This window comes from Phoenix dactylifera, unplaced genomic scaffold (genome assembly GCF_009389715.1).
Source record: "Phoenix dactylifera cultivar Barhee BC4 unplaced genomic scaffold, palm_55x_up_171113_PBpolish2nd_filt_p 001128F, whole genome shotgun sequence".
Taxonomy (NCBI): Eukaryota; Viridiplantae; Streptophyta; class Magnoliopsida; order Arecales; family Arecaceae; genus Phoenix; species Phoenix dactylifera.
The window spans coordinates 42,759-114,847 of record NW_024068471.1 but is presented as its reverse complement, the minus strand read 5'-3'; the positions used below and the strand labels follow the sequence as shown (position 1 = coordinate 114,847).

Genomic DNA, 72,089 nt, shown 5'->3' with positions numbered 1-72,089 from the left:
TACCTCACTTGTAAATGCCTATTCATTTTCTTATTGGTATGTACTTACCTTACTAACTCTATTACTGCCTTACTATTATAATGTATGGAAATGGCAGGTATGGGTTTATTAACTAAAGGCATGTCAAGCATCAAGTTCTTAATCCACTCAGCCTCAGAGTAAGTTGTATCTAAAGCTATAAGTTCTGACTTCATAGTACTTCGAGAGATAATAGTTTGTTTCTTATATCTCCAAAATATTGCTGCTCCACCCAAAAGAAATACATACCCTGAAGTGGACTTCACATCCATATTGTCTGTTATCCAATTCGCGTCACTATACCCTTCAACTACATTTGGAAATCCCTTATAACACAATGAGTATTCCATGGTTCCTTTAAGATATTTAAAGACTCTCTCTAGAGCAACCCAATGATCTTTGCTAGGATTATGAATATATCTACTAAGTCTTCCAACAGCAAATGCTATATCAGGCCTAGTTTTATTTGTTATGTATAACAATGATCCAATCATTTGTGAGTACTTCAATTGAGATACTGGTTCACCATTATTTTTCTTCAAATGCACATTTAGATCATATGGTATTGATATAGGTTTACAATCAAAATAATTAAACTTTTTTAACATCCTTTCTATTGTACTGGTTTGATTAAGAGTAATTCTATTAGGTGTTCTTTCCAACTTCATTTCTAAAATTACATAGGCTTCTTCTAAATCCTTCATGTCAAACTTTCTAGAAAGATAAGACTTAACATCATTTACTATCTTCAAATTTGTCCCAAATATTAATATATCATCAACATAAAGACATAAGATCACATGTTCTCCATTACTCTCTTTGTAGTACACACACTTATTATATTCATTAATTTTAAAGTCATATTCTAAGATCACCTTATCAAACTTCTCATGTCATTGCTTAGGAGCTTATTTTAAATCATACAAAGATTTAACTAACCTACAGACCTTATGTTCTTGACCTTTAACTACAATACCTTCAGGTTGCTCCATATATATCTCTTCATCTACGTCTCCATGTAGAAAGGCAGTCTTAACATCCATTTGATGAATCACTAGGTTATGCACTGATGCTAATGCAACTAAAATTCTAATCGTAGTTATCCTAGATACAGATGAATATGTATTAAAGTAATCTATTCCTTCCTTTTGTGTAAAACCTTTAGCCACTAGTCTGGCTTTGTACTTGTCTATGCTGCCATTAGGTTTTAACTTCTTCTTGAACACCCATTTACACCCAATAGCTTTATTTTCAGGAGGTAAATCAGTTAACTTCCAAGTGTTATTTTGAATAATAGACTCCATCTCACTTTTTATAGCTTCCTTCCAAAATGGAGTATCTAAAGAAGACATAGCTTCCTTATAGGTGGTAGGATCTCCTTCTATTAGAAAGGTATAAAATTTGTCTCCAAAATTTTTCTCTATTCTAGGCCTTTTACTCCTTCTTAACTCTAGTTGTGGTTCTGGTTCCTTGGATGCACTTGTACTAGTGGAAGGTTTATCATTAGTAGATGATTTATCTATTACTTGTTGTGAAATTTTATTTTTATAAGAAAATATATCTTCAAAATATGTAGCATCTCTATATTCTATAACTGTGTTGTTTGAAATTTCACTAATCTCAGAGTTTATAACTAAGAATCTACTAGCACTACTATTTTGAGCATAACCTATAAAGATAGTATCTATAGTTTTAGGCTCTATTTTCTTTCGCTTAGGCTCAGGGATTGCTACTTTTGCTAAACATCCTTACACTTTCAAAATTTTAAGATTAGGTATTCTTTTCTTCCAAATTTCGTATGGAGTCTTATCATTATCTTTCACAGTTCCTCTATTCAATATGAAACATGCAGTAAGAATTGCTTCTCCCCACAAGTTCTCAAGTAGCCCAAAACTTATCAACATCGCATTAACTATATCTATTAAAGTTCTATTTTTTCTTTTAGCTACTCCATTAGATTGGAGAGAGTATGGCGGAGTTATTTCATGTACTATTCCATATTCCTCATAGAAGATGCTAAAATTAGTAAGGGTATACTCATCTCCTCTGTCGGATCTGAGTTTATTAATCTTTCTTTCTAATTGATTCTCTACTTCGGTCTTATAAATCATGAATTTATTAAACACCTCATCTTTAGTTTTTATTAAGTACACATAGCAAAATTTCGAACAATCATCTATAAAAGTCACAAAGTACTTATTTTCTGCTCTAGTAGGTAGTCTGTTCGAATCACATACATCACTATGTATGAGCTCTAAGAGTTGAGTGTTTCTTTCTATAGACTTATAAGGCCATTTAGGTTGTTTGGTTTGTACACACACTTCACATTTATGTTTAAAGTTTAGATTGGACTTAGGGACTAAGTCTAGATCCATCATTCTTTTAATTTTCTTCAAGTTTATATGTCCCAATTATTCATGCCATACATTAGAAGATTCAACATTGAAAATACTTGAAAAGATAACTTTAACTTCTGAAAGTATATTTAATTTAAACAACCTAATAAATCCTTTCCTAAACAATACATTATTTTTTGAAATTACAACTTTATTGGATTCCATAACAACCTTGTATTCTTGTTGGACTAAGGATGACCCACTAACTAAATTTCTCCTGATTTCTAGAACATGTCGCACTCCTTTCAAAGTTAAGATCTTTCCAGATGTCATCTTCAAATCTATGTCTCCAACTCCAAACACACATGCAATAGAGTCATTACCTAATGTTACACTTCCTCCACTTGATTTCTGATAAGTTTTAAAATAACCATGATCAAAACAATATGTACATTATCTCCAGAATCTAACCACCAATCTTTATTTCCATGAGTAAAATTGATAGAAGAAGAAATAAAGTTATACCTAAAGAATGGTTCGGCTGAATTCTCTTGATTCATCAACATATAGACTTGAGCCTTTGGATCTCTTTGATAGTGTTTTGACTTGGGCTTGGGTTTATACTCCTCAGTCATCTTAAAGAAACAATCCTTCGCCATGTGATTACTTTTCCCACAAACAAAGCATAGCCTTTTCTCACTTCCTTTGCCCTTGAATGTTTTATTGTTATTATTATTATGGCGTTGGAAGTTTTGGTTTTGGTTAGAACGATTGTGGAATCTATTATTTTTCTTGAAGTTCTTACCCCTACGTTGGAAATTGTTTCTCTTGTAAAAACTCTTAATGTTATTTTCAACTAAGTTCACTTTAGGATTCTTTTCATCCTCTTACTTAGTATTGGCTCTATGTTTTTTCTTAACTTTAAGAGAGTTTATGACTTGGGTTAAGGTTAACTCTCCTTATTTATGCCTAAGGGTCCTAGCAAAATCATTCCAAGATAATGGCAACTTATCTATAAGATAGGAGACTTTAAAATCTTCACTAAATTTGGTTTCCTTTTTCTCAACTCCTCTCAGAAGTTCTTGATACTCATGAATTTGATCTTCCACTAGTTTATCATCTACTATTTTAAAACTATTAAAATTTGAGACAGTAAACCGATCAATGCCAACATCTATTATCCCATATTCAGCCTCTAAAGCATCCCAAAGTTCTTTTGCACTTGAAGTAGTAGCATGATACACATCATAAAGGTGATCAGACAAAGCACTAAGTATTCTATTATAGCAGTGGTACTCTACTTGCTTATTAGTCATCCGGAAAGGTAACTCTTGATTAGACTGTGGTTCTTCTATAGCAGATACAAGTCCTAACACAGTCAACCAATATTTAAGTTGTCTTTGCCACCTACAAAAATTTTATCCACTAAATTTCTTGGGCTTAACACTATTAGCTTCTTCCATATTTACCATTCTAAATTTTAAACTCTAAAATTTTAAAGTTTAAAAGGGCAGTAGAGTATTCAACCGTGAGAAAAAATAATAACAATAACGTCACTAATGAATAAATGTAAGCAAGATGTTACTAAAAGTATCTCTTAATAATATACTATATAACAATAACTTTACTAATAATTGTAAAGGAATATAATACCAATGTCACCAGTTAGGTTTAATACTTGCAAGCAAATGGTTACGATTCTCATTAAATGACCATTTATTGCTTAAAACAATTTGTTATCAGAAATTAAAATCCTAAGAGTTTGTTTTTAACTATTCTAATTAATTCATTTGATCTTCCAAAACGTATTATAGCTTTTCTCCTTTTTTTATATATCTTAGCCAAAACTATTTTTTATTAAAATAGTAAAGTATTTTCTTAATTAAAACAATAAACTATTTTTTTAATTAAACAGTAAACCTTTTTTATTTTTAAAATAATAAACTATTTTCTTAATTAGAATAGTAAACTGTTTTATTTTTTTTAGTTTAACATTATACTATTTTCTTTAATTAAATGGTAAAGTATTTTTTTATTAAATAGTAAACTATTTTTTTATTAAAATAGTAAATTGTTTTCTTGATTAAATAGTAAACTATTTTTTTTATTAAACAGTTAATTGTTTTCTTTAATTAAACAGTAAACTGTTTCCTTTAATTAAACAGTAAATTGTTTCCTTTAATTAAACAGTAAACTGTTTTCTTTAATTAAACAGTAAACTATTTTTTAATTAAAAAGTAAACCATTTTTTATTAAAACAGTAAACTATTTTTTTGATTAAATAGTAAACTATTTTTTATTAAAATAGTAAATTATTTTCTTAATTAAAACAGTAAACTGTTTTTTTATTAAACAGTAAACTATTTTTTTATTAAAATAGTACACTATTTTTCTTGATTAAAATAGTAAACTGTTTTTTTTTATTAAACAGTTTAATGTTAAAATTGAAAATCTAAAGCTAAACTATATATATATATATATTATTTAAAATGTATCCAACAATGATTTCTAACAGAGATGAACAAGAACAGTGTTCAACAATGCATCTTGCAGAATATATATATATATATATATATATATATATATATATATATATATATGTGGAACAATGTGACAACGGCTTTAGAATGTTGATCTAGCAAGATGCTTCATAAAATATTTAAATCACATAAAAAAATTTAACAATTGTAATAAAATAGTAGTAAAGAAATATCTAGTGTGATACCCAGGAAAAAAAAAAGAGAGAGGGGTGGACGGGCCGGCCCGAAAAGATCGGGCCCATCCACCATATACGATCGTGCCTAGGGCACGATCGTGGGAGAAGAAACACAAAAAAAAAAAACAATGGGCAGCGGCGGCGTTGGAGGGAGTCGCCGGAGGAGACGAACGCCGGAAGGGAGCGGTTCCGAGAACCAACCGGCCGTGGAGGGAGCCTTATCCCTTCGGTGGAAGCCCCACAAAAGCTTGGGATCCGTAGGCTTCATCCGAGCTCGCCCACGAATTTCCTCCCCCGATCATCGCCGGAAAGGTCGCCGGAGCATGCCGTCGGACCGAGGTAAGTGGGGCTCCCTTCCTTATGCTTCATTTCCTGGACTTAGGGCGGTGATGGTGGGGATTTGGCCGGTGAGATCGTCGGAAAAGGATCCGAAACAGGGGTACCCTGTTTCGGCTTCTCTTTTTCGGATCTTGCCGCCGCCGCCGGCCGCCGGTTGGCCGGGACCCATGGAATTGGAGGTTGATCGGGCTTGTATGGAGATTTGTGAGGGATTGCAGGTTTGGTTGGAGATGGGGGATGGCAGATCCGAGGCCTTCTTCCTCGTGATCCCGTCCTCTCCTCCTCTTTCCTCCGTCGGTTGGCCACCGGCGGTGACGAAGGCGGTGTGGGCCACCGTGGCTGCCGTCGGGTGGGGGGAGCCGAGCCACTTTCAGGGTGGTCTTCCGTGGATGAAGGGGGAGGAGGAAGGGAAGAAAGCATGCCGGTTCTTGGGGGAAGAAGAAGAAGAAGAAGATATCTCTTCTTCCCTCCTTCTCTTGGCCGGCGATGATATGGCTAGTGGTGGCTGTGGTGTTGTCGGGTTAGGGAAGGAAAAGGGCACAGCCACCATGGCTATTACCCTTGGACCCAAGTAAATAGAAGGAGGGAGATGTACTCCCAACCATGAAGAATTTTTTTCCTTTCTTTTGGTCTTTTCACCGAGACCGGCCATCGTCGCCGGCATGGCAGCGGCCCTGGCTGGCGACGACACAGGCCGGTGGTACAAGAGTGGGAGTCGGGCCACCCCGACTGCCCTAGATTTGGAGGGATTGAGATGTTTGGGGACCTGGTGATGGACCCCATAATAGATATGAATTATGGTTTAGAATATTTAAATATTAAATAATATAGTTGTGATTTATAATTGATGTTATAGAGGAAGAGTCAACGGAGCCAGAAGATTTTGATCAGGGGACTCAGCACCCCAGCGAGTAGGTTGTGACTCGGATCCATGATTGAGTCAGTCTACAATTTCTGTAAGAATTCCTACATCTGAGCACTTTTATTTATGCATATATTGGATTTATCGTTGGATATATTTTATCAATATGTTGCTATTTGTTTTTGAGCTTGTATGACACTATGAGGTGTGCATTTTGTTTATTATGAAAGTATTAAGATATTAAATTGGGAAGGAAGAACATATTTTTGAGAAATTATGAAAATATGTGATGTGATGGAAATGTGATTAAACATGTAAAACTGGACATGTAAAATGGGTTGGACTAACCTTGTCATGAGATAGCCTCTATGAGCTTATGCGTAGGATAGCTGCCACGAGCTTATGCGTGGGATAGCCTCTACGAGCTTATGCGTAGGATAGCCTCCACGGGCTTACGCGTGGGATAGCCTCTACGAGCTTATGCGTAGGATAGCCTCCACGGGCTTACGCGTGGGATAGCTGCCACGAGCTTATGCGTGGGATTTGTGCAATCTTGGACTGGGTCATGAACTTGGTTAGTCCAACGCCAGAAGTAAAAAGTCTGAAGACTTGGGAATCATGGTATTACGTGAATGAATCACGAAATGTGAAAAAGGGATTTATGTATACAAAATGGTTGTGTATATATTTGTTATTTGTTGAGCCTTTTGAAATGATGAAATGACATATATTTGATGCATTGATTATTTTATGATTTTTACTGTGTGTGGCTGTTGGGATTCTTACTCGGCTGGAAAAGCTCATACTACATTTACTTTCTTTTTCAGAGGCACTGGATTTATAGAGACCATTGGGTGGGACGAGAAATAAGATCAGCATGGAGTCTGATTGCTGGATAGATAGGAGTTAATCTATCTTTTATTTATGGACATTTGAAATTATGTAATAAATCAGTACATTTTAGTTGGATTTGATTGAATTACATTAATCTTTGATTTTGGCATATATGTGAATATTGTACCTTTTAGGCCTTGCATGATCTTTAGGGTACTGCTCTAGGGCTCATGCGGCCGGTCGCGTGCCGGACCCGGGAGTTGGGTTCGGGGCGTGACAGAGTGGTATCAGAGCTTAAGGTTAAGGTATCCTAGGGTTTAGGTTCAGGTGAGTGTGAGTGGGAAATTATGATAGGAAAACTATCAGAGCCTTGGTTTATAATCACCTGAGATTGTAACAGGAATGATGTTGTAATCTAAGGTTTAAGACCACTAGGGACTGTGGCCTTAGTGGCATTAGAGTTTGACATTTAAGATCATTGGGGATAGTGACAAAATTGGAATTTGAGCATATGTTTAAGATCACTCGGGATTGTGACAGAAATGAAATCAGAGTTTAAGGTTTAAGACTACTGGGGACCGTAGCATAAGTGGCATCAGTGTTTGAGGTTTAAGATCATTGGGATTAGTGACAAAATTAGAACCAAAGCATAAGATTAAGATTACTTGGGTTTGCGACAAAAATGTATTATAGCTTAAGGTTATGATCACTTGGGATATGATAAAAGTAGTAGAATTAAATTCAATGCTTATGATGTAAGTATTGGGTTTGATATTCTACAAGTATACAAGGACCGGATAAATTGTCTTTGATCATGATAAAAGAGGATTAGACCTAAGGCAAGTATAGGAAGGTTAGCCTTAGCATATTGGTTATGTCATGTTTAGATGTTGTGTAAGTGACCTGAAAGTTCAAACATGATATGGATGTAGATGTGATAGTACTTTTGGTTTTGCTAATTATTAGAGTGGGGTTTGTACGTAGATCTTTCATAGTATTGGAGTGAGCTAAGAAGATTTCATAATATTGAAAGGAATGTTCTTCGAAGTTGAATATGTATGTGGATTATATCTGGTGTTGGCATGTTGGATATTGCAAATAGGTCTATTTCCTATTAATATATTTGATTATTTTGAGGCCATAGAATATGCATATTGATGGGGGAATTCTAATTATTTGAATTCTCACATTTGTATTGGGCTACTGGATTTTACTTGTAATTGTAGGAGACTATTTGATGTGTTAATGTAAAACTCAAGCCTAGGTTTAAGATTTGAGCAGGGATCTTTTGTCATTGTTGATGAAGCCACTAATAAATGTCATATTGAGTAAAGACTTCGATCATGAGATGCTTACATGAATTATCATATATAGCATTGCTGATGAATGTTAAGAATTTTGGTAGAGAAAGATCTAGAGATCGATAGAGTTAATTTCTAATCATAATGTATTGGCTCAATGGCTTTTAACCCATTGAATTTGAAGTAAATCTTTTTGAGAAGAAGATCAACGTAGATTGTCTAATCGAATTGCGGAGAAAATCCAAGGTTAATTTATTTTAAATTAAACCTAGATATTTTGGATTCTAAAATGGTTGTAAAGATCATGTACTGACCTTAAACTTGATTAATGGCTTGAGTGTTAGTTATGGTTAGTATACTCTACATAAATTGAGGACAGAGAGATCTAGAGGTTCTGCTCAATTAAAATTTAAAATTTGGATTTTCTTAGTCTCGATGCAAAGTGATACTTTGGTCAGAAATTATTTTGTGACTTTAGAGAATTTGATGAGTTAGATCAGAGTGCGCAGCGGAAGTGTAGTGGTTTGAGTTATTTTGAAACCGATTAAAAATAATAATAATAATAATAATACCTTGATCTGAAAGGTATTATTATGGAAGACTTGAGTTAGTTTTCTAGTAGAGGGGAATGTCGTTGATTCTTTGCTTACTGGAAGTAGTTGTGGGCTCTCCTATTTTTGATAATTCTAAGAAGAATTTTGGGGCATCTTAATTTTAGCGTTAACGTATTGATAGCTCTGTGATTAAGCTTGGGCCTGGAATGATTTAACATAGTCCTTCGACTTCTAGCTCTGACATTGTTAATATACCTATTTGAACAGGTTTGCGGTTTTCCTAGGATAAAGGTTGATCATTTAATCACAGGCAAAGTTAAGAAAAGAAAAATGATTATAGAATATTAAGAGCATTTGATACTAAAGATTTCTCCTATTTATGTTAAGCCAATTATGATCTCTATGTAGAATCAAGAGAAATTAATTTCTTTGGGATATAATTATGGCATTTTAATCCAAGGTTGAGAGTTTGGAATTCTTTTGAAGGATACCAAAAGAACTTACTACGTGTGGTAAATAGAAAGGATCAAGTTTTAAGATGCTGTGATTTTTGTATGTCAAAATCTTGTGAGTAGGTACTCCGAGAGGGAGACTACTTGAGATCTCGGGGATGATATAACGGATGCATATTTTTAAAGTTTGAGGCTTCAAGTAAGTTAATTTCGAGGACGAAATTTTTTTTAAGGGAGAGAGTATGTGATACCCAGGAAAAAAAAAAGAGAGAGGGGTGGACGGGCCGGCCCGAAAAGACCGGGCCCATCCACCATATACGATCGTGCCTAGGGCACGATCGTGGGAGAAGAAACACAAAAAAAAAAAGGGCAGCGGCGGCGTTGGAGGGAGTCGCCGGAGGAGACGAACGCCGGAAGGGAGCGATTCCGAGAACCAACCGGTCGTGGAGGGAGCCTTATCCCTTCGGTGGAAGCCCCACAAAAGCTTGGGATCCGTAGGCTTCATCCGAGCTCGCCCACGGATTTCCTCCCCCGATCATCGCCGGAAAGGTCGCCGGAGCATGCCGTCAGACCGAGGTAAGTGGGGCTCCCTTCCTTATGCTTCATTTTCTGGACTTAGGGCGGTGATGGTGGGGATTTGGCCGGTGAGATCGTCGGAAAAGGATCCGAAACAGGGGTACCCTGTTTCGGCTTCTCTTTTTCGGATCTTGCCGCCGCCGCCGGCCGCCGGTTGGCCGGGACCCATGGCATTGGGGGTTGATCGGGCTTGTATGGAGATTTTTGAGGGATTGCAGGTTTGGTTGGAGATGGGGGATGGCGGATCCGAGGCCTTCTTCCTCGTGATCCCGTCCTCTCCTCCTCTTTCCTCCGTCGGTTGGCCACCGGCGGTGATGAAGGCGGTGTGGGCCACCGTGGCTGCCGTCGGGTGGGGGGAGCCGAGCCACTCTCAGGGTGGTCTTCCGTGGATGAAGGGGGAGGAGGAAGGGAAGAAAGCATGCCGGTTCTTGGGGGAAGAAGAAGAAGAAGAAGATATCTCTTTTTCCCTCCTTCTCTTGGCCGGCGATGATATGGCTAGTGGTGGCTGTGGTGTTGTCAGGTTAGGGAAGGAAAAGGGCACAGCCACCATGGCTATTACCCTTGGACCCAAGTAAATAGAAGGAGGAAGATGTACTCCCAACCATGAAGGATTTTTTTCCTTTCTTTTGGTCTTTTCACCGAGACCGGCCATCGTCGCCGGCATGGCAGCGGCCCCGGCTGGCGACGACACAGGCCGGTGGTACAAGGGTGGGAGTCGGGCCATCCCGATTGCCCTAGATTTGGAGGGATTGAGATGTTTGGGGACCTGGTGATGGACCCCATAATAGATATGAATTATGGTTTAGAATATTTAAATATTAAATAATTTAGTTGTGATTTATAATTGATGTTGTAGAGAAAGAGTCAACGGAGCCAGGAGATTTTGATCAGGGGACTCAGCACCCCAGCGAGTAGGTTGTGACTCGGATCCGTGATTGAGTCAGTCTACAATTTCTGTAAGAATCCCTACATCTAAGCACTTTTATTTATGCATATATTGGATTTATCGTTGGATATATTTTATCAGTATGTTGCTATTTGTTTTTGAGCTTGTATGACACTATGAGGTGTGCATTTTGTTTATTATGAAAGTATTGAAATAATTAAATTGGGAAGGAAGAACATATTTTTGAGAAATTATGAAAATATGTGATGTGATGGAAATGTGATTAAACATGTAAAACTAGACATGTAAAATGGGTTGGACTAACCTTGTTATGAGATAGCCTCTACGAGCTTATGCGTAGGATAGCTGCCACGAGCTTATGCGTGGGATAGCCTCTACGAGCTTATGCGTAGGATAGCCTCCACGGGCTTACGCGTGGGATAGCCTCTACGAGCTTATGCGTAGGATAGCCTCCACGGGCTTACGCGTGGGATAGCTGCCACGAGCTTATGCGTGGGATTTGTGCAGTCTTGGACTGGGTCATGATCTTGGTTAGTCCAAAGCCAGAAGTGAAAAGTCTGAAAACTTGAGAACCAGAGTAATACGGGAATGGATCACATAATGTGAAAAAGGATTTGTGTATATGTATTGATTATATACACTTGTTGTTTGTGAGCTTTTGAATAGATGAAATGGCATTTATTTGATATTTTGATTATTTTATTATTATTACTGTGTATGGCTGTTGGGATTCTTACTGGGCTGGAAAAGCTCATACTACATTTACTTTCTTTTTCAGAGGCACTGGATTTGTAGAGACCATTGGGTGGGACGAGAAATAAGATCAGCATGGAGTCTGATTGCTGGATAGATAGGAGTTAATCTATCTTTTATTTATGGACATTTGAAATTATGTAATAAATCAGTACATTTTAGTTGGTTTGTTTTAAATACATTAATTATGGATTTATTGGAATTTTTGTTTATCTTAGGCCTTGCATGATCTTTAGGGCACTGCTCTAGGGCTCATGCGGCCGGTCGCGTGTCGGACCCGGGTGATGGGTTCGGGGCGTGACATCTAGCCTGTGAGGTGTGAGAGGCATGCCAAGAGACGCACTGTCCTAAAGCGTTATTGCCTCCCCACATGCAGGTATTGGAGGTCAGCGACAGCTCCAAGATATAACCCAAACAACTCACAGCTGGCCTAATCTACAGTGCACGTCTGTAGTAGGCAGATTACGTAATCTATATCAGTTGCCCAAAATAAAATAATATATATAATTGTAAAAGAGAAAATGGAGGTAGGGAGAGACTATGAGAGCAAGAAGAAGACTTTTTTTATTGTATATTTTCGGTGCAAGGAATGGCTGCTATATATTGGTCTTTTGTAATCTAACCATAACGGTTGAATACTTATGGCCTCATTAAGGCCATAATGGGAGATAATGGGAAGTTTTGAAACTTCCAAATGGAATTTGAAATACCTATAGGTTACAACAATTTTTTTAAAATTTTGGATGTTACAAATCTATTTTATTAACACCTCTTTAAAATATTTAAAACCCATTTAAATTCCAACATCATATAGTATATATTGGTGAATATGATATTCTAAAAAATGTGAATTAATTTGCTTGCAAATGTATATTAGGTTACTAAATGACTAATCTGCTAAGTGTGTATCATCTAATCATATATTGTATACTGATGAACATTTTGTTCTAGAAATTATGTATCGATTTACCTAGATGTGTGTATTGACTTACTAAATAATTAATTTACTTGGTGTGTATTACTTGACTATGTAGTATATACTATATTTTTTTTATTTTTTTTATTTTCGTAGTCATGGAATTGACAACTCTGTTAGTAAAAGAAAATTGATTTTTGAATTTTTTTATTTAAGATGCGCACTAAAAAACTGTGGCAAAAAAGAAAGCCGGCCCCATATGATTTTTGCTCATCATTTGGCATTTTATATAGTTATTTCCAGCTCATTCCATCTTCCCTTGTTTTGTTCAGCGTAATTTAACCCGTAATTGAGCTGGATGGCTAGAAAATAATAAAAAAGAACACGCTCCACGTCTCAGTTTCTTCAGTTGCCTCCTAGAGCAGGAACACAGCTTTCTAACTTCCCTAGGCGACTGTATACATTGCACATATGATTTGTAAACTTACCTATAATACTTAAATATGAAATATGTAGCTCATAATACCATTCTTGGTTTCTCTTTTACGTAAGAAACCGTTCTTGGTTTCTCAAAGCTTAATTTTTTGAATTTTGTTCAAGTATAGTTACCATTGTTACTATATTAGTCCAAATATGATTGATATTTTCTTTGATGTGTTTTCGTTCTTAGCTCTATTGTTTGGTTAATATTGATGTACAAATCGTTGTAACTGTGATAGAAAAGTACATAGAATAAAAATATTTCTTTCTCTTCTCTTAGTTTATCAAATATATTAGAAAAAAACTATCTTGCAAATTTATTAGAAAAGTGTGCATCATCTGATTATGTACTATATACTGATGAACCCTTGTTCTAGAAATTATATATCGATCTACCTTGATGTGTATATTGACTTGCTAAATAATTAATTTGCTTGGTGTGTATTACTTGACCACAATAATATTATGTACTATATTTTTTTTTTTAGTTTCTTTTCGTTGTAGAACTGACCATTCTGTTAGTAGAAGAAATATGACTTTTGGGTTTATTCTCTAAGATGAGCACTAAAAAAAACTGTGGCAAAAAAAAAAAGTCCGCCCGATATAATTTTTGCTCATCATCTGACATTTTATATAGTTATGTCCAGCTCATCCAATCTCCTCTTGTTTTGTTAACCGTAATTTAACCCGTAATTGAGCTGGATGGCCAGAAAATAATAAAAAAGAGCACACTCATGTGCCTCCTGGCGTAGGAACACAACTTTGAACTTCCCTAGGCGACCGTGCACACTCGACGCGGTCCCCAAACCAGACAGCAATTTTCGTTATTTTTTATTTGTTTTACCAGTGCTGCCGGGCTGCTTCTTTCATCGCTTCTCTCGGATTCCTTTCAGTTAAACGAGGATTTAATCTATAAAGAGTGGAATCACGGCCATTTCTCTCTCTGCTAATCTTATATATTTAGGTGCTGCCCTGATCGATGTGCGCATAGGGATGCACTCTCTCCGGCGACAAAGTCATCCTACTTCATTGATCCCAGACATTTCATTGCTGGTGACGCTTCCTTTCAAGGGCTGGGCTGCATCAGAGGTGAGGACGGACTGTTCTTACTCTTTTATAGTTACGAAGGAAACCCCAAGCTTTTTAGAAATTCATTTTGGAATATTACTCCTGTGCAATAATATAGCTTCAAGTTTAGAAATTCAATTTGGAATATTACTCCTGTGCAATAATATAGCTTCAAGTTATATAGCTTCAAGATAGATTGTGCTGCATGATTGTCACTATAAGAAAATGGTCAATGAGCGACAAAATATTTTGCTACAAATTATAATTTGTAGCTAATAAGTATCATAAAAAAATGAAATAAAATATATGTCATGAAATATCATTTAAGTAGTATTTTAGCAACAAAATTATATTTCGTTGGTAATTTTTGTCACCAAGAAATTGCAAGGGAGTTTGATGGCTGAATTCTTTTTGATGAACTACCAATATTTCTTCGAAGAACGGATTTCTGGAGATGCGTTCTTCCTGGAGAATCCGAGTTTCTATGCTCTTCAAATTGGACCAAGAGATCTTTCTCAACCGTAGAAGATTGAACTAGCTGTGACCAGTCCACGCTATTTGCTTTGGACCTCTTAGCCGAAGGCAGTTTCCGTATCCAGTCAACTGAGGACCTGATGGCTTAGGACCAAGTTGCAATTGATAAAAGTAGATGAAGGCTGTCATCGAGATGTCCCCATAGACAGTCTTATATTAATACCATATGCTTAAATGTACATACCAGTTGCGTATACGGATCTTTTCTAAAATGGCTTTTCTAAATGAAAGTCTGCCATGTCCAGTTTAAAAATGGACATGAGGCTGAATTTAAAGACGACAAGTTAGGACCAAGTTGCAATTTATGAAAGTCGAATTTGGCGCCTAAAGCACCTAATCTAGATGAAGGCTCAAGTACGAACATATCCTTTGTGCGGAAGAAGCGTATGCCTCCGCGATCATCCACTGATCATTTTGAGAACTGTGCATATAGTTGGATGGTGTATTTGTAGTGCTTTGAAATCTGCGCAGTGGATGATCGTGCGAGGAGGAAGGCGCATCCTTGTTGCGCGCGTGTAATGCAGTCACGTTCCTTCCTAGAGGGGTGTCAACTTGGCGGCACATTGTTTTGGAATAGAGTGTTCCATCTGGTAGTAGATGGATAGTTGTTGCCGGAGAGTAATTTATTTTATATGATTATTGGAAAGTAACTTTAAGTCTCCTTTTATGTTCAAGATCTCTCCTCCATCAAGAGAGGTAAATCCAATTGGTTCGTTGTTTAGGATTGGCATCCATCACGTGGTGGGTGGATGATTATTGGTGGGGATTAATATTTTTATGTTTGGATGGGATGGCTTGCACAAATAGTCGCTGCAAGCTGCAATGGCCTTGATGGCCTTTCCTACCTACCCTGTCTATATAAAATAGCTTTATATGGTTACGTCCAGCCATGATTCCAATCATTTTAGAAAAAAAAATCATATGGAGGGGCACTATAGAATATTTTATGGACCACAACTTTCAACTTCCGTAGGCGACCGTATACATTGCACACCCGATGCGGTTCCCAAACCAGTGAGCAATTTTCGTTATTCTTTCTTTATTTTACCAATGCTGCCGACCAGTTTCTTTCCTCACTTCTCCCGAATTCCTTTCAGTTAAACGAGGATTTAATCTAGAACAAGTGGAATCACGGCCACTTCTGTCTCTGCCAATCTTATATATTTAGGTGCTGCTCCGCCTAGTGAGAAAGTCATCCGAGTTCGTTGATCCCAGACATTTCATTGCTGGTGACGCTTCCTTTCAGGGGCTGCCTGGTGATCAGAGGTGAGGACGGACTCTTCTTACTCTTTTATAGTTATGAAGGAAACCCCAAGCTTTTAAGAAATTCAATTTGGAATGTTACCCCAGTGCAATAATATGACTTCAAGTTAGATCTTGCATGATTTATCCCTATAGGAAAATGGTCAATCAGCCACAAAATATTTTCCTACGAATTACACAATTTGTTGCTAATAAGTACCACAAAAAAATGAAATAAAATATTTATCATGAAATATCATTTAAGTAGTATTTTTAGCAACCAAATTATATGTCGTTGGTAATTTTTGTTACCAAATTTATGGCGCCAAATACTTCTACTCCGGCCTTTTGGTGGTAATTTTATTGGTTATGATATTTTTGCAATGAAAAATTATTGTCATGAATACCATAACTTTTTATGATAATATATTTTTATCATGAATTAATTATCAATTTTGATGATGATATTAGAATCATTCCCAAATATATACTTATGGATACAAGATAATAAAAAAAATATCAGCAATTTTTTTGACAGGTTAATTTCGTCACTAATATTTTTTTATATTTGGCAACAACATTATGTTTCCTTGCATGTGGATCTTTATTTTTTGGTGAGGATAGTATTTCATCGCCGAAGATTTATTTATTGCTAATGTGTATAATTTTGTCGCATAATGTAAGCTATCTAGCGATAAAATAGTATTTCATCATACATTCTTCAGTATATAAATTTACGATAGAAATTATTTTCATTGCTAATTATCTAATTAACTATTAACAATGATAATATTTTGTAGTTAAACATAACTTTATTGGTAACATATATATTTTTATCGTAGAATACTAACTTTTTAACGACAAATTAGATTTTATCACCTATACATTATCGCATAACTTTTATGATGAAATAGTTTTTATTGCAAATTATTTATATAATTTAGTGATGACAATGTTTCATCGTTATATATACATATATTTATTGGCAACATATAAAGTTTTGTTGCAGAATATTGACCATTTAACGACGTAATGGAAGTTACCATCTATATATCATTGTAAACTATAGTTTGCAACAAAAAGAATCATGAATTATCTATTTTTAAAAAATTATAAAATATATATATAATGTTGCCCAGATAGACAATCCAAGAGGGGGATGAATTGGGTCTTAAAATAATTATAGCAATTAAAAGGTTTGTGAATAACTAATCAATGCTTTTTGCAAGTGGATTAATTAGATGCTATGTGCAGTGTATGAAATGAAAGTAAGAGACAACAAGACAATCACAAACACAAGAAAATTTATAGTGGTTCGGAGCTAACCCTTGCTCCTACGTTCACTCCCCAAGCCTCACTTGGGAATTCACTATAACCCCTCGGATTATAGCCGGTTGTTTTACAAGCTCACAACCTAACTTGTTGTTTTACGAGATCACAACGAACTCGGTCGGTTTTTCCAGGCTCACCGACTAGAACCATCCGATTATTTTTCCGGGATCACAATCAAACCCTTACACGTTGGTTTCAACCTAGGCTCACCAACAAACCTTTACACCCTTGATTCAATCCCCTGATTGAATCAAGTAAGGAACAAATGGATTGAAAAACAAACAGAAAAATATAGCTTCTAAACAAGCAGATATTCAGCGATATAAATAAGAGAGAAGTTAAGAGCCCTCAAACGAATTTATGAAGATGTAGAAGAGGGCTTCTCGAACTCGGGGTCTCCTCTTGAATGTCTTGAAGACTTGAAGACTGAAGGAGACTTCTTTAATGCAGGGAAGAGTTGGTTGGATGGAGTTAATGGCCCCTCTTCCTTCTTTTCCTTTGAAATCCTTTGGTAGATGAAGATTTCTTATTTTCTTTGAATGGAATGTCGCTTCTCTACCTTGCTACAGTTCTCTTTGGCTATTTAAGCCATTCCCCACGGAAACTAGCCGTAGGCACAATCTTCTAGCCGTTCTGCACATTCTGCACATCCTAACAATGTTTCCGTTGGGATCGGAGTCGACTCGCGCGATCTGGAGTCGACTCGGCTGCAGCAGGAGTCGACTCATGCTTTTCTGGAGTCGGCTCGGCAACTGTTCCGGATTTGAATTAAAGTGCTCTTCTCGACTGGGAGTCGACTCGACTTAACCCGGAGTCGACTCCCCAAAGTCTAGAGCTGACCTGGCACTTTTGGAGTCGACTCATTCCAAGGAATCCATAGATGTATTCTTCAACTTTGCTCACTTGAGTCGACTCGAAAATTCTGGGAGTCGACTCGGCGCTCAGAGTCCGAACTCCCGATCTTCTGTCTTTTGACTCGTGCCGTCCTGGAGTCGACTCGAACTGTTTCGGAGTCGACTCGGCTCTCAGTATCCAAAAAACAGTCTTCTGTCTTTTTGGGGTAGCGCTGTCTTGGAGTCGACTCGAACTGTCTTGGAGTCGACTCGCCTCTCAGAGACGAAAATACTGTCTTCTGTCTTTTTGGGGTCGCGCTGTCTTGGAGTCGACTCGGACTTTGCGGGAGTCGACTCGGCTCTTAGTGTCCGAAAGTTGCTCTCTGACTTTTGCCTTGTATCACACTGGGAGTCGACTCTCGCTTCCTTTGGAGTCGACCTGCCAACCATCGGAGTCGACTCGAGTTCCTCAGGAGTCGACTCGGCTCTCAGGGTCCAAAATAACTTCTCTGTCTTTCTGTCTGTAACTCCCTGGAGTCGACTCGTACTACCCTGGAGTCGACTCGGCAGTATCGGAGTCGACTCGCGTTCTTCAGGAGTCGACTCGTTGACAGGTTTTGAGTTGGATCTTTCTGTTCGTCTGTCTGTTCTCAGTCGGAGTCGACTCGTAATGTACAGGAGTCGACTCGAGCCTGTGCCAGTACTTCTGATACGCTTGGAGTCGACTCGTAATCTCCCGGAGTCGACTCGAGTCTCAGACTTTGGTTCAAATTGACTTCTTAACTTATCCAAAATGTCTTGAACCAAATCTAGAGACACTTAACCATAAATTTACAAGAATTTCACTGAAACACTAGATTGAATTCATTAGTAAACATAAGATATACTCAAATGCTTTGAGCTCATCAAAATCAAATAGGGTTATAATCAATCACTCCACAATCTCCTCCTTTTTGATGATGACAAAACATTGAGTATATGTAAAGTGAATTGCTCAACAAACAAGGAGATTTATGGTAAAATTTTAAAATGAATTCAAGTGTCTAGTTATTTTAATTTATCCAAAACTGAAAGGTGTGAAACAGTAAATTTTGAAGTTAAAGCTTCCCCTTTCATTTGGAATTATATAAGCCTTCATGTCATGCAATCAATTGTTTGGCTTATATATATTTAATGAGTTTGTTTCTTAAAAATTCAGATTCTCCCCCTCAACACATGCATTCAACTTTGTTTTGATTCTCTGAAATTTTTTTTAGTGTATTGAAGCTTTTGAACTTAAATTTTCGGTTTTTAGAGGAAAAATCTGCCAATTTGTTCTTGAGTATGATTCAACTAATCTCCGAATATCCCTTGAATAGATTCTGGAGATTACTCCGTTAGGAGCCCCAACAGAGAGATAATGAGCCTCGAGGTATCGAATCCACTAAGAGCAAATTATTGTGTGTTTTAAAAGTTTGCTTTTTATTGATTTTCATTGATTCCCTTTACATGTCTATTCAATATATTTTCTCCCCCTTTTTGTCATCATAGCAAAAAGGAAGAAAGCACATCACACAAGCAATTAGAGATTAAATTTGCACAGTATTGAAGAAAATTGTCTACTCATTGTATTGATTGTATATGTAGGTACACTTGTAGATACAAAGAGTGTTGCCCAGATAGACAACCCAAGAGGGGGGGGGTGAATTGGGTTTTAAAATAATTTTACACTTAAAACGTTTGTGGATGACTAATTAATACTTTTGCAAGATGATTAATTAGTTGCTATGTGCTGTGAATGAAATGAGAGCAATAGAGAGAGACAAACAATCACAAACACAATATTTTTATAGTGGTTCGGAGCTAACCCTTGCTCCTACGTCCACTCCCCAAGTCTCACTTGGGAATTCACTATAACCCCTTGGATTACAGCCAGTTGTTTTACAAGCTCACAACCAAACTTGTTGTTTTACGAGCTCACAACGAACTCGGTCGGTTTTCCCAGGCTCACCGACTAGAACCACCCCAATTGTTTTTCCGGGATCACAATCGAACCCTTACACGTTGGTTTTACCCTCGGCTCACCAACCAACCTCTACACTCTCGATTCAATCCCCTGATTGAATCAAGCAAAGACAAGGTGGAAAGAATGACAACAAACAGAAAAACAGAGCTTCTCAAAAGCAGATAAATAACAATATAAGCTAGAGAGAAGTTAAGAGCCCTCAAACACGTTTGAGTTGGAGTAGAGTAGGGCTTCTTGAACTTTGAGTCTCCTCTTGAACGTCTGGTCGACTTGCAAGCAGGAGGAGACTTCGTTAATTGCTGGGAAGAGGGAGCTGGATGGAGTTAATGGTGCTCTTCCTTCTTTTCTGTTGAAAACCCGTTTGCAGAGAAAGAATGCTTGATTTCTTTGAATGGAATGGTCGTTCTCTGCCTTGCTACAGTCCTCTGTGGCTATTTAAACCACCCCCCACGGAAACTAGCCGTTAGACACCTTTTTCTGCCCGTTCTGCACACTCTGCACAACCTGACAATGTGTCCGTTGGGGTCGGAGTCGACTCTCGCGATCTGGAGTCGACTCGGCTGTAGCGGGAGTTGACTCATGCTTTTCTGGAGTCGGCTCGGCAACTGTTCCGGATTTGAATTAAAGTGACCTCCTCGACTGGGAGTCGACTCGACTTAACCCGGAGTCGACTCGCCAACTTCTGGAGCTGACTTGGCATTCTCGGAGTCGGCTCATTCCATGAAGTTCATGGAGCTAATTTTCAACTTGGCCCACTCGAGTCGACTCGACAATCCTGGGAGTCGACTCGGCGCTCAGAGCCCGAACTCCCTATCTTTTGTCTTTTGGCTCGTCCAGTCTTGGAGTCGACTCGAACTGTTCCGGAGTCGACTCGGCTCTCAGTTTCCGAAACACAGCCTTCTGCCTTTTTGATGTAGCGCTGCCTTGGAGTCGACTCGAGCTGTCTGGGAGTCGACTCGGCTCTCAGAGACAATAATTCGGTCTTCTGTCTTTTTGGGGTCGCGCTGTCTCGGAGTCGACTCGCACATTGCGGGAGTCGACTCGGATCTCAGAGTCCGAAAACTGCTCTCTGACTTTTCCTTTGTGTACCACTGAGAGTCGACTCTCGCTTTCTTTGGAGTCGACCTACCAACCATCGGAGTCGACTCGCGTTCCACAGGAGTCGACTCGAATCTCGGGTCGAAAATCGCTCTCTGACTTTTCTGTCTGTAACACCTTGGAGTCGACTCATATTACTCCGGAGTCGACTCGGTAAGCATCGGAGTCGACTCGCGCACTTCAGGAGTCGACTCGCTGACAGGTTTTGAGTTGATGCTTTCTGCTCGTCTGTCTGTTCTCAGTCGGAGTCGACTCGTAATGATCCGGAGTCGACTCGAGTCCGTGCCAGTGATTCTGATACGCTTGGAGTCGACTCGTAATATCCCGGAGTCGACTCGAGTCTCAGACTTTGGTTCAAAACGACTTCTTAATTTGTCCAAAATATCTTGAACCAAGTCTAGAAATATTTAGACAAGATTTTCACTGAAACACTCAATTGAATTCATTAGTAAACAAAAGATATACTCAAATGCTTTGAGCTCATCAAAATCAAATAGGGTTTTAATCAATCACTCCACAATCTCTCCCTTTTTGATGATGACAAAACATTGAGTATATGTAAAGTGAATTGCTCAATAAACAGGAAAATAAAATCCATAAATGAATTCAAGTGTCTGGTTATTTAATTTATCCAAGCTTGAAAGGTGTGAAATAATAAATTTTGGAGTTAAAGCTCTCCCTTTCATTTGGAATTATATAAGCCTTCATGTCATGCATTCAATTGTTTGGCTTATATATATTTAATGATTTAGCTTTCTTAAAAATTCAGATTCTCCCCCTCAACATATGCATTCTACTTTGTTTTGATTCTCTGAATTTCCTTTTAATGCATTGAAGTTTTTGAACTAAAATTTTTGGTTTTTAGAGGAAAAATCTGTCAATTTGTTCTTGAGTAGGATTCAACTAATCTCCGAATATCCCTTGAATAGATTCTGGAGATTACTCCATTAGGAGCCCCAACAGAGAGATAATGAGCCTCGAGGTACCAAATCCACTAAGAACAAATTGTGTTTTAATTTTTGATTCTCATTTTGATTTCTTTTATGTTGATTCCATTTACATATCTACTAAATATTTCTCCCCCTTTTTGTCATCGTATCAAAAAGGAGGTAAGCAGAACAATCAATCAATTAGAGATCAAATTGCACACAATTGAAGAGAATATGTCTACTCATTGTATTGATGTGTATGTAAATACATTTTAGAATACAATAAGTAAAGCAAAAAAGTACATGTCAAAATAAAACAAAAGCAGCTAGGGTCTCCTCGAGGATGTGGCTCCTCCTCTCGAGGATGTGGCTCCTCCTCTCAATCTGTTCTGCTCCATGAGGAGAGTGACCCCGTCTGTGACATTCCCAAGCTGGGAGATGATGGCCGAAGTGGCCCTGCTGTGTGTGGTGGAGAGCTCGGTCAGGGTCTCCTGCAGTGTGTCCAACTTGGCGATCAGTACATTCGCCAAGCGCTCGGCCCCCTGGGTAGTGGTGCCCATATCCTGTCGGACGTTATCGCGCATCTTCCGAGTGGTGCTCGAGACTTCGCTCATGCTGTGGAACTGGGCTTGGACCAGGAACCTTACATTGTCGATCTCTTCCCGCACATGGGCCGTCATCTCAGCCACGGCGGACAGGGAAGGGACCAACGCTGAAGAATGTGCAGGAGAAGGAGCAGGCACTGAACCCCGGAGCTCCCTAAGCAGGTCATCCCGGAGATCTCTAACTATCTCCTGCCGCAACTCCCGGAGCTGCTCAGGAGCGATCCGGACCTCCATGGACTGAGTATGTGGAGCTGAGGAGGAGGGTCCGGCTGAGGTGGTGGGAGCAGAGGTGGAGGGAAAGTCAGGATAATCTGAGTCTGGGTCAGGACTAGGGGAATGTCTGGTGGTATGTGTGGAGGTGGAAGACTTCCTAACCCAGGTCCCCTCTACCTTCCGAAACCCCATCCTGTGTAGGGTTCCCGCTCGCGTGCGATCTGTCCATCGCAATGCGCGAGAGGGCTCCCCCTCAGGAATAGGAATCTCGGCCTTCCTAAACAAAAGAGTGAACATCATACCATAGGGGAGGGTGAGCCTAGGTCTATCTAGTGGCTCACAGAGATATCGATACATAAGTTTCGGGAAGTTGATTGGGGTGTCCTGGAGGATGTAGAACATAAGGGCTAGGTCTCTCTCAGATACAAAATCGAAGCGGCCAGTCTTCGGGAAGAGGGACCTAGAAAGGATGCTCAGGAGGAGCCGCAACTCAACTGGAAGTGAGCTAGCAGACACCTCATCCAAGGGGGACTGGGGTGGATGCCCTAAAATGGCCGTAAGGGCCTCAGTCCTATCCTCAGGGTGTGCGGGTGCCACCCCAACTTGGGGAAGATGGAGGACCTGAGCAATGATATCCTCCGAAATGAATAATGGGACACCGGCTACCGTGCCCTCTATACCCCCATCGCCCCTATGGACGGTACCGTAGAACTCCCTAACTAGTCCAGGGTATGTGGGGAGATCTAAGGTGAGGAAATACTCTAAGCCCTGGGCCCGCAGTCTCTCTCCTATAGTAAAGCCCTCCCGGGAGAGATAGTCGAAATCGACGTATCTCCCGGTGGAGACCGCCTTTCCGGCGCACGGCCTCGAGGGAACCTCCCTCGGCGGGGAACGAGCCGGAGGTTGTGACCTCGCGGGGTCGTTCCGAGCCTTGGAACGCCGCTCGGTACCGGACGCGGGTTGGGGCCTCTTCCGGACAACGACTTTACGAGGCATTTTGACCTAGAATGGGATAAAAACCCTAATGGACGGTGAAAGGTCGACGGGAAAAGGCTTAGGAACGGCCGGAGACGATCTAGGAGTCGGCTCTAGGTCTTGTGAACAGTGGCGGCGGTGAATAGAAGTGTTTTGTAAACGACGGAGTTAGGGTTAAAAAGTCGGATCCCGACTACGAGTCGACTCCTCTGAGTCGCGAGTCGACTCGACCTTGAGTCGACTCCAAAGTATGCGCGAGTCGACTCCCCCTTACGAGCCGACTCTGAAACTTACTCGAGTCGTCTCGAACTCTGGCACGCACCTAAAATCATCCTATGTTCGTGCCGAATGAGGGAAAATCACTAAGTTATGATCTGATTTGATGATTATTGAAAAGAAACTTTATATTAACCACAATCTAATCATCAAAATCAATGAACTAGTGAAAAATACCACTAGGATGGATCAATCACTCCTAATCCCCTCCTAAGCACACTAAATCTCTCTTCACTTAGGGGTTTTGTAAAAATGTCAGCTAATTGATCATCAGTGCAAACAAATTGAAGTGTCACATCACCATTTAGTACATGATCTCTTATGAAGTGGTGTCTTATCTCAATATGTTTAGTTCTTGAATGCTGAATTGGATTTTTAGTTAGATTAATGGCACTTGTATTATCACAATTAATGGAAATTTTATCTTGTTTAATGCCATAATCTTCCAATTGTTGTTTGATCCACAAGATTTGAGCACAACAACTCCCGACTGCAACATATTCAGCTTCAGCAGTAGATAATGCAACCGAATTTTGTTTCTTGCTAAACCATGAGATTAAGTTTTCTCCTAGGAATTGACATGACCCGCTGGTGCTTTTTCTATCAAGTTTACATCCAGCAAAGTCTGAATCTGTGTATCCTATTAAGTTTAGGCTAGATTCTTTAGAATACCATAACCCTATATTCTTTGTTCCTATTAGGTATTTAAAGATTCTCTTGACTGCAATTAGATGAGATTCCTTAGGATTAGACTGATATCTAGCACACATGCAAATACTAAACATGATATCAGGTCTACTTACAGTAAGATACAATAAAGATCCTATCATACCTCTATATAGCTTCTGATCTACAGATTTTCCTGATTCATCTTGGTCTAATTTGCATGATGAACTCATGGGGGTGCTGATTGACTTGTTTCCCTCTATATCAAACTTCTTAAGCATCTCCTTGATGTATTTGGCTTGATTGATGAAGATGCCTCCTTCAGATTGTTTGATTTGAAGCCCGAGGAAATAGTTCAGCTCTCCCATCATGCTCATCTCAAATTCACTCTGCATCAAGTTAGCAAATTCTTCGCAGAGGCGATTGTTAGTAGCACCGAAAATAATATCATCAACATAAATCTGTACTAATAACATATCTTTGTTTTTCTTCTTTAGAAACAATGTTGTATCTACATTGCCCCTAGAGAACTCATGTTCTAATAGGAATTTGCTAAGCCTCTCATACCATGCTCTAGGTGCTTGTTTCAAACCATAAAGTGCTTTGTTCAATTTATATACATGATTAGGGTATTGATGATTTTCAAAACCAGGAGGTTGTTCTACATATACCTCCTCATTAATATACCCATTTAAGAATGCACTTTTTACATCCATTTGAAATAATTTGAAGTCCTTAGAGCATGCAAATGCTAGTAAAAGTCTAATTGCCTCAAGTCTAGCTACAGGAGCAAAGGTTTCATCAAAATCTATACCTTCTTCTTGATTATAACCCTTTGCTACTAGTCTAGCCTTATTCCTTATTACAATACCATTTTCATCAAGTTTATTTTTATAAATCCATTTGGTACCTATAATTGAATATTCAGAAGGTCTTTCAACTAGATTCCATACCTTGTTTCTAGTAAATTGGTTTAATTCTTCTTGCATTGCATTTATCCAATTTGCATCTTTTTCAGCTTCTTCTATGTGTTTGGGCTCAAAATGTGAAACGAAAGCTAGATGATTGTTCAAGTTTCTAAGTGATGCTCTAGTCCTAACAGGTTGAGATGGATCATCTAGAATTAATTTCTTAGGATGCCCGTGAGCAAACCTCCAAGCCTTGGTCAGCCCATGATCCACAGTAGCCTCTTGGCTTGATGATGCATCTCCAATTAATTTTTGATTATTATCTTGTAATGTCATCTCATCAATCTTTTCTTCAAGAATTTCCGTATCATCATCAAAATTAACTCTCTTGCTAGAAGAGATGTCACTAGAATCATCAAATACAACATGTATAGATTCTTCTATAACTAAGGTTCTTTTATTAAAGACTCTATAGGCTTTACTAGTTGTGGAGTACCCCAAGAATATACCCTCATCAGATTTAGAGTCAAATTTTCCTAGATTATCCTTTCCATTATTATGAACAAAACACCTACATCCAAAGATATGAAAATAGTTTACCTTTAGTTTTCTGTTTTTCCAAAGTTCATAAGGTGTTTTCTTTATAATGGGTCTCAATAGAACTCTATTTAATATATGACATGAAGTATTGATGGCTTCTCCCCAAAAATACTTAGGGAGGTTACTTTCACACAACATAGTTCTAGCCATTTTCTCTAGAGTTCTATTTTTTCTTTCCACAACTCTATTTTGTTGTGGTGTCCTAGGTGCAGAGAAATTATGAGTTATCCCCTTTTTACTACAAAACTCATCAAATAAATGATTTTCAAATTCGGTTCCATGATCACTTCTAATAGCTATGACTGAAGTGTCTCTAGCATTTGTTACTTCTTTATGAAATTTCTTGAAAATTGAAAATGCTTGATCCTTATGACCTAAGAATATGACCCAAGTGTATCTAGAATAATCATCTACGATAACTAGACCATATTTATTTCCTCCTAGACTTGTGGTTCTAGTTGGTCCGAATAGGTCCATGTGTAGTAGTTCTAGAGGTCTAGAGGTAGAGACACAATTTATAGATTTAAAGGAGTTCCTTAATTGTTTGCCAAATTGACATGCTTCACATATTTTATTCTTTTCAAACTTTAATTTTGACAAACCTATCTCAGAATCTCTTTTAACTAGTTTAGATATTGTGTCCATGCTTGCATGACCTAACTTACGGTGCCATAACCAACTAGCATCATTATCCTTAGTTTCATTAACAACTAAACATGGGTTGTGTTTGGCAAGATCCTCAAGGTCTACAACATACACATTTCCATGTCTTATTCCTTTAAAAACTAAGCTATTGTCATTTGGGTTTGTTATGATGCATAGTGATGGTTTAAACATAACATTATAACCTCTATCACATAATTGACTAATGCTTAATAAATTATGCTTAAGACCATCAACATATCGAACATTATCAATAAAAGTAGAAGGGGTAATTTGAACTTTACCTATACCAATGATGTGACCTTGGTTATTGTCTCCAAAAGTCACAGCACCTCCCTCCTTAGCTTCAAGGGTGAAGAATTGATCCTTGTCACCCGTCATGTGTCTTGAGCAGCCACTATCCAAGTACCAGCAATTTTTGTTGACCTTGGCTGCAAGACACTCCTACACAAGCAAATCATATAATCTTAGGTACCCAAGTTTTCTTGGGTCCTTCATGGTTAGTCATGTTGGTTCCTTTTGGAACCCATACCCTTTTAATTTTTCTTTTTGTTTTTCCTTTTCTATAATTGCACACATTTGCTTTATGTCCTAAAGTTCCACAACAAAAACAGGTTATTTTCTTAGTTTTGCTTTCTCCTGCTTTAACAAAGAAGTTACTAAGAAGTTTTTGCTTATTTTTAGGTTTATATCCTAAACCTGCTCTATTGAATACCGCTCGTTGACTATTAAGTATCATATTCAATTTTTCTGAACTATATGTAAATTTTTCAACCAAGGGTTTGTATTTTCCAAGTTCTTTAGTTAGTGTTTGTTTTTCTGCTTTTAGATCATTTAGTTCTTTTGTGATACTCTCATTTATATGTTTATTGTTTTTGGGTTTTAATGTTTCTTTGTTCAGCCTTTCATTTTCTTTAGTTAAGGTATTATTCTTTTGTACCAAGATTTGGTTGCTTGTTTTAAGTTCTGCATTCTCTTTGATAAGTACATCTTTATCCTTAACTAATGAATCATACTTACGGAGATGAGTTTGGTCACTTACTTTTAGTTCTTTGTTTTTAACGTTTATTGTTTTGTATTCATCCATTAATTCATTGAAAGCATCAAATAGTTCATCGAAAGTAAAATCTAAATGTGGTACGGATGTTACCTCATTTTTATTGGCCATGAAGCAGAAATTGGCCTTTTCTTCTTGTTCCTCATCCGATGATGATGATGATGCGTCGGAGTCTGATAGGGTGGTGACAAGGGCTTTCTTCTTCTTGTACTTACTCCCCTTCTTTAGTAAGGGACACTCAGCTCTGATGTGTCCCGGCTTCTTGCACTCATAGCATCCAATCCCCTCATTTTCTCTTTCCTTACTTTTATCCTTGCGATAGAAATTTGAGGGGCCTCTCCTTTGATGATAGGACTTCTTGTGGTTGATAAATTTTCTAAACTTGCGCACGAGAAGAGCCTCATCATCATCTCCCTCATGATCTTCTTCTTCACTGCTGCTACTGCAAGACAAATCTTTGTTAGATGATGTAGATTTGAGAGCTATTACCTTTTTCTTATGGGAGGACTCTTCTTCGCTGTGCTGCTTCATTGTTAGCTCGTGCGTCATTAGGGATCCAAGAAGCTCCTCAAATGGTAGCTTGTTCAAGTCCTTGGCTTCTTGGATTGCCGTCACTTTGGCTTCCCATGACCTTGGTAGACAGCGAAGAATCTTCCTGACAAGCTCACTGTTAGTATAGTTTTTGCCAAGGCTTTTTAGGCCATTGACAATGTCAGTGAATCTAGTAAACATGCAAGTGATTGTTTCATTAGAATCCATTTTAAATAGTTCATACTTATGAACCAATATATTTATTTTGGATTCTTTGACTTGATTCGTGCCCTCATGGGTCACTTCAAGTCTATCCCAAATCTCTTTTGCAGAATTGCAAGTAGAGACCCTATTGAATTCATTCCTATCTAATGCACAGTAAAGCACATTCATTGCTTTGGAATTGAGTTGTGCCTTTCTCATGTCATGTTCATCCCAATCCTTTTCGAGTTTGGGTACAGTGACACCCTCTACATAGATGGATGGGATGTATGGTCCATTTGATACAATGGTCCACATCTCATAGTCTTGGGCTTGGATAAATATTCTCATCCTAGCTTTCCAATATGAGTAGTCGGATCCATTAAAGAATGGAGGTCTTTGGGTGGACTGACCCTCTATGTGGGAAGATCCAAATGGGGTTGTCATTTTGATCTTTTACTCTTAGGGTAGAAGAGTTTAGGCTCTGATACCACTTGTTGCCCAGATAGACAACCCAAGAGGGGAGGGTGAATTGGGTTTTAAAATAATTTTACACTTAAAACGTTTGTGGATGACTAATTAATACATTTGCAAGATGATTAATTAGTTGCTATGTGCTGTGAATGAAATGAGAGCAATAGAGAGAGACAAACAATCACAAACACAATATTTTTATAGTGGTTCGGAGCTAACCCTTGCTCCTACGTCCACTCCCCAAGTCTCACTTGGGAATTCACTATAACCCCTTGGATTACAGCCAGTTGTTTTACAAGCTCACAACCAAACTTGTTGTTTTACGAGCTCACAATAAACTCGGTCGGTTTTCCCAGGCTCACCGACTAGAACCATCCCGATTGTTTTTCCGAGATCACAATCGAACCCTTACACGTTGGTTTTACCCTCGGCTCACCAACCAACCTCTACACTCTCGATTCAATCCCCTGATTGAATCAAGCAAAGACAAGGTGGAAAGAATGACAACAAACAGAAAAACAGAGCTTCTCAAAAGCAGATAAATAACAATATAAGCTAGAGAGAAGTTAAGAGCCCTCAAACACGTTTGAGTTGGAGTAGAGTAGGGCTTCTTGAACTTTGAGTCTCCTCTTGAACGTCTGGTCGACTTGAAAGCAGGAGGAGACTTCGTTAATTGCTGGGAAGAGGAAGCTGGATGGAGTTAATGGTGCTCTTCCTTCTTTTCTATTGAAAACCCGTTTGCAGAGAAAGAATGCTTGATTTCTTTGAATGGAATGGTCGTTATCTGCCTTGCTACAGTCCTCTGTGGCTATTTAAACCACCCCCCACGGAAACTAGCCGTTAGACACCTTTTTCTGCCCGTTCTGCACACTCTGCACAACCTGACAATGTGTCCGTTGGGGTCGGAGTCGACTCGCGCGATCTGGAGTCGACTCGGCTGTAGCGGGAGTCGACTCATGCTTTTCTAGAGTCGGCTCAGTAACTGTTCCGGATTTGAATTAAAGTGACCTCCTCGACTGGAAGTCGACTCGACTTAACCCGGAGTCGACTCGCCAACTTCTGGAGCTGACTTGGCATTCTCGGAGTCGGCTCATTCCATGAAGTTCATGGAGCTAATTTTCAACTTGGCCCACTCGAGTCGACTCGACAATCCTGGGAGTCGACTCGGCGCTCAGAGCCCGAACTCCCTATCTTCTGTCTTTTGGCTCGTCCAGTCTTGGAGTCGACTCGAACTGTTCCGGAGTCGACTCGGCTCTCAGTTTCCGAAACACAGCCTTCTGCCTTTTTGATGTAGCGCTGCCTTGGAGTCGACTCGAGCTGTCTGGGAGTCGACTCGGCTCTCAGAGACAATAATTCGGTCTTCTGTCTTTTTGGGGTCGCGCTGTCTCGGAGTCGACTCGCGCATTGCGGGAGTCGACTCGGATCTCAGAGTCCGAAAACTGTTCTCTGACTTTTCCTTTGTGTACCACTGAGAGTCGACTCTCGCTTTCTTTGGAGTCGACCTGCCAACCATCGGAGTCGACTCGCGTTCCACAGGAGTCGACTCGAATCTCAGGATCGAAAATCGCTCTCTGACTTTTCTGTCTGTAACACCTTGGAGTCGACTCATATTACTCCGGAGTCGACTCGGTAAGCATCGGAGTCGACTCGCGCACTTCAGGAGTCGACTCGCTGACAGGTTTTGAGTTGATGCTTTCTGCTCGTCTGTCTGTTCTCAGTCGGAGTCGACTCGTAATGATCCGGAGTCGACTCGAGCCCGTGCCAGTGATTCTGATACGCTTGGAGTCGACTCGTAATATCCCGGAGTCGACTCGAGTCTCAGACTTTGGTTCAAAACGACTTCTTAATTTGTCCAAAATATCTTGAACCAAGTCTAGAAACATTTAGACAAGATTTTCACTGAAACACTCAATTGAATTCATTAGTAAACAAAAGATATACTCAAATGCTTTGAGCTCATCAAAATCAAATAGGGTTTTAATCAATCACTCCACAAAGAGTAAAGCAGTAAGTACATGTCAAAATGAAAAAGCAAGCTAGGGCTTCTTTGAGGAGGATGTGGCTCCCTGTCTCAGTCTTGATTGTTCCATAAGTAGACTGACCCCAACTGTGACGTGCCCTAGCTGCGTGATGATCGCCGAGGTGGCCCTACTGTGGATCGAGGAGAGCTCAGTCAGACTCTCCTGAAGGGTATCCAACTTGGAGATCAACACACTCGCCAGACGCTCGGCCCCCTGACTCTGGCTGCCCAAGTCGTGTCGGATGTCATCTCGCATCTTTCTTGTGTTGCTTGTGACATCACTCATATTTGAGAACTGGGCTTGTATAAGGCTTCTGACGTTGTAAATCTCTTTCCTCAGATGAGCCGTCATCTCGGTCACGGCTGACAATGAGGGAACCAATGCAGAAGAGGGGGCAGTGGCTGGACCTCGGAGCTCCCTCAGTAGGTCGTCCCGAAGATCCCGCACGATCTCCTGCCGCAGCTCCCGGAGCTGCTCAGGAGAGATCCGGACCTCTAGTGGCTGAGTAGGAGGTGCTGAAGAGGAGGGTCCGGCTGAAGTGGATGGTGCTGAGATGGAGGGATAGGTGGGAAAGTCAGAATCATGATCAGGGCTGGGGGAGTGTCGAGTAGTAGGTGTGGAAGAGGATGATTTCCTGACCCAGACTCCCTCAACCTTATCAAATCCCATCCTGTGAAGGGTTCCCTCACCCATGCGATCTGTGTATCGCAGTGCGCGAGAGGGTTCCCCTCAGGAATGGGGACCTCGGACTCCCTAAAAATCAGGGTTACAACATCCCATATGGAAGGGTGAGCCTAGGTTTGTCTAGTGGCTCACATAGGTATTTGTAGATCAGCTTAGGAAAGTTAATTGGGGTATCTTGGAGAATATAGTACATTAGGGCTAGGTCCCTCTCGGATACAAAGTCAAAGCGGCCGGTCTTGGAAAAGAGGGTCCTAGATATAATACTCAGGAGGAGCCGCATTTCAACTGAAAGCTGACTAGCGGACACCTCATCTAGTGGGGACTGGGGTGGACTCCCTAATATGGCCGTAAGGGCCTCAGTCCTATCGGCCGGGTGAGTGGCAAACACCCCTACTTGGGGAAGATGTAGGATTTGTGCTATAAAATCCTCTGAAATGAATAAAGGGACACCGGCTACGGTTCCCTGTATCCCACCATTACCCCTAGAAACTGTCCCATAAAACTCCCTAACTAGCCCCGGGTAAGTAGGGAGATCCAGGGAGCAAAGCAACTCTAATCCTTGGGCCCTCAACCTATGCCCTATTGTGAAGCCTTCCCGGGAGAGATAGTCGAAGTTGACATATCTCCCGGTGGAGACTGCCTTCCCGGCGCACGGACGCGAGGGAACCGGCCTCGGCGGGGAAGGAACCGGAGGTTGTGGCCTCACGGGTTCATTCCGAGCCTTGGACCGTCGCTCGGCGCCGCTCGCGGATTGAGGCCTCTTCCGGCTCGGGACAACTGCTTTCCGAGGCATCCTAGACCTAGAGAGGGGGAAAGGACACGAGGAATCGGAAGAAACTCGACGAAAAAGCCCTAATGGAGGTCGGAGAAGAGGTCGGAGACGACTCTAGGGTTTGTGAACAGTGGAGGCGGTGAATAGAAGTGTCGATTAAACGCTACAATTAGGGTTAAAACATCGGATTCCCGACCGCGAGTCGACTCCAGTAAGTCGCGAGTCGACTCGACCTCGAGTCGACTCCAAAATATGCGCGAGTCGACTCCCCATATGTTGCCATCGACCTCGAGTCGACTCCCATCTGTGTGCGAGTCGACTCCCCCTCATGAGCCGACTCTGAAACGTATCCGAGTCGACTCGAACTCTGGCACGCACCTAAAAATCATGCTATTTTCGTGCCAAACAAGGGATAATCACTAAGTTTATGATCTGATTTGATAATCATCGATGAGAGACTCTATATTTAACACAACCTAATCATCAAAATCAATGAACTAGAAGAGAACATCACTAGGATGGATCAATCACTCCTAATCCTCTCCTAAGCACACTAAATCTCTCTTCACTCAAGGGTTTTGTAAAGATGTCAGCTAGTTGATCATCAGTGCAAATAAATTGAAGTGTAACATCACCATTCAGTACATGATCTCTTATGAAGTGATGTCTTATTTCAATGTGTTTGGTTCTTGAGTGCTGAATTGGATTCTTAGTTAAGTTAATAGCACTTGTATTATCACAATTAATGAAAATTTTATCTTGTTTAATTCCATAATCTTCCAGTTGTTGTTTGATCCACATGATTTGAGCACAACAACTCCCGGCAGCAACATATTCAGCTTCAGCAGTAGATAATGCAACCGAGTTCTGTTTCTTGCTAAACCATGAGATTAAATTTTCTCCTAAGAATTGACATGACCCGCTGGTGCTTTTTCTATCAAGTTTACAACCAGCAAAGTCTGAATCTGTGTATCCTATTAAGTTCAGGCTAGATTCTTTAGAATATCATAAACCTATATTTTTTGTTCGTATTAGGTATTTAAAGATTCTCTTGACTGCAATTAGATGAGATTCCTTAGGATTAGACTGATATCTAGCACACATGCATACACTAAACATGATATCAGGTCTACTTGCAGTGAGATACAATAAAGATCCTATCATACCTCTATACATCTTTTGATCTACAGATTTACCTGATTCATCTTGGTCTAGTTTGCATGATGAGCTCATGGGTGTGCTGATTGACTTGTTTCCCTCCATATCAAACTTCTTAAGCATCTCCTTGATGTATTTAGCTTGATTGATGAAGATCCCTTCTTCAGATTGTTTGATTTGAAGCCCGAGGAAATAGTTCAGCTCTCCCATCATGCTCATTTCAAACTCACTCTGCATCAAGTCAGCAAATTCTTCGCAGAGGCGATTGTTAGTAGCACCGAAAATAATATCATCAACATAAATCTGCACTACTAATATTTCTTTGTTTTTCTTCTTTAAAAATAGTGTTATATCTACATTTCTCCTAGAGAACTCATGATCTAGTAGAAATTTGCTAAGTCTTTCATACCATACTCTAGGTGCTTGTTTCAAACCATAAAGTGCTTTGTTCAATTTATACACATGATTAGGGTTTTGATGATTTTCAAAACCAGGAGGTTGTTCTACATACACCTCCTCATTAATATACCCATTCAAAAATACACTTTTTACATCCATTTGAAATAATTTGAAATTCTTAGAGCATGAAATGCTAGTAATAATCTAATTGCCTCAAGTCTAGCTACAGGAGCAAAGGTTTCATCAAAATCTATACCTTCTTCTTGATTATAGCCCTTTGCTACTAGTCTAGCCTTATTCCTAATTACAATTCCATTTTCATCAAGTTTATTTTTATATATCTATTTGGTACCTATAATTGAATATTTAGAGGGTCGTTCAACTAGGTTCCATACCTTGTTTCTAGTAAATTGGTTTAGTTCTTCTTGCATTGCATTTATCCAATTTACATCTTTTTCAGCTTCTTCTATGTGTTTGGGTTCAAAATGTGAGACAAAAGCTAGATGATTATTTAAGTTCCTAAGATATGCTCTAGTCCTAACAGGTTGAGATGGATCATCTAAAATTAATTTCTTAGGATGCCCATGAGCATACCTCCAAGCCTTAGTCAGCCCATGATCCACAATAGCCTCTTGGCTTGATGATGCATTTTCAATTAATTTTTGTTCATCTTCTTGTAATGTCATCTCATCAATCTTTTTCTTCAAGAATTTCAGCATCATCATCAAGATCAACTCTCTTGCTAGAAGAGATATCACTAGAATCATCAAAAACAACATGTATAGATTCTTCAATAACAAGGGTTCTTTTATTAAAAACTCTATAGGCTTTACTAGTTGTAGAATACCCCAAAAATATACCCTCATCAGATTTAGAGTCAAATTTACCTAGATTATCTTTTCCATTATTATGAACAAAACACCTACATCCAAAGACATGAAAATAGTTTACTTTTGGTTTTCTATTTTTCCAAAGTTCATAAGGTGTTTTCTTTATAATGGGTCTCAATAAAACTCTATTTAATATATGACATGAGGTATTAATGGCTTCTCCCCAAAAGTACTTAGGGAGGTTACTTTCATATAGCATGGTTCTAGCCATTTCCTCTAGGGTTCTATTTTTTCTTTCTACAACTCCATTTTGTTGTGGTGTTCTAGGTGCAGAAAAATTATGAGTTATTCTCTTTTTATTGCAAAATTCATCAAATAGATGATTTTCAAATTTCGTTCCATGATCACTTCTAATAGCTATGACTGAAGTATCTCTAGCATTTGTTACTTCCTTATGAAATTTCTTAAATACTGAAAATGCTTGATCTTTATGAGCTAAGAACATGACCCAAGTATATCTAGAAAAATCATCTATAATAACTAGACCATATTTATTTCCACCTAGACTTGTGGTTCTAGTTGGTCCGAATAGATCCATGTATAGTAGTTCTAGAGGTCTAGAGGTAGAGACACAATTTATGGATTTAAATGAGTTCCTTGATTGTTTGCCATATTGACAAGCTTCACATATTTTATTCTTCTCAAACTTTAGTTTTGGCAAACCTATCACGGAATCTCTTTTAACTAGTTTTGATATTGTGTCCATACTTGCATGACCCAATTTACGGTGCCATAACCAACTAGCATCATTATCCTTAGTTTCATTAACAACTAAATATAGGTTATGTTTGGCAAGATCCTCAAGGTCTACTACATACACATTCCCACGTCTTATTCCTTTAAAAACTAAACTGTTGTCATTTGAGTTGGTTATGATGCATAAAGATGGTTTGAACAAAACATCAAAACCTCTATCACATAATTGACTAATGCTAAGTAGATTATGCTTAAGACCATCAACATATCTAACATTATCAATAAAAGTTGAAGGGGTGATTTGTACTTTACCTATACCAATGATGTGACCTTGGTTATTATCTCCAAATGTCACAGCACCTCCCTTCTTAGGCTCAAGGGTGAAGAATTGGTCTTTGTCACCCGTCATGTGTCTTGAGCAGCCACTATCCAAGTACCAATAATTTTTGTCGACCTTGGCTGCAAGACACTCCTACACAAGCAAATCATACAATTTTAGGTACCCAAGTTTTCTTGGGTCCTTCATGGTTAGTAATGTTGGTTCCTTTTGGAACCCAAACCCTTTTAATTTTTCTCTTAGTTTTTTCTTTTCTATAATCACACACATTTGCTTTATGTCCTAATGTTTCACAGCAAAAACATGTTATTTTCTTAGTTTTGCTTTTCCCTGCTTTTACAAAGAAATTACTAAGGAGCTTTTGCTTATTTTTAGGTTTATACCCTAAACCAGCACTATTGAACACAGCTCGTTGACTATTAAGTATCATTTCTAATTTTTCTGAGCTATATGTAATTTTTTCTACAAAAGACTTGTACTTTTCAAGTTCTAGTGCCAATTTTTGTTTTTCTGTTTTTAGTCCATTTAGGTCTTTTGTGAGACTCTCTTTTATGATTTGTTTATTATTTTTAAGTTCTCATATTTCTTTGGTTAGTCTTTCGTTATCTTTAATTAAGGCATTAGTCTTTTGAATTAACATTTGGTTGCTTGTCTTAAGTTCTGAATTTTCTTTAATGATAGCATCTTTATCCTTAATTAATGTATCGTACTTACGGAGGTGAGTTTGGTTAGTTAGTTTCAACTCTTTGTTCTTAAGGTTTATTGTCTTATACTCGTCCATTAATTCATTGAAAGCATCATATAATTCATCAAAGGTAAAGTCTAAATGTGTTTCGGATGTTACCTCATTGTCGTTAGCCATAAAACATAGGTTGGCCTTTTCTTCTTGTTCCTCATCCGATGATGATGATGATGTATCGGAGTCCGATAGGGTGGAGACGAGGACTTTCTTTTTCTTGTACTTGCTCCCCTTCTTCAGCAAAGGACACTCAGCTCTGAAATGCCCCGGCTTCTTACACTCATAACATCCGATCTCCTCATTTTTTCTTTCCTTACCTTTATCCTTGTGATAGGAGCTTGAGGGGCCTCTCCTTTGATGAGAGGACTTCTTCCGGTTGATGAATCTACGGAATTTTCTTACAAGGAGAGCCTCATCATTATCTCCCTCATTGTCTTCCTCTTCACTGCTACTGCTGCAAGACAAATCTTTGTTAGTGGAAACAGATTTTAGTGCTATTACCTTTTTCTTGTGAGAGGACTCTTCTTCATTGTGTTGTTTCATTGTTAGCTTATGCGTCATGAGGGATCCAAGTAGCTCCTCGAGTGGCAGCTTGTTTAAGTCCTTGGCTTCTTGGATTGCCGTCACCTTGGCTTCCCATGACCTTGGTAGACAACGAAGAATCTTCCTGACAAGCTCACTGTTAGTATAATTTTTGCCAAGGCTTTTTAGGCCATTGACAATGTCAGTAAATCTAGTGAACATGCAAGTGATTGTTTCATTAGAATCTATTTTAAATAATTCATACTTATGAACTAATATATTTATTTTGGATTCTTTTACTTGATTTGTGCCCTCGTGGGTCACTTCAAGTCTATCCCAAATCTCTTTTGCAGAAATGCAAGTAGAGATTCTATTGAATTCATTTCTATCTAAAGCACAATAAAGCACATTCATGGCTTTGGCATTTAGTTGTGCCTTCCTTATGTCATTGTCATCCCAATCTTTTTCAAGCTTGGGTACAGTGACACCCTCTACATAAATGGATGGGATGTATGGTCCATTTAGTATGGTGGTCCACATCTCATAGTCTTGGGCTTGGATAAATATTCTCATCCTAGCCTTCCAATATGAGTAGTCGGATCCATTAAAAAATGGAGGTCTATGGGTGGACTGGCCCTCAATGTGAGAAGATCCAAATGGGGTTGTCATTTTGATCTTTTACTCTTTGGGTAATAGAGTTCTGGCTCTGATACCACTTGTTGCCCAGATAGACAACCCAAGAGGGGAGGGGTGAATTGGGTCTTAAAATAATTATAGCAATTAAAAGGTTTGTGAATAACTAATCAATGCTTTTTGCAAGTGGATTAATTAGATGCTATGTGCAGTGTATGAAATGAAAGTAAGAGACAACAAGACAATCACAAACACAAGGAAATTTATAGTGGTTCGGAGCTAACCCTTGCTCCTACGTCCACTCCTCAAGCCTCACTTGGGAATTCACTATAACCCCTCGGATTACAGTCGGTTGTTTTACAAGCTCACAATCTAACTTGTTGTTTTACGAGATCACAACGAACTCGGTCGGTTTTCCCAGGCTCACCGACTAGAACCACCCAATTGTTTTTCCGGAATCATAATCAAACCCTTACACGTTGGTTTCAACCTAGGCTCACCAACAAACCTTTACACCCTTGATTCAATCCCCTGATTGAATCAAGTAACGAACAAATGGATTGAAAAACAAACAGAAAAATACAGCTTCTAAACAAGCAGATATTCAGCGATATAAATAAGAGAGAAGTTAAGAGCCCTCAAACGAATTTATGAAGATGTAGAGGAGGGTTTCTCGAACTCGGGGTCTCCTCTTGAATGTCTTGAAGACTTGAAGACTGAAGGAGACTTCTTTAATGCTGGGAAGAGTTGGTTGGATGGAGTTAATGGCCCCTCTTCCTTCTTTTTCTTTGAAATCCTTTGGTAGATGAAGATTTCTTGTTTTCTTTGAATGGAATGTCGCTTCTCTACCTTGCTACAGTTCTCTGTGGCTATTTAAGCCATTCCCCACGGAAACTAGCCGTTAGACACAATCTTCTAGCCGTTCTGCACATTCTGCACATCCTGACAATATTTTTGTTGGGATCGGAGTCGACTCGCGCGATCTGGAGTCGACTCATGCTTTTCTGGAGTCGGCTCGGCAACTGTTCCGGATTTGAATTAAAGTGCTCTTCTCGACTGGGAGTCGACTCGACTTAACCCGGAGTCGACTTCCCAAAGTCTGGAGCTGACCTGGCACTTTTGGAGTCGACTCATTCCAAGGAATCCATAGATGTATTCTTCAACTTTGCTCACTTGAGTCGACTCGAAAATTCTGGGAGTCGACTCGGCGCTCAGAGTCCGAACTCCCGATCTTCTGTCTTTTGACTCGTGCCATCCTGGAGTCGACTCGAACTGTTTCAGAGTCGACTCGGCTCTCAGTATCCGAAAAACAGTCTTCTGTCTTTTTGGGGTAGCGCTGTCTTGGAGTCGACTCGAACTGTCTTGGAGTCGACTCGCCTCTCAGAGACGAAAATATTGTCTTCTGTCTTTTTGGGGTCGCGCTATCTTGGTGTCGACTCGGACTTTGCGGGAGTCGACTCGGCTCTCAGTGTCCGAAAGTTGCTCTCTGACTTTTGCCTTGTATCACACTGGGAGTCGACTCTCGCTTCCTTTGGAGTCGACCTGCCAACCATCGGAGTCGACTCGAGTTCCTCAGGAGTCGACTCGGCTCTCAGGGTCCAAAATAACTTCTCTCTCTTTCTGTCTGTAACTCCCTGGAGTCGACTCGGCAGTATCGGAGTCGACTCGCGTTCTTCAGGAGTCGACTCGTTGACAGGTTTTGAGTTGGATCTTTCTGTTCGTCTGTCTGTTCTCAGTCGGAGTCGACTCGTAATGTACAGGAGTCGACTCGAGCCTGTGCCAGTGCTTCTGATACGCTTGGAGTCGACTCGTAATCTTCCGGAGTCGACTCGAGTCTCAGACTTTGGTTCAAATTGACTTCTTAACTTATCCAAAATGTCTTGAACCAAATATAGAGACACTTAACCATAAATTTACAATAATTTCACTGAAATACTAGATTAAATTCATTAGTAAACATAAGATATACTCAAATGCTTTGAGCTCATCAAAATTAAATAGGGTTATAATCAATCACTGCACATATAATTATATAAATATATTGAAATTATTTTAAATATTTTTAAAAAATAAAAAATATTATCCAGGATAAAATAAAGTCATTTAACTTTTATTTTTTGTTAAAAATAAATGGATTGAATTTTATAAAAATAATTAATTATTAAAATATGAAATACCATAATACATTTGAAATGATTATATTTTATAAAATGAATAAGTTTTCAATAGGTATAATGAACAATAATTTTTTATTACAACCTAAAGGTGTTGTAGTAGTTGAGTAGTAGGTAACAAATCGAGATGTCATAGGTTTGATCCTATCTATATATCTAGATGCATACACATGATTTTTAGATCTAACTTTTTCTGACAAAGTAGATGTTTAAGCAAAATCATTTACTCCCTTTTAGTGACAAATTATTTTGTCATGAATTATGTATGTGTTAACGACAACATTCATTTCGCCAATATTTGGTGACGAATTACTATTTTCGTCATAGATGACTTTTAGCGATGGGGCATGGTTATGAACCTAGCAACAAAATTTTTTTCGAACCTAGCAATAAAATTTTTTTCGTCATCAAATACTTTAAGCGATGAAATTTATTTTTTAACTATAAATTTTTTTGTTGATAAATGTATAAATTCTTGTAGTGTGTAATCTTACCTATAATACTTAAATATGAAGTATGTAGATCATAATACCATTCTTGGTTTCTCTTTTATGTGAAAAACCATTCTTGGTTTCTTAGAGCTTAATTTCTTGAATATTATTAAGCATATTGAATTACCATTGTTACTATCTCAGTTCAAATATGATTGATATTTTCTTTGGTGCACTTTCCTTCTTTGCTATATTGTTCGGTTAATATTGATGTACATATTGTTGTAAACGTGATACAAAAATATATAGAATCAATATATTTCTTTCTATTCCCTTATTTTATCAAATATATTGGAAAGAAACTATCCTGCAGATTTTTCTTTTTCAAAAAAAATCTTTCATTTTTTTTAAAATTTTCAATAGTGATCTTTGTGATCTATATATCTTTCAAAGAACTCTTTAACTCTCAACAACAGTTGTTAACTGAGTTGCTTAATTCTCTTCACCTGAAAGGCCTCAAATTCAAACTTGAGTGGTGAAGTATGCAAGGGAGTGATACCAACCAATTATTCTAACAAATGCTAGCCCTACCTTTTTATTAGTAAGAATGAGAGTTGGATATTCAAGATAAATAAGATTCATTCTTTCGGCATAACAATGAGAGTTTGCTATCTAAGATAAATAAGTTTAATTCTTTAAGTCATGTCAAGGTAGGAAAAGAATTGGATCGTCACATAGATTGTACACCTAATTCCACAATTCTTGGTGTGCTGCTTCCATTCCTTACTACATGTTAGAAAATAGTGTACTAGTCTATTAGAGAAAGTATATAGGATTAGCTTTACGTCCCATATCCATTGTATGGAAAAAAAAAATCGTGGTTGCCACTCCTGCAACCTAAGCTTGTTCCCATAATAGCCACAAGTTTAGTGTTCAAGAATATTTTGACAAGATTACGGAATAATTCAGCAAAAATTCAATAAAGTTTAAAAATCAAAATACATTGCTATGTAATTATTTAAAATTGTGTAATGCATGTAATTAATTAGAATTATATATCTTATATCTATTTAGAAATTGTTGGACATACTCGGCCGCTGTGCGGGCCATACCCGCGGGGTCCCTGAGCAGCACAGGGAGGGTCACTGTCAGCATGTCCTGCCGCCTGCCAACGGCGATGGCCTGGTTAGTAGGTGGGTCATACTGAGGGTCCCTGAACCCATGGCGAGGCCAGGTCGGAGTCCGGGGTTGGGCGAGGCCTTGGTCGGAGTCGACTCGTGGCACTGCCTTTGGTGGGGTTTAAGGAAATAGAGTTGCGCCTTCACTAACACCGGTCAGTTTTGGTGTAATAGTAGCGCTTGATCCTGACAATTGGTATCAGAGCCAGAGGTCTCGAGTTCGAAACCCAGGCATCGCGTTGGGGGGGGGAATGTTGGACATACTCGGCCGCTGTGCGGGCCATACCCGCGGGGTCCCTGAGCAGCACAGGGAGGGTCACTGTCAGCATGTCCTGCCGCCTGCCAACGACGATGGCCTGGTTAGTAGGTGGGTCATACTGAGGGTCCCTGAACCCATGGCGAGGCCAGGTCGGAGTCCGGGGTTGGGAGAGGCCTTGGTCGGAGTCGACTCGTGGCGCTGCCTTTGGTGGGGTTTAAGGAAATAGAGTTGTGCCTTCACTAACACCGGTCGGTTTTGGTGTAATGGTAGCGCTTAATCCTGACAGAAATCATATATATTAAATTAGTGAAAGTGTACCAAACCTAGGAACTATGAAGAAGAGTGCTAGGCATTATTGTGTGGAAGGATGAAAAGAAATAAAATTTGGAGAAGAGCATAGGACAGAGGTGAGGAAGCTTACTGATGCAGGATAATGCAGAGAAGAGAGGGAGAAGGAGGGAGAAGAGGTTATAAAGACACAGCAAGAAGAAGTTATAGAGACGCAGGAAGAAATAAGGGAAGCCACCCATGCCTAGCATGAGGAAGAGAAGAGAGTAGGCCAAGCCAAGGGATTTTTTTATTCAATGCTTCATTGTCCTAATCTATAAGAGGAGTAGCCTTTATATAGGCCTTACACTATGTCAATCAATTGACTACATACCAAATTTGGGCCCTTACATTCATTCAATCAATTGACTATGTCAATTAATTGATTGCATACCAAACTTGGACCCTTACATTAATTAATCACTTACCAATATTGATATAATCACTTGATCTAATTACTTGACCAAACAACTAACCAAATTGACTTGACCAATAACAAAAGCAACTAGCCAAATTGACTTGACTAATAACAAAAGCAACTAACCAACTTGACTCGATCAATAATAAAAGCCACTAATAATACAATGAAACAGAAATGACGCAGACTCGAGTGGACCCAATTTGGGGGTCCAACTCAAACTGATGTCATTCTCTGGTGCGACGTGAGCTAGTGGCTCGGATGGCTCCATCATCTGAATGAAGGGCTATGATGTCTCCATCAACTCCTTCCAAGTGGAAAAAACTCGATCCCTTCGAGGGCAGGTCTTATCGGTTATCGTACTAGGCTGGGGCACGATCAGAGGTGCGGTCGCAGTAAGTAGGCTCGTCAAATGGCTCAAATCTGATTTGATCACAATAATTTAGCGAACCTGATAACACGATCAGAGGGGGAAGCAGCTATTGCCAGGCCTGTTGGGCCTTGAGTTGAAGAAAGGGGTGATCCGTAAGGTGGTTTGGACTCGCGGGCCTAACGACTTGGCCCGTGATAAGCTACTTGGGGAGGTCTCGTGTCGGTGTGTTGTCGGGTCCAATGGGCTATCGGGAGTCAGGGTGTGTATGGGGTTGCGAGCAAACAAAGGGGAAGGGTAAGGGCGAGAAATGAGACCTCCAAGAGGTGGTGGTCACGGCGGCGGCTTCAAGGACCGGAGCGATGGTGGTGGGAGCAGAGGACGAGGGAGAGGTGGTGGAGGCCCTTGCGGGCGAGGCGGAGGCTGTGGGAGCCGCCGAGGTGGCGGCCGAGGCGGGGGAAGGGGCAGTGACCTAGGTGGTGGTTCTCGGACGGCGACGGCTGCGGGTGCACGGCGGCGCGGGTGGTGGAGCAACGGGAGGACGCGGGCAGACACGGGCGCACGGGAGGGTTTCTTCTTCCTCACTCGTGGACTGCAACAGGGAGTTTTCCCTTCCTTCCACGCGAAAAAACCGCCGAACACCAAAGAACCCAAGATCGGGAGACTCCTCTTCCCCGGATCCTCTCGCGGGCGGTGCTCCTCCTCCAGATCTGGCGTGCGGCGGCGATGGGGACGCGGGCGTTCGGTGGAACTCGGCGGCCTTCTTTTCCGCCGGATCGGGAGCCTCCTCCTCCTCCGGACTGCGACGCGAACCGGGGGGGGGAGGCCTTCTCTCCGCCGAAAACAGGGGACTCACGGGAAGAGGGGGGCTGTTTTCGGCGTGGGCAAGAAGAAAGCTTGGAGAATATGAAAACCGCCTGAGAAGAAGAAAGGGCCTTCTTTTGCTTTTCGGCTTGGGAAGGATGCCACCTGAGAACCCCACGTGATGGAACGCCCACTCCTCATGCGAAGAAACAGAGATTTGGCGTTTTCCGGCTTGGGAGAAGAAAGCAAAGGCGCAACCAAGTGACGATTTTTTTGTTTTTTTTTAAGTTGCCGCATGACCGGGGAGCTTCGGCGACAGAGGCAAAGCTTATCAAATTTGATGCAGAATAATTACAAAGAAAAATAAAAGAAGAAAAAAAAAATTATAAAGATCAGAAAAAAAAAAAAGTTATAGAGACGCCGGAAGAAAAAAGAAAAAAAAAAGGATGGCCTTTATATATATCTTATACCAGGTCAATCAATTGACTACATACCAAATTTGGGCCCTTACATCAATTCAATCAATTGACTAAGTTAATTCATTGATTACATACCAAACTTGGATCCTTATATCAATTAATCACTTACCAATATTGATCTAATCAATTGATCTAATTACTTGACCCAACAACTAACTAAATTGACTAGATCAATAACAAAAGTAACTAACCAAATTGACTTGACCAATAACAAAAATAACTAACCAACTTGACTCGATCAATAATAAAAGATACTAATAATGCAATAAAACAGAAATGACGCGGACTCGAGTAAAATCAAACTGATGTCACTCTCTGGTGCGACATGAGTTAGTGGCTCGGATGGCTCCATCATCTGAATGAAAGGCTCTGATATCCCCATCACTTACAAGTAGGCCTGCAAGCAAGACGGGTAGGATTGGGGATAGGAACAACCCATACCCAATGCATATTCAAATCAGGTCAAAAAATAAACCTAAACATAATCCAATTCCCTTCGAGTTCGATCAGGTTAGATTTAATAGTAATTGTATAAATCCATCAGACTTTTCATATCAAATCAAGTCAAAAATAGTTCAAAGACAAATCATAATAAATACATACAAATTCATTATCTAATTATATCATAAATATCTTATGCAATAAAATAATAGCAAGCCACATGAAAACATTATCAAACATATTTTAAGTAGGATTTTCATAATTATAATCAATGATATAAATTATTAACAAATTATTAGAAGACTAAAAAGAGTACTATAGAAGACAACCAAAATATAAGAATAGAGAAATATATAAAAGCTATAAGGTGGCAAATAAGTAAGTTAAGAAGATAGTACGAGAGGCTAGATTCAAAGCATATGAAGTATTATATCACAAGTTAGAAGCTAAGAATAGAGAAAAAGATATTTCTAAGATTACAGACTAAGAGAAAAGAAAAACTAGAGATTTGATTAGGTTAAATGCATCAATGACAAAAATTAAAAAGTTTTGATTAAGGAGGACGGGATTAAAGAAGGATGGAGAGGTACTATTTTTATAAGCTATTCAATAAAGTCATATAAAATATTTAGGATGTCTTACTAGTTCCATTGAGGATAGAAATATTAAGTATGCATGTAAAATTGAATATCTGAGATAAAGGAGGCAATATAAAAGATGAAAATAGAGAAAGCGGTTGGACCTGATGAAACGTCTAATTTATTTAATAAAATTTTAAATATTAAGAAGACATCTGATGAATGGAGGAAGAATATTATAGTATTAATTTATAAAGATAAAGGTGATATTCAAAATTATTTTAACTATCGTGGTATTAAACTCATGCATTATAGAATAAAACTTTGGGAGAGGGTGTTTGAGCAAAGATCAAGATGTGATAGAAAAATATGAGAGAATTAATTTGATTTGAAGCTAGAAAGTTTGACTATAGAAGTCATTTTTCTTCTTTGAAGGTTAATAGATAAATATAGAGAAAAGATATAAGATCTTTATACAATTTTTATTAATATAGAGAAAGCATATAATAGAGTTTCCAGAGAAGTCTTATGGTGCGTATTAGAAAAAGAAAGAAGCTTTCATTGGTTATATTAATATGATTAAAGATATGAATAATAGAGTGGTTACTAGTATGAGAATTATGGATAATAATAAGTAAGTTTTCCATCATAATAGGTTTACACCAAGGTTCTACTCTAAACCCCCACCTTTTTGCGCTCGTTGTGGATGAACCTATTGGGCATATTTACGATAATATTCCTTAGCGCGTACTATTTGCAGATGTTATAGTCTTGGTGAATGAAACTAAAGTTTGAGGTAATCGTAAATTGCAATTATATAGGTGTGCACTAAAATTTAAGAGTTATAAGTTAGGTAGGACCAAGATAGAATACATGGAATATAGTTTTAATAAAATTAGAAATACAAATGAAAGTGAAGCAAAAGTTATGGATTATAAAGTTCATAGGATTGATCATTTTTAATATTTTGGATTCATTATTCACAAGAAAAGGATTCATATAGTCGACCCAAACTAGATTGGGATTAAGACTTAGTTGAGTTGAGTATATCATCAGAAGAAGACTTATATTTCTTATATTAAACCAGAGTATTGAAATATATGGTATACTAATTTTCTATCGGTCTAGGTTGGTTCAGTTTCAAATTGGAAATTTAAGTATCCAAATCTAATCCATTTTAAGAACAGGTCATTTTTTCAAATCCAAACCTAATCCAGGTAATTTTGGTGCTGGTTGGAATGAATTGGTTTCGGATCAGTGCCAGATTGGAGATAGATCAATCCACTTGTAGGCCTATATTTGAATGAGAATAAGTGGAAGATATCTAATCTTCTTTGTTTTGTTTTTGAAGAAAAAAACTTTTGGAAGAGAAGTCATGAAGGCAACAGAGAAAAGTTGGGAAGTCGAAAAAGTTTCACCCCTATTTTCTTCTATAAAAGATATCTTCTAAAAGATATCTCCCATGTCAAATCACTCTTCCCTATATGCCTTAGGCCTGCCTTTATCATTACCTAGAATCTCATGTGGCACCATAAACCTTCTTTTTGTCTAATGAACAATTTAGGATTCCTTGAATTAATCATGAATCATTCCCGTTTTATGATTAATTCATGAAACAACCGTGAACCTGCAAATTATTCATTTAATGTAGGGCTAGAACGGGGTCAGACTAGGTTGGGCTATATTTCTATTGGAATCCAACTTGAATTTTTTTTGGGCTCAGGGCTAGGCTTAGGCCTGAGATTTTTCAAAATGCTGACTTGATCTCAAGCTCATCAGAAACTCAATGCATTGACCCAAATTAGTCTTTTTAGGCCAAAAGACTGGACCGACTTATGTTCTGGTTGACCTAATTTTTGGCTCGATTGGCCCCTACATGGCTTGATTGGACCTGCCAAATTAATGAGAAATGGTAAAAATTAAATTTTTTAACAATAATGCACCATAGTATGACCACAATTGCCCTAGAAATAGGATATCTTGCTTTAAAATACTAGAAAAATACTAACTCCACGGGAATACTAATAAAAAGGAAAAGATGGTTCTTTTTTCTTTTATTTTGAATGAGAGAATGAGGGGAAGGATATTATAGGAGAGGGAGAGGACAACAGAAGGGAGGAGGCTAGAGTAGATCAAATAGAAGAGAGAGTAGACCTTGTCATGCTAGGAAGGCCATTCAAAGCTATACGGGTCCAACAAATTATGGTTGTCCAACCCTAACTCTCCAAGAATAGTGCCCATAGTTGGGCATCGCTCATCTCTTCTCTTTTTCATCTCTCTCTCTCTCACGGTGAGAGAGAAGGGATCAGGAACATTGGATGTGGCTGATCTCTTTGTTCTTGAAAAAGGGGGCCTGTAGCATTGGATTGTTGACCAGCAACGATGAGAGGAGGAGGGGACTAGTGGAAGTGGATGGAGAAGCGAAGAGCTGGAGAGATGTAGAGATCCCAAGGGTTAGAAAAATTCGGGACAAGAGACTTAGGGATCGAAGGTTTTAGCCCTCCCCTCTCACCCGTAGGCGGTCAATCCCACTACCTTAGCTTGGTAAACAGACAAATTAGATTCACTAAAGAAAAGGTCTGGCTAAATTGAGCCGCAGGGCCTAGTTGGATATAGAGCCAGAACAGGTCTCGGGCCTTGTTCCAGTCCTTTTTTTGGGTTTGATTTCAGGCTCGATTTTTGGTCCCGGCTCAAGCTCGGGCTTCAGGGTGGAGCTAAGCATCGACACAAGCTTAGCCAGAAATTCTTTCAGGTTCTACTTTTAGATCCTAACCCAACCTAAACTATTTCAAGCCTAGCTTATGGTCAGACTAGAAGCTGGCCCAAGTCCACTTTTGACATTAGTTGAACAACTTTGTGGAATAGTAAAATTTAAACAATTAATGAATTTTTCAAATTATCACATAATCTTGTTATTATAGTTGCAACAAGATAATATCTTATATTTTAATTAGGTAAAATGACTCTTGGAAGGTTATAGTCTTGTTTCTACATCTCTAGTGTGATTTAGAAGTGGGAACGTTATATTCAATTCTATAGACCAAACCTTGTTGGTCTTTTTATAATTAGATATTTTTTATTTTATACACATCATACTCGTATACACCTCAAAGAATGGAAAGCCTTCTTGTTGTGAATGGTGATACTATTTTCCAAGGTTAGTTTACAAATGGTTTGAGAAATAGTGATCTTAGAACTAAATAACATGGTAGCAAATTATTCAGTATATATGTGATATCTCAGAGTTGAATAATTTTATTTATTGTATAGAACTCTTGATGAACTCTCATTTATTACTAAGATCAAACTTTTTTTGGACAGACCAAACACCAAGAGAGAGAATATAAGACAGACAAGAGCTAGTCTGGTAGGACACCTGGCCTGTCCAACAAAGGAAGTATAGTTCATAGTGGAACCAGACATGGCAGAGGCGGCTGTACTTCTAGCAGTTCAAAAGATTGGTTTTGCTTTGGGTGGAGAAGCACTGAAAAAAGCTAGATCTCTGTTTGCAAATGAAGTCTCATTGTTGACTCAACTACCAAGTAGTATGAGCCGTATCAGGAGTGAACTTTTGGTAATGCAAGCCTTCCTCGGTCAAATAGATACTCGAACTGACAGCAACCAAGTCCTTGATGCTTGGGTTCAGGAGGTACGGAAACTAGCATATAGTGTTGAGGACATTATGGATGAGTATGTCTATCTCATAGCTCAACAGCAAGGGAGCGGGTTAGGAGGCTGTCTTTCAAAAGTAGTAAGGAGATCCCAAAATTTGGTTGCCTTCCATCAAATTGCTGCTCAGCTGAAAGAATTGGAAACTAATTTGGTTCACCTTTCACAAATGAAGGAGCGATGGATTAAGACAACAGAGGGAGCAATGGGTGGTAGTTCACGTAATGCTAGTGAAAAGCAACAGAATTTAGCAGACTCTTCTCGTTTCATGGATGAAGATGACCTTGTGGGGATTGACCAAAACAAAAAAAAATTAACTGAATGGCTACTTGATGAGGATCCAGTTGGCTCTATAATATCTGTGTGGGGCATGGGGGGATTGGGCAAAACAACCCTTGTCACCAATGTATATAAAAGTGAGAGAAAAGAGTTTCAATGTCATGCATGGGTATCCATCTCACAAACTTACGAGGTGGATGATCTTTTAAGAAGAATGATAAAGGAGCTGTATGAAAATGAAAAAGTAGAGAAAATTTCGAATGACATCAGAGAAATGGACCATATAAAGTTAGTTGAAAGAGTAAGAAGTTGGCTAGAGAAGAAAAAATATTTGATCGTACTGGATGATGTATGGGATATAAAAGCTTTCAATGCTATTAGTGATGCCATTAATGTTGATGACAACAATGGAAGCAGAGTAATCATTACAACTCGGATTGCTGAGGTAGCTTCACTAGCACATGACAGTCGAAAGCTTGAGCTCAAGGTTTTGGAAAGCACCGAGGCATGGGATCTATTTTGTAGGAGGGCATTCCGGAAAGATAAAGTGAGAAGATGTCCTAAAGAACTGGAGGAGTTGGGGAAGAAAATTGTATTAAAGTGTCAAGGGTTGCCACTAGCTATTGTCTCTTTAGGCAGTCTTCTATCCCTAAGAGAGAAAACCAAGTCAGAATGGGAGAAAGTTTATGATCGGCTGAGCTGGGAGTTGAATAACAACCCAAATTTGGACAATGTGAAGCATGTTCTGAATCTCAGCTATAACTATTTGCCGAGATATCTCAAGAACTGCTTCTTGCATTGCAGCATGTTCCCGGAGGATCATGTGCTTCAAAGAAAGAGGCTTATGAGGCTATGGGTCGCAGAGGGATTTGTGGAGGAAAGGGGATCAAGCACAATAGAAGAAGTGGCAGAGGACTATCTTAAGGAGCTCATCCATCGATGCATGCTTCAAGTTGTAGAGAGGAATCAATTTGGTAGAATAAAACACTGTCGAATGCACGATCTTGTACGAGAGTTGGCTGTACCATTGTCTAAGAAGGAAAATTTTAGTGCTGTTCTTGATGATCTTCAGATGGTGGGGAAGACGGGTAATGAAACACGCCGCCTATCAGTGCACAATTACAGTAACGAAATCCAATCGAGCATGGAGTTGCCAAGACTTCACACTTTCATGGTGTTTGACCGTTCAATGTCCTCATCATCATCCTTCTTGTCGCTGTGTTCCAGCTCTAGATATTTGACCGTCTTAGATCTGCAAGGCATCTCGATTGAGAGAGTACCAGATGAAATTGGAGACTTTTTCAATCTGCGCTTTTTGGGTCTGAGGGACACGAAGGTGAAGGTGCTACCTAAATCCTTGGGAAGGCTTCGTAACCTACAGACGCTCGACCTCATGAACAGTGAAATAGAGAAACTGCCAAGCACGACAAGGAACCTCAAGAAGTTGCGTCACTTGTTTGCCGAGAAGATTCTCGATCCAAATTGTAATACTATAAATGGTCGGAGAGGGGTGCGAGTTTCGAAAGGACTCTGGAATTTGAAAGACCTGCAGACTCTCCAAGCAGTGGAAGCAAACATGGAATTTGTGAAACGGCTAGGGAACTTGACGCAACTAAGGAGCATTCGGATATGGAAAGTGAGCGGCATCCATTGCAAAGACCTATGCGCTTCATTATCAAGGTTGCGCTACCTATCCTACTTGTCCCTTAATGCAAGCAACGAGAATGAGATTCTCCAGTTGGGAGGGTGGGATCATCCACCTCAGCATCTTCCAAAGCTTGATCTGAATGGACGGCTAGCAGAAGGGACGATGGAGTTGCCCTTATTTCGTGCCCTTGGAGCTAGCCTTCAGAATTTGTACCTGCGTCGGAGTGGGTTGGCAGAGGATCCAATTCAATCTCTTTCTCAGTTGACCAACCTCAGAGTACTCATACTGCAGAAGGCATATGACGGGCAGCGATTGTGGTTTGGCACAGGATGTTTCCCTAACTTGAAGCAACTCTTGTTAGACGATATGCCGCAACTTAATCAGGTTGAGGTAGAGGACGGCGCCATGGCAAGGCTGGAGGTCCTAGTCATGGATGCCCTACCCGCGTTAAAGGATGTTCCACGAGGCATCGAATATCTCACATCCCTCCAGGAACTGTACTTGAAGGATCTGCATCCAGAATTCAGAGGGAGGTTCCAAGAAAGCGACGACAAGAACAAGATTCAGCGCATCCCTGTTGCCTATTATGTTTTTCAGAGAGGGGACGAAACAAAATATGAAAAACTTTCATGATCCATCCCTCTGATCCATCCCTCTGCCCACTTATCTAGGACCACCAAGTAAGAGTCTTTCATTTTGTATCTTATCACTGCATCTCTTGTTTATTAATCATTCCTCATGCCCTGATCTTAACCCATTTTCCCAACAAAGAAATTAATTCGATATTTCTAGTTTGTGCTCAGTTTCTTCTACCCAACATCTGAATCCTATATTTTTCACATGTTCTTATGTCTTTACTATTACATGAGGCTCATATCTGCATATTTTGCCACTGGATATTTCGTGTTATATATATATATATATATTGCTGATCCTGATCTCTGATTTAGTTAATGGCAGCACCTATTAGTTCTTGAAAATAAGAGGGCTAATTTCCAGTAGCATAAATTTTTTTTCTTAATTTTTAAAATCTCATTAACATGTTTCTCCCTTAAATCAAAATTTAAATAATTTCTGTTATTTTCACAAGGATTTTGATTCAACTTATAACCTGATACACACTTCTATTTAACGACTTTTGTCACTATAATTTTTAACAAATATTTTCTAATTATTTTTGTCTTTAATTTACAAGCGCTATTTTTCTTTTCTCGATCTATATATTTCCTTTTCACTGCTCCAAAGCTAACCATTTTCCCTCTCTTCATCTCTATGCTATTGTCCTATATTTTTTTCTCTTAAAAATATGCGCCTTTTTTGTGGTATGATACTTTCCTTTTATGTATTTCTCAAAATCTAAATTATGATATGCACTTACAATTCCCTCCAAGTAAAACTTCATTTTGATTTTTACTTCCATTCAGATTTTACTCAAAAATAGGCTTTATTAGATATTTCATATAATCTTCACTTCATAATTTGATTTTATTGATTTAAAAATTTTGTATAACTCATTTTCTTCATAACTTTTCTTAATTTATCATACTCTTTTTAGCATACATTTTGGATTATGGAGGTATGGAATATTTAGAAAATTATGCATCTAGCTCATTAATCTATTCAATTGTTTTATTGACCTTGGATGAATAAAGGTTGCTTCATCTTGCAGGAAAATCATTTTAGGGAGTTGAGAACAAGCTCACAAGATTAAAATTCTAGCAGATATTTTATTAATTTTTTTCTTTCTACTTATAATGTACTTTGCTCATAAAGATCTGTCTGCCGTGTATTATGTGTATAAGTGCTTGCCCTATTCTATTAGGATCCATTCAATATACTCAAAATGTGGTGTCTTTAAATGCTCATGTAGTCATAATGATGTGTAATATGTGTTTTTTTTCTTCATTAGATTGCTTATGTAATTAACTGGAAATTACTTTTTCCTAAGATCTTCTATTTTTCGGTTGGGTGAGGATAATTGAGTTTGTTATTTTATTAGTTGGTGCATACTATATAAATTGTGACTTTGCTCTAAGTCATTTATGGGGCTTTAGTAGTACCATTATCTTTACGAGCTCCTTTCTATATTTTGAGAGAGGACTATTGAACTTGTTATTTTATTAGTTGGTGCATTCTATAAAACTTGTGACTTCGCTCTAAGTCATTTATAAAGCTTCAGGAGTACAATTACCTTTAAAGCTCCTTTCCACATTTTGAGATAATTTTTTTCTAAAATCAAATAGAATCAAGTGAGAAGTTTTTTTTCCCTTAAAGAAAGATAGTTGTATTTTTTTATGGCTATTGGCTGAGCTTTTCTCACCGCCTAGCAATGAGCAAGCCAGAAAACTTGTTCGCAAGTTCTCGCAATAGCGGGGTAAATCATGGGAGTGATAGCAATATTTGAGTAACCAGAAAGAGGATAATCGAAAAGAAGATGATTTGATTAGCCTTGACTTCCAATGAATTTTGCTATCATCATACCACAATTCAATTGATAAGGGTTATGGTGCTAGGTTACGGTAAGGGTGTAGTGCTAGGATATGGTAGAAATCTAAATTGGTGAGAAAGATTACATCCTCAGCACATTTCTTATAAGGAGAAGGTATAGATTAATCCATCAGTATTGGTGAATCTGTGCTTGTCTGTGGTAACTGTAATGGATGCCGCAAAGCTGCCACACCTAAGAATTAGCTATAGTGTAGTTTGAATCCCCTTGCGTATACAAAATTAGGGGATGATATATATTACATATATATATATATATATACATATATATATATATACATATATATATATATATACATATATATATATATACATATATATATACATATATCTATATATATACATATATATATATACATATATCTATATATATACATATATATATATATACATATATATATATATATATATACATATATATATACATATATCTATATATAAACATATATATATACATATATCTATATATATACATATGTATGTATATACATACATGTATGTGTATATACATACATATATATACATATACATACATACATATATATATACATACATACATATATATATATATATACACACATACATATATATATATATACACACACACATATACATACACACACACACACACACACACACATATATATATGTATGTATGTATGTATGTATATACATACATACATATATATATATATACATACATATATATATAGATACATACATATATATATATATGTATGTATGTATATATATGTATGTATCTATGTATTTGTATATATGCTTCTTTGAAAAGATGATAATGAGAACTTATGTGCATGTTATTTGTATGAGCTTTCTAAGTATTGATACAATATTCATTTTATCTGGTATTGCTAATTGATTATTTTCTTATTATTCATGGTATAGTGGTTCGGAATTCTTTCTAGGCTAGAAAAGCTCATATTCTTCTTTGCATTTTTTTCCAGAGTCACAAGGGGCATAATTTTGAATGGGAGGGATGCAGAGTTGGTGCTGCTACTAGTTAGTTAGCTAATTATCTCTTTTATTTTGCTGATACTGATGGACGTCAGAAACTATATAATTTAACTAGTTGATGATTTAATGTTAGTGGTATTATTGGATTGATTTAATTATAATTGTTGGTGTTATGTGGATATTATTCATCTCAAGCCTAGCATATTCTTTAGGGCACTGCCTTAGAGAGTGTGCGGCCGTGTTACGTGGTCGGACCCGAGTGTTGGGTTCGAGGCATGATACTATTTCATTAGGATTGGGGCTTGTGAATTCAAAGTTGTAATTGGCTCCTAATTGCAGATAGGCTAGGCTTAGTAGTGCAATTATAAAGAATGGCTCAATCCTTCAGTATTTTCAAACATAAAGTTTTAGTAACAAAAGCCAATATATAATAGCTCAGCTAGTTAACATCGCTCTTCACTTGGGTAAGGTCCAAGATTCAAGCCTAGTGAGTTATATGGTGCACCACAACTTTTGTAGTGACATGTACCTTTGCTAGATAGAGCATGACAATGATATCTGCATATTTTTTTTAAGATTTTGGATGCACATCAGAAGAATTTAAGTTGTCATTTGACATTACTTTCATTTTCTTATTTTAAAATATCAAAAAGTAAAAATTCTATTTCGATTTAATTTTGAATGTCAAAATATAAATATGTTTTATATTATCAATTACTTTTTAAAAATATAGATATGTCAATGGTGGCCAAGGCGGTAATAGTGTGGCGGAGATAGTAGAGGGCATAGGTGTGGTGGTGGTTATGGTGTTGGTGGTGGGAGCATAGATGATGTTGTGATGGTAGCAATGATAGTGGTAGAGCGATAAAAATTATAGTGGCAACGATGATGTGGCTAATTGGTGGGATAATAGCAACAGTGGTTGTTATCATATAATTACTATCGTGGAGACAATGATGATGGTGGTAGAAACAATAGTGACGATGGTAACGACATTGGTAATGGATAAAATGGTGGTGGTGTTGGTGGCAATAGATGGTGGAGACACCAATGGTGGTGGTGACATCCATGATGGTAGTGGTAGAGATGGTGTAGTGGTGGTGGTAAAAGATATGAGTTTCTTATTTTCGAAAATAGTGAAAGTAAGTTATTTCTTATTTTTCATCTCGATTCTATTATTTTATTTAAAAATAAAATTAAAATTAAAAGCGCTACCAAATAGGCCCTCAATTTTGGCTCCAAAATGAAAAAAAATTCTGTTCAATATATTTTATAGCAACTTACAATCAACCATTTGGCAGAATTGTCAAAATATTATATTTTATAGGGCAACTTGATAAATGGTAGATGGCGCAAAGCTCATCCTGCTCATCCTCTTATATTCCAACCAAACCAGAAAAAGTGAATGGAAAGGATTTTTTAGATTGTCACCATATAAAAATATTGCTTAATTGCAACCATCACAAAATATGGCAAAACGCCAGTACAAGTGGAATTGGGGCATATATTAATAATTGATTAGCACACTTATATGTTAACAATTTCACCACTTAATATAACTTTCTAGAGGCTAATACCCTTACTTGTTATCTTTGCCCTAGTTGTTGATGAGTTTCTTGCTAGTTAACAAGGTCTCAAATGTAAGTTACTTACAAAAGGTGGCATCTTAAATCATCAAATAAGAATCAACTTGACATTGAAGGCCCAAAATTTGGTGCAAATAGAATGAAATGAGTAAAATATCTAGCATTCCTAAATGTAAATAGTTGGAGGGTTTGGTCATACTTCGCTTTCATCGCACCCATGTAATTGACTAAAATATCCTCTATATAATGTTCCATTAAGAGTCTGGCCTTCATTTTCTATGGATTTAATAATTACTCTTAAATAAGGGGATTGCGATGGTGCTTTTTTTACTAAAAATATGATTAATCATAGTTGTTGATTAGCTATGCATCTCTCTCTCTCTCTCTCTCTCTCTCTCTCGCATTCAACATCCCTAATCCCCCATTTCTATTTGTCTCCCTGATCTTGCCCAAAATTAGACATCCCTTTATCCGCTGACGCATATCGACACAAGTGCTCCCCTCTCACCCATCAAGAAGGACCACTGTTTGCTTCTCTTTGTGTGAATGGATGCTGTAAAGAAGAAGGAATTGCCTTGAAAGAATACCGTTACAGAAGTTTCACCTACCTACTCAAGTAAGTTTCAACTCTAGCCTATGGGAACTTGGAGGCATTCGATATTATTTTCATAGAAATGTGCTTTCGTAGTTTGTACTATAGGGTGTCCTTTACTACGCTATCCGCATGAAAACAAGCTATTCGAGGGTCTTATCCAGAGGCCCCTATTATTCCTTATTTCCTGTCTTATTCCCTTGTCCTTTTTTGCCAAAAAAAATTAAGGATCAAAGGAGAAAAAATAAATTGGTTCTGGCTCTTGAAATTATTGAATTGAAAATAAGGTACGTCGCATCGGCCCGAACCAGATAGTACAGGACATACTATATTATACGGTTCGGTACCCATACCCGATATAGGTAGTATACTGACGCTCGGTATGCCAAAAAAATTCTGTACTATATCGTACCGACACTATGCTAGCGTAGCATCAGTACGGAATCTGATACCGAAACGGTGAATCTTGGTTAAAAGATATTGTTTTGTCTTTCTTCTAGTATTAGCTTATTTCTAGAGTGATTGCCAATATTGGATATTACCAGAAAAATTAAAATGCAAGTATGCAATGCTGCACATGAAAGTAAATTTATAGTGTTTTTCCTTCACTCATGCAATGCTTTATAGTCAAATTTTCCTTATATTCAGTAAATTTGCAGTGTTCTCCTTTCACTCTTGCAATGTTTTATAGACAAAATTTCCACATATTCAGTCACATGATGTTGTGCATTTATAAGGCATTGAATTTTTTGTTAGTCTGAAGTTAAAAAACAATTAATGCATATTATCTTTATGTTATATTTTTGCAAGCAGGTACGTGAATGTGGATGTCGCTGGATATTTTCAATGTGTAAGAAAATTCTCTCCGATAGATTCTAAGCTAATTTAAGTATCTGGTATGAGTACCTGGAACTGAACCAAATTGGTTCGATAAATTTTCTATCGCCCAATCATGCAAGCACAAGCCATTAACAAAGAGTGATCTAATCTTGCACTCGTACTGTATGAAGTGCTCGTTTTCTGGAGAAAAAAAAATGATCTAATCCCAGTTCTTATAGTGTTGGCAATTTCACCAAATTTACTCTACCCATGTCTGGATCACAAAATAATACTTGAAGAATGTAAAGAACTGATATATCTATGAGCAGACACATGGTAGGAGATGTGGAAAATAGGGGGAAAAAAGCCAAGGACAAACATGATGAATGGCATCATTTATTCCATGTCATAAAAACCTCATGAATAAGCCATGGACTATTTATGATAAGGTTTTGACTATTTTCATCCTTGTTAGAAGTGGAACTCAACTGCATTGTATATCATATATTTGAATTTCAAAATTAAAATACATAATCTGAAATTGTCGGTATTAAGTCTTACAGATACCCATACCTCTATACATGGTATTTTCAAATTATATGTGGAAGCTATAATGTATGTTGTATCGTTCCATATAGGTTCATACATGATATCATCCTTGTTGCTGGAAACTGGGCCCGGAGGCGACCGTCGGCTAAAAAGGGGGAGCTCCGGTGAGGATCAATGGGCTGCGGGTGGTGGCGGTCCGTCGGCGGGTGGCGTCCTCTGGGAGACCTGCAAGAAGAAGCCGGGGGTTTCCGGCGCCGGCCCTCCGATGCTTAAGTCAGAGGTGGAATATGAGCAAGAGCAATTTTTTCAAAGTTTCAGTCCTCTGCCCCTTTACGGTAGAGGAATTCCTCTTTTATAGTGGGGTGCTGGGTTACCTGTGACGCGATGGGTCCAGGTTACTGTACGGCTGAGCACGTCGCATAGATTGATGCACGATCATGGGAATTAATGCTTTGCCGTAGAGAATGAGGTCGGAATTATGGAGTTGTCATGGCTGATTGATCACAGCCGAGCTGATTTACCGTGGAGGATTGGAGATCCGTAGACAAAAGGAGCCATACGCGTTAATTGTTGAGTAAGCCGGAAGTCTGCAGAGACCATGCGCATTAATTGTCACGTAAGCCGGAGGTCTACAGAGACCATGCGCATTAATTGTCACGTAAGCCAGAGGTCTGCAAAGACCATGCGCATTAATTGTCGCGTAAGCCAGTCAAAGCGTAGTTCCGAGTTGGGCCATAGGAGGACGTGACAGTGGCGAGTAGTTGGTGAGGTCTGACTCCTAGAGATTGGATGCCTTCTGAGGTCGGGCGTTCTCTAGGTCGGGCGTTTCGAGGTTGAGAGTTCAGGTTCGGATGCCTGGTCTGGCGACAGGCCGTCCGAGGTCGGGCACCAGGTCGGTCATCCGAGGTCGGTTATCCGAGGTCGGGCGTTTGAGGTCGGGCGTCCGAGGTCGGGCGTTTGAGGTCGGTCGTCCGATCAGATTTTTGGGGCGACCTGTATTTCCCTCAACAATCCTCATGGAAGGGAGTTATACAAGGAAAGGCAAGGCACCCATTGATGGACATGGCGAAGCAATGCATTTAAAAAACATGGACCCATGATCACTTACCATTGCGAACATAATATTGGTGACCTTTTCCTTTGGGAAAAAATGGATATAAATTTTTCAATAAATATGCAAAGTATCAATGGTTTAGTATCAGGAAAGATACAGTAAAACATGACTTGGAGACCGGTGCAATCATTCACTGACGTTTTGTTTGCTCAAGGGAGGGTTCAGGAGATGAGAAGCATGTGATTGCCCTGAACATTTTACTATTCTTTTTTATCCCAACACAAGCAATGGTTTGTGTATAATTAACTTTGAAGAAAACCATAATCATCAGCTAGCTGGACCAGACGAAGTCCCATTTCCCCGATCACATCGCAACTTAGACGATGTTCGGAAAGCTGAAATTGCAAGCTTAGCATTTGTCGATATTCGAAAAAGTAAAATTTTCGATTTTTTGGAACATAGAGAAGGTGGGTATGAAAATATATCGTTCGCATACAAAGATCTATACAATCTTCGCTACCAGAGTGCTAGGAAGAAGATTTTAGAAGGTGATATTAAGGAGGTGCTAAAATACATGAAGGAGAGTAGTGAGATAGGCCTAGAATTTTTTATAGCTACGAAACAGATGCTGAAGGCTGCCTGACCAATTTATTTTGGTCTGATACGCAATCTCGCATAGATTACATGGATTTTGGTGATTAATTTGCTCGTGTTTGATAGTAGTTGTCGCACCCACCGGCGCTTCATGCCCTTCATCCCCTTCATTGGAATAAACCATCATCGTAAAACCATTGTCTTTGAATATGGTTTTGTTTCGAATGAGACTGTAGAAAGTTACAAATGGTTTCTACCAACATTTCTGAGAGCAATGTACCAAAGTCATCCACAATCTATCATCACTGATGGATACCATGCAATGCGCAAAGCAATCAAGAATGCCTTTCTATGCAGCTCATCATTCATGTAGTTTGCATATGTTGAAACATGCAATTGGCTGATCATATAAAAAACCATGATCTACTAAATGATGCTAAGGGTTTAATGTTTGATGAATGCACTCTAGATCAATTTGAGAGTGAATGGAAGGGGCTCTTTCTTAAGCATAATATTGCAGAAGATCATGAGTATATGAAATAATTTATGCAAAACAGGAAAATATGGGGCTAAAGCATATCTTCATGGACGAGCGTTTCTTGGGTATACAAGTACCCAACCAAGTGAAAGCTTAAACTCGAGCTTGCATAGATATTTATTTCGAAAGATGCACCTAAAGGACCTAATTGACCACTATGATCTATGTGCTTCACGTATGCGCCATTGGAGTGAGGCCGGAGACGATTGTAAACCCTGCAATCGATCCCTTGTTGTTGCACAGATTTGCGAGAGCTAGAAATGGATGCTGCAACGATGTACACTCCAACCATTTTTGAGCTTGTCCAACAAGAGCTTAAGATGGTAAAGCATGATGTGATTGTCCATTTTTAGACTCTGCATGCTCCAATGAATTCATGATGGCAAATGGAACAAGAAATGATGTTGTGGCTAAGGTGAATTGTAAGCTTGGTAATGGAATAAAATAGATTGGATATAGTTTTTGGGAGTTGCAGACAGTAGGTATGGAATCTAGTCGTGTTTGCTGTGTTGAGGCAATTATAGCAAGTAACAATTCCCTCATGTTGCATTTGGTCTAGATGGATGAAAAATACAGAAGTATGTTTTTTTTTTTGCTAAAATGGATAATTCATACATTTTTAGTACGGATACATCCAATAAAGTCAAAAAATAATAGGTTCCGGAGTGCTCTACGCAGCTGCCCTTTTCTAACCCATAGGGTGCCTCCAGAGTGATTGGCCCCATACGAGGCCACCTAGTCTGCGGCTCCATTTACTTCTCTGGAAACATGCTTGGCCTCAAAGACCACCCAATTACTCATCAAAGCCCAAATATTGCGAAGCAGAGGGTGGCTCCCTCCCTCGTTACTGGAGCCACCCTGAATCCATCTACTGTCCCTCTCTGATTTGATAGCTCGGGACACCTGAGCTCTCCCCTTGCTTGTGTAATGCCTCAAACGATGTTTTTCACTTAAGAGCTCCCACCATCGAGTTTTCTCAATGTCAACTTTGATGGATGCATGCTTGATGGTGGATGGAGGAGAGATGTTGGCTTCATCATCAGAGACCCAAACGCCAAGATGGTGGCTGCCGGAGGCCGTCAGATCTTCGACACCTTATTTCCTGGTGCTGAGCTGAGGGTGGCATGGGCTGGACTGAGCCACGCTCGGCAAGTGTTGCAAACTGGCCTCATCATACTTGAAAGTGGGTATTTCTTCGAACCGGCATTCTCGCATGCAGAATGCTCCCCATCCTTTAATTAGATTTTGGCGCATGATCAATATGGGTGATCAGATATTTTATGAAGCATCAAAATCTAAGGAGCATTATGTTGAGATAATGGTAGATTGAAGCTTTTTATAATAAGAAATGTAGATGGTCTGTGTTTTCCTAGATCCTTCAACCGTCGCAATGAAGAAGCTCCAGCTCCAAACGAGGATCATGGTCCCTTTCCTACGGTGCCTGACCCCCTAAGAAGCGATTAAAGTCCCATTATGAAATACCGCAAGATCGATGCGAACATTGTCATCAACGTAGTCATGCAAGGCGCAGTTGTCCTATTGCTAAAAATGATGCAATATAAGACATATGATGACTTCAATAGTAATGGCTTCCTTATGACATTTTAAGTCTTAATTAATCTGCACATATTGCAAGTTCTATTAAATTTTTTCAGAAAAAAATTAGTGCCTAAGGAAACATATAATTTTGACTGCAGATTTGCTGCTCAGCACATTTGTAAATCAACTTGGATGAAAAAAAAAAGTATCTAAGGAAACATAAAATTTTACGTTCTCAAACCCTCTAACTTGGTCACCACCTTTCTTACTGTGGGCCTCTCCTCTCCATTCAATCGAAGGCATCTCTCGGTGAGCTCCACGACTGCCATCAATTGCTCCATGGATCCCTCACGGAGGATGCGATCCTCGAGAATCTCACAAAGTCGACCCTCATTCATGCAAGAAATGAAATGTTTCGCATCTACTATATTCTTGAGATTTATTCATCGAGACAGCCTTCTCATCTATCAAGAGCTCGACGAATATTCTTATCTGCGAATTGACTAGAATGGAAGTATTATGGTCCAAGTACCCAAATATTCCTCTCATCAGGGAAGTAATTAAGGCAGTTTCGATCGAATAGAACCAACCTTGAAGTACCAAAATCTAAAACTTTAGCTATGTAGATGTCATCCAAGAGTATGATGGCGGACTTCACATCTCTGTGGATGATTGGAGTGGAGGCTGATGAGTGAAGGTAGGCCAGTGCTTCAGCAGCTTCTACAGTGATCCTCGCTTGATTTTCTAAAGATAACAAGCCTCGACGACCTTCGCCATGGATGTGGTGAGAGAGGGTTCCATTCGACATGAATTGAAACAACAGCAAGGGCACTTAGGTCTCTAAGCAACACCCCAAGCGCTTCACCACATTCTTATGGTTGATGGTGGAGAGGAGAATGACTTCATTTAATTATGAACGGCTTGATTTCACCTTTGGTTGCAATTTTGGATCTCTTAATCGCAACAGCTCTTTAGTCTGACAAGGTCCCTTTCTTTGTACACCATTCCGAAGCCTCCCAGACCAATAATGTAATCCTCATCGCAGTTGTTGGTTGTTCTCTATGGTGCTCCTTAGAGATAGATATCCTCATAATGGAATCATCACGACTGCCACCACCTAATGAAGAGATACGATGATGTATGAATCACCCGCTTGATGAGAGCACAAAAGTGCAATCGTCATACCATCTTAATTAGTATTATAGCTAATCATTAATAATAAAATTAACTAACTAACGTTGTATTCGTGTTTGAGTGCAAGTAATCCAAGAAACCCAATAATATCGGGTTTGAGCCCAATGTCCGGCAGCCCGAGCTCAAGTCAAACCAGCATCTTCCAGGGCCTGCACATCCTGACTTCATCCCGCGATACAACACAACATCGCGAGCATCTCCGTGTCCGTATCCAATGATCCAGATCAGCTCCCTCCGGCTTTAGCCTCTCTTCCAAGCCTCCCAAATAAGCAAGCCGCATCAAATCCCCCCTCCTGGCAAGGCAGATCCCAGCCATCCGTGCCTTCCTTCCATGCACCCAAATCAGCCGTCCGCATTCATCTCCCTCCCAGCGAGACAGACTTCCTTCCTTGCATCCGTGCCAGGCCGTCCGCATCCTCAGCATCCCCAGCGTCCTAGATTTCCGATGATTTCAGCATCCAACTTCTTCCTTCCACTTCAGCTCCCAGCATCAAATCCCCCCTCCCAGCAAGGCAGATCCCAGGCGCCCATCAAACCGTGATCGTCTCCTCCGGCTTCAGCCCCTCCTCCGCAATCACCGGCGATCCCATTTCTTCCGCCCGTGATGCAGCACTGGATCCGCGTCGCCACCTTCCGCTTCAGCTCCCAGCAGCACCCGAAGAAGGAAGCCCGCGTCCCCGCCTTCCGCATCAAGCATTCCGGCGATCCCGCATCCATGGCCCAAAGAAGTAAGACCGAGCCTCCCTTCCGTGATCCGCCCAGCCGATCCCGCTGATCCCGCCTCCACTACATCTCCAAGGGCCTATAAAAGAGGGGAGGAGGAGCTTAGAGAGGGTGTGCTCGGTTGGGGTGGAGGCCAAGAAAAAGAGGAACCAAGGAAAGGGCTCTTGGTCGGCTGGTCCAAGGAGGAAGAAGAACCAAGAACAGAGTGCTCTGTTCTTGGAAAGAAAGAAAAAAAAAAGAAAGAAAGATTAGTTTATGTCGAAGTCCCACCGTGGGAGAGAAAGGGATTTTCTCAGTTTTATTTTATTTTTCTATTTGCAGAAGAAAGGAGCATTAGGCTTCATCTTCAAGTTTTTTTACTTTTTGTAATCATTTTTTTTATGAGATCAATCAATTTTCTTCCATGCAATCTTTGTTCTAGGTTCAGTTTAATTTCTTTTTTTTTTGTGCAATCTTTTAATTTTTCTTTCATGCAAAATATGAAACTTTCTTTCATGCAATTTATGTTCCAGGTTTCAATCTTCTTAGCACTGTTTTCATCCATTTTAATTTATGCCAAAACTCTTCTTTGATTAATTATGCTTTTCGAATCTGAGTACCTTTCTTTTAGTTAGTTTCAATTAGAAAATCATATCAAAATCCCCGACATAATGTTTTTCTTTCGTTATTCAAAAATCGCTTTTGAATCCAAGTGAACGTTTTTATTTTTAAGCAACTCCAACCGCCTCCCTGTGGATCGACCTCTTACAACCGCTATTCTTCGAGTAGGAAAGGTAAGAGCAGAATTAAATTAAACTTTGTTTGTTGGTTCTAACAACGATCTGTTTAGCATATTTTTATGTAAACAAGAATTGGACGAACAAAATTTTGGCGCCGTTGCCGGAGAGGTAAATCGAGAAGCAAGAACGATCACGAAGATCAAATCGGATTTTGGATGCCAGGAGTGAACGCACTCCGGTAGTAAGTTTTTATTTTTATTTTTATTAATTTTTCTTATTTTGATAATTTTTAGTTAATAATTTCGTAGTTATTAAATTCTAAAATTTGAAATTCGAAATTTAAAATTTTTTTAAAAAAATTAAAATTAAAAAAAATTCCAAAATTCAAAAATTCAAAAAAAATTTAAATTCAAAATTTGAATTCTGAGATTCGAAATTTGAAGTTTAAAAGAAAAAAATTAAATCAAAAAAAAAATAAAAAAAATTATTATTTTTGCTAGTAATTGATAGGGTGCAATCCCCCGAGGTTATCATACCTCTATTGGGACTCCTCACGAAGTAATCTCCAGAGCTTATTCAACGGGCATTCGGAGATTGACTGATGTATAAGGATTGTGTTTAATTTACATTCAAGTTATTGCTATACAAAAAAAAATAAAAAAAATAAAAAAAATATTAAAAAATAAAAAATAAGAAAAAAATTTGTTTGCTCATTTAATCAGTACAACCTAATGACATTGCATAAACTTTAAAGAATTATTGATTATTTACTGCATTTAGTATTAAGCATTTGCATAAAAGAATTTAAGGGCAAAACCCATTAAAAAGATAAGGTCGGGAAGTCATTACCTGTCCTTAGCCCAAAAATCACCACCTTGCATCCATATCCTAAGCTAAATTAAATTAAAATCAAGTTAGACATTGGCCTTAGGGTTTTCGAGCTCAATGAGGCTCTTGGAAAGAAGCGGCTGAAAGCCACTCCAGTGAGAATTTAGTAATTGATAATGTCTAGAAAAGTTTTACAATAGTGAGAACTGTTACGGGTATTGTGGTATCGGTGTATCCCTTCTGGCACCACCACACACCCCGGGACTTTTCTGGTCACTGGTTACTGGATCGCTTAACTGGTAAGCTCAAGCTTAATCTGAAAGGGAGATTAGGAGCTGTCTAATCTAGAGAGAATTTCAGGAACTTTTTAACCTGATAAATCTCTGTGCAACTAGATTTAAGAAGCTACTAAACCTCACTTAATTCTAAGACTAATAGGGTCAAATTGTTGTGTGGTGTTGGTTGTGGTCATCTGTGTCTAGCCCTTCTCTTCTCTTAGGATTTCGTTTATTTTAGGAGTCAAATCTAATGAATTGTTGATAATGTATGCATGGTAGAAGGTCATTAAGGGATAAGTTAACCCCATTTGATCCTGAAATTGACAGAACTTTTCATCACAACCTGCGAACTGTAAACCAACCGTCAATCTCTACAATGGGTGAACATATCAGAACTTTGAATGAGTTGTTTGCACCCGCATCTACTAGTCCCCCTACTTGCATAGTATTACCAATTAATAATGCAGCCCAATTCGAGATTCGGGCTGCAACAATAAACATGTTACCCAAGTTTCATGGGTTCGAGAGCGAACAACCCTACATTCATCTAAACAAATTTTTGACAATCTGTCAAACATTTAGAAATCAAAATTTAGATGAAGAGGTATTAAATTAAGGTTGTTTCCCATGACTTTAGAGGATCGTGCCACTGCATGGCTGTATTCTCTTGCTTCTAATTCCATCACATCATGGGAACAACTATCTAGGAAGTTCATGGCTAAGTTCTATCCCATGGTAAAAACTGAAAAAATTAAGGATGCCATCAGAACTTTTAGAGAAAAATCTGAGGAGAAATTTTCCCAACTTTGGAAAAGATTTCATGATCTTTTGGTCAAGTGCCCGCACCATGGGCTTGACAAGGCTGATCTAGTCCACTTCTTTTACAAAGAACTACCTCCGGCACATAGAAACATGATCGAGTCCATGCACAAGGGTAGGTTCATGAACCAAACCCGAATCAAGCCTATGAATTTCTTGTTGACTTAGCCGAGAACGCCCAAAATTGGAGTAGCTATGGTGAGGAAGTAAATAGAGATGAGTTCGGATCTAGAAAACCAGGTAATTATGAAATGAAAGCAGACCCAGAACTCAAAAATGTCATGCCCAATCTGGTGACTGGAATGAACAACTTAAGCAAAAAGTTTGATGCTTTCACTGTTTCCACTAGCTCGAGTTCATACAAAGAGCTAAATCCCATCATGAAAGTGGATCACGAGTCACATAGTTTATGTATCTTGTGTAATAGTTCTGAGCATCTAGTGGAGTGTTGTCCTAGTTTACCCAATATTAAGGCTGAGCAGGCAAATGCTCTAAACTCATATAGTGCCTTCAAGAAGCCCACTCCCAATTCATTCAGCCCAGTCTACCACCCTGATAATAGGTTCCACCCAAATTTCTCATACAAGCAAAATGAATCTATTCAACATCAAGGTGGTCCACCAGGTTTTCAGAAGAATTTTCTCAGGATAGGTCCATCACAAATAAACCAATCATTGGCTCCACCTATTCTTACTTATAGTGTCCCTATCCCTCAGCAAACTACATCATTGGAAGCCATGATAGCTAACATGATGAAGCAGCAACAAGACTTCATCCAACAGCAACAACAGACCAACATGGCTCAAACCCAGACTAACCAATTCCATGCGCAAGCGATTGCAAAACTTGAGGTTAGTCTAAGCCAAATAGCAAACTCTCTAGGGGATAGAAAGAAAGGTGGACTACCTAGTCAGCCAGTGCCTAACCCTAGTAGGCAACAGAATCAAGGGCCGAGAGGCCAGTTTCAGATTGATTCTAATGGAAACCCTACCCATGAAGTTCAGGCAATTACTACTTTACGGTCTGGCAAACAAGTGGACAACAAGGTCCAACTTCCTGTACAAGAAAAAGAAGAAAAGCATGAACCGAACCCCACTCAAAAAAATGCACAAGAACAGGGAACACAAGGAATAGAGGAGAAACCAATAGAGACGTACACACCCAAGGCTCCCTTTCCTAGTAGACTACAAGACTCAAATAAAAAATCTCAGTACGATGAAATCATGGAAGTCTTTAAAAATGTCCAAATAAATTTACCTTTCCTAGATGCCATCAGACAGATCCCCTCCTATACAAAATTCTTAAAAGACCTAACCACGGTGAAAAGGAAAACCAGTATTCCTAGGCAAGCTGTGATGGCGGCACAAGCCTCATCTCTTATTCAACAACAGATTGCCCCAAAATACAAGGACCGTGGTTGCCCCACTGTTGAAATTAAAATAGGAGAAACCATCATTCGGAGAGCCCTATTAGACTTAGGAGCAAGTGTAAACCTATTACCCTATTCTGTCTACACCGAACTAGGTTTGGGGGAATTAAAGCCCACAAACATTACTTTGTCATTAGCAGATAGGACTGTGAAGTATCCTAAGGGAATTGTAGAGGATGTAATTGTAAAGGTAAATGAGTTTTACTACCCTGTGGATTTTGTAGTCCTCGAAACTGAACCAGCGAAAAACCCAGGTAGTCACATCCCGGTAATCCTTGGTAGACTATTTTTGGCCACTTCAAATGCTGTGATTAGTTGCCGAAATGGGATAATGACCTTAGCATTTGGAAACTTGACCGTCCAACTCAATATCTTTCACAGTAGTAATCAACCATCTGAGATGGACGATTTAGAAGAAATTCACATGATTGAAAACATAATCAGCAAGTCCTTCGAGGAATCAAGTTATTTTGATCCACTAGAAAGATGTTTGGCCCAATTCAGTCAAGATTGTGAGGAAGGAGAGTCGAATCAGGAGGTTAATGCATTACTAGATTCCATTCCTGTAATGGATACTAGCAGATGGGCTACTAAATTTGAATCATTACCTATACCTGAATTCCAACTAGTACCTTCAAGTGTCAAACCTCCCCAGCTTGAACTAAAAGATCTGCCTGAAAACCTAAAATATGCATTTCTAGGGGACAACAACACCTTACCTGTTATTATTGCATCAAATTTAACTGAAGAACAGGAAGAGAAGTTGTTAAATATCCTTCAGAAAAATCAAGAAGCGATCGGCTGGTCTATAGCTGATATTAAGGGGATTAGCCCTTCTGTGATCCAACATAAAATTCATCTAGAAGATGATGCAAAAACCTCTAGAGAACCACAAAGGCGACTTAACCCAGTCATGAAGGATGTGGTTCTAGCTGAAATCATTAAACTCTTAGATGCAGGGATTATATATCCTATTTCTGATAGTCAGTGGGTGAGCCCAGTTCAAGTCGTACCCAAGAAATCTGGAATTACTGTGATCAAGAATGACCAAAATGAGTTAGTCCCAACTCGAATCCAAACTGGATGGCGAGTGTGCATCGACTACAGAAAGCTGAACGCCATGACTAGGAAAGACCACTTTCCACTATCCTTCATTGACCAAATGTTAGAACGTCTAGCTGGCCATTCTCATTACTGTTTCCTTGATGGTTATTCTGGATATAACCAAGTTCCAATTGCACGTGAGGATCAAGAGAAAACCACATTCACCTGTCTTTATGGCACTTTTGCCTATCATCGCATGCCTTTTGGGTTATGCAATGCACCGGCTACATTCCAGCGGTGTATGATGAGCATTTTCTCCGACATGGTGGAGAAATTTTTAGAAGTTTTTATGGATGACTTTTTTATTCGGATCCAATTTTAATGAATGTCTCCATCACTTGACCCTTGTTGTAGAACGATGTAAAGAGAAAAATTTAGTTCTTAACTGGGAAAAATGCCATTTTATGGTCCAATCAGGTATTATTTTGAGACACATTGTGTCACAAAGGGGAATCGAGGTGGATAAAGCCAAAGTAGAATTAATTGCCAAGTTACCACCTCCCAAAACTGTTAGGGAAGTCAGATCCTTTTTAGGGCATGCGGGTTTTTACCGCCGCTTTATCAAGGATTTCAGTAAATTGTCGAAACCCTTATGCGATTTGTTGGCGAAAGATGCTACTTTTAATTTTTCGCCAATTTGTATAACTGCTTTCGAAAGACTAAAGTCTGAACTAACCTCAGCACCCATCATAAGGTCCCCTGATTGGAATCTGCCATTTGAAATCATGTGTGATGCATCTGATTATGCAATAGGTGCCGTCTTAGGACAGCGAGTAGAGAAGCTTCCCCATGTTATTCATTATGCGAGCAAAACTCTGAATGACGCCCAACTCAACTATTCCACCACTGAAAAAGAATTGTTGGCAGTTGTTTTTGCTCTAGATAAATTTCGTCCCTATTTGATAGGATCCAAGGTCCTCATTTATTCTGATCATGCCGCCCTTAAGTACCTTCTCACAAAGAAGGATGCCAAGGCAAGACTCATTCGTTGGATCCTATTGCTTCAAAAATTTGATCTTGAAATACAAGATAAATAAAAGTAGAGTCTCGATCAACCTAGTGCACCAACCAAAGGGATCTGAAAATGTTGTAGCTGACCACTTGTCCAGATTAATTGTTGAATCATCTGGAGAATCCATGCCTGTGTCCGAGACCTTCCCTAATGAACAATTAATGATGATTTCCCATACCAATGTTCCATGGTATGCTGATGTAGTCAACTATCTAGTTACTGAACGAATGCCCAGTTCATGGACCAAACAAAAGAAATTCCGCCTCCTAGCTCGTGTAAAGTGGTATTTTTGGGATGAACCATACCTATTTAAATATTGCCCTGATCAGATCATCCGACGGTGTATCCCTGAATACGAGCGAAGGAAAGTCCTTTCCTTTTGTCATGACCATGCTTGTGGTGGTCATTTCAGTGGTAAAAAGACGGCTGCAAAGGTTTTGCAGTGCGGATTCTATTGGCCCACACTATTTCATGACTCACACGAGTATTGCAAATCATGTGACCGATGTCAAAGACTAGGAAAAATTTTAAGAAAAAATGAGATGCCTCTGAACCCGATCTTAATTGTAGAAATCTTTGATGTTTGGGGTATTGATTTTATGGGTCCTTTTCCTATGTCATTTGGGCACCAGTACATACTCCTAGCTGTTGACTATGTGTCCAAGTGGATTGAGGTTGTCGCATGTAAGACCAATGATCATAAAGTAGTGATCAAGTTTCTTAAGGAGTCTGTCTTCGCTCGCTTTGGCACCCCTCGTGCTATCATTAGTGATGGGGGAAAACATTTTTGCAATAGAATTTTTAAAGCCCTTGCTAGGAAGTACAACATCACCCACAAGGTCGGTACACCATATCATCCACAAACAAGTGGACAAGTTAAGATTTCCAACAGAGAAATCAAGACCATCCTTGAAAAAACTGTCAATCCATCTCGAAAGGACTGGTCCTTTAGGTTAACAGATGCATTGTGGGCATATCGAACGGCCTACAAAACACCAATTGGAATGTCCCCATATAGGATTGTCTATGGCAAGGCTTGCCATTTACCTGTCGAGTTAGAACACAAGCCGTATTGGGCAATCAAACGCCTAAATTTCGATCTCGACAAGGCAGGAGAACATAGAAAGCTTCAGCTCGACGAGCTTGAAGAAATTAGGAACGATGCTTACGAGTGTGTTAAGAAGTACAAGGATCGCATGAAAGTCATGCATGATAAAATGATTACTCGTAAAGAGTTTCACCAAGGATAAAAAGTTCTCTTATATGATTCTCGATTACATCTATTCCCAGGGAAACTTAAATCTCGCTGGATTGGCCCATACACGGTAGAGAAAGTGCATCCGCATGGTGCGGTAGTAATATGCAATACTAAAGATGGTAGGTCGTTTCAAGTTAATGGACATCGTTTAAAATCATACCTTGAGTATTTGAGTCCAGAAGTCGAGGAGACACTTCTGACCGACCCTGTTTATCATGAATGAATTAGAATTGTCTGGCTGAAGACATAAAACTTAGCGCTCCTTGGGAGGCAACCCAACATATAAATATTATAAAAAAAAAGAAAAAAAAATTACTAACATGCAGGTTTGGGGGTATTTTGCCCCAATTTTTAATTTACCCGCCCATATCAGGTAACTTCTCCTCTGTCCTCTTACTGCTTTAAATTTTCTTTAACATTGAGGACAATGTTAGATTTAGGTTTGGGGGTATTCTTAAGCATTTGGAATTTAAAAAAAAATAGTTTTCAGTGAAAATTTTTGGAATAAAAAAATAAAAAATTAATTTCCTTACAACACACAAGGTATATAAAATCTAAGAGCCCAATGACTAGTCGGAAGTAGTGCAAAGTGAGTTCTTTTTATTAAGTTCCTTTTAGTGAGCTGTAAGCTAATTAGTGCTTTGAATTTCACAACACATCTGGCCTGCATTTTCTAAGGTATAGGTTCGACATTATGTTGAGAATACGGTAGCAAGCTCGAATCCTGATGAACCATCTTTTTCTGATCCAAAAAAAAAATACTATTTGGTGGAATTAGTCAGGTACATCGAAAAGGGCTACCTATTGTCAAAGG

At 39.0% G+C, this 72,089-nt stretch overlaps 1 protein-coding gene across 6 annotated transcripts; it reads left to right on the top strand.

The window, feature by feature from the left end:
* The first annotated feature begins 13,346 nt into the window (after positions 1–13,346).
* Positions 13,347–54,801, top strand: LOC103697346 (disease resistance protein RPM1-like). Of its 6 annotated transcripts, none has more exons than XM_039121541.1 (4): positions 13,347–14,133; positions 15,744–15,912; positions 48,886–51,840; positions 52,830–53,158. In XM_039121541.1, exon 3 carries the CDS (start codon positions 48,986–48,988, stop codon positions 51,791–51,793), a length of 2,808 nt encoding a protein of 935 aa, XP_038977469.1. In that variant the 5' UTR covers positions 13,347–14,133; positions 15,744–15,912; positions 48,886–48,985; the 3' UTR covers positions 51,794–51,840; positions 52,830–53,158. The 6 variants fall into 6 exon arrangements, with proteins under 6 accessions (XP_038977469.1, XP_038977470.1, XP_038977468.1 ...); XM_039121540.1 differs by lacking the exon at positions 13,347–14,133 and adding an exon at positions 15,543–15,660; XM_039121542.1 differs by lacking the exon at positions 15,744–15,912.
* Positions 54,802–72,089: the final 17,288 nt, after the last annotated feature.

What these genes read in the sequence shown, in the direction of transcription:
- LOC103697346 (XM_039121543.1), top strand. Translation starts at nt 48,986, where the DNA reads ATGGCAGAGGCGGCTGTACTTCTAGCAGTTCAAAAGATTGGTTTTGCT.